Genomic DNA, 72,089 nt, shown 5'->3' with positions numbered 1-72,089 from the left:
TCTTAATCATTTCAAAACGTGACGTTTTGAAATTGAAATTAATGCATTTGATTGATACCAACTGATAACAAAACCATTGTAGCATAAATGGTCACTGCATTTGTTTAAGCGTTGAAGTGAAATGTTTTATCCCATCTTTTGGCATTGGTTACTTTCTAACATGGTCAATACAATAATCAATGATTGACATAGTTAAGTTAGACCTTCGGCAATTTATTTATTACCAGACATGTCTGCTTCTCGTCAAGTCCTCAAAATAACAGAAAATCCATCTGATTGGCTTTGGATTGGTTATCTTTCAGTATGTCGTCAGTGCTACGGATATGTGTGTGAAATGGCATGATAAAAAATGATTGTCCTACTAAATTTACTGGATATAATAATATTTATTTTGAGGATTCATATCGATATCATTCCATGAGAATGTAATTGAAATCTGTCATTTTGTCAAGGCACCAAAACAATAAAAATAGATAAAAGTTTTAATTTAGTGGCGTTCCAGTCCGGACACAGTAACACATTTTGACAGAAAAGATTTTTTTCCTTGTTTCTTGTACATGTATTACAAAAAAATCTTTATTGATAAACCCAAATTTATATTTTACATCTTAAATATTTATACAGTAATGTCCCGAGCCACATGTCCACATGACTCTTTATTATCATTTATTATTACAAATGTATTTGTATCATGTTATTGTATTGTATATGTAATTTGTTATATATATTCAATCAGCTTGAAGTGCCATATATATTCTAATGAAACAATGTCAAATATCACAGGAATAAATACCAAAATATAATAGCAAAAAAAACCAACAAATTCTTATAAATTATATGTTAACTTAGTTGTGGTCTTGGCTTTTAAATCGGTTTAATGCGAGTGCAACTGTGTAAATGTCTTTGTCTTCTGGTTACCGTTAACAGAGGAAATGGGTCAATTCTGGATAACAATATGCATATTCACCCGAATTTGTTTTAATCATTTCAACAAAATAAATAATACCATAAGAAAAAATAAACACGTGACTGTTAGGAACAAGACATCAAATAAACTTACTCATGATACCTTCAAGCACTCGAATTGTGTACTGGTCAGGTCCATTTAGACATTTCGTGCAGACATAGAACTGTTTCATTGCAGAACTAAATTTGCTTTTGTGTTTACAGAAAGTTTCGAAAGAACATCAAAAACGTAATAAGATCATGTCAGTTTATTGGTTAGAAATGAGAAAAATGTAAATGTATGATTTTGTAGATGAGATCGAAAAGTAATTGTACATCATTATCAAAGGGGTCAAACAATGCGCGCGTATCCTCAAAGTTCTGATACAGCGAACACTTTTTCAACCGGTATTTCATGTAAAGCAATCAGAATAAATTTGAATTTAATTTCTTTTGCAAAGATATCCTTACTTCTAGTTTTAATATTTCAAATGCCTTGAAACATATCTTTCCTTTCTCGTCAGTTATTCGCGTTGAATAAGTTTTTGATTCTGGATACTGCGTACACCGGGCTTTGAAATGTTAAGAAATTGCCGATAAAACTGAAAGTTTCTGACAACTGGAAGTTAGTTTATAGTAGAATCTATTTCAAAAATATATTTTCAATCTTTGTTCTTTTTCCTTTACGAAAAAATGTCTTAAAACGAACTATTTGCAGGAAATAGACATAATGATACTAGGTACACTTTCAAAAAATCAAGATACTGTGTACACAGTTATGTGTTATTCATTCTGCCTACACTTTTTAACCCCCTTGATTATAGTAAAATCCACACACATTAGTGATAAGAAAATCAAAAAGTTATATATAATAGATATCAAGATTGTGGATATAAATGTCTAAATGTTGAAAATATGCCCAAGTTTGGCAGATTGAAACAATACTGTATACATAAGAAACATAGTCTATGACAACCTAATTAAAAAACTTACTATTTTCTAACAAACTGTAGTGCATCTCCGGATTTTTTCTAACTACGATATATGCAAAATATCCTTTATCCTCATTCTCTAGTGTTTCCGCAGACACATAAACTATATACAGATATATTTAATTATCTTTTGTACAATGGAAACATTTCTTAACATAATTTTCAAAATTTGTCTCGACTATTTGGTACAATTATTATTAAAATACCATTTGTAGTCCCAGTGACTTCTAATAAACATGAAAAGAACATTTTGTTTGGCTGGGTTTACGTCGCATCAACACAGGTAAGGGGCCAAGGAGGACCCCAAACAAAAGCAGGACAGGGCACAAAGCAGAGCATTGGCAGGTTAATCACTAAAATCATACATAAAAAGAAATAATAAGACCTTATGCAGATGCCCTCAGTACATTATATCAGGAACGGAACAAATGAGCACGCCACATAGAAGATAAAAGTAGGACAACAACATACCAAATTTCTTTCAAACAATATTGTTGTTAATGATGATTAAAAAAAAAAACGAAATTTACAACGGACAATAAAAATGTGTATTTTTTATAATGAAAATCTGGAAACAGATTTTTTATAATAAAGGTTTATTAAATCGTTAAACTAAATATCGAGGAGAAAGTGATCCATTGGAAGCATTAAAAGCAGCAAAATTACATGAAAATTGTAGAATCAGTTTGATTTAGTCTGTACATGCCGGATATGAAAAAGTGCAACATCCCTCATACCCCCTATCATCGATTTGAGCGGTACTTAATTCACAAAACTTAAAGTGCTGGACTCAATGATCCCGAAGGACCACAAAAATTTAACAACACTGAAGTTATGTACAGGGTAACTTTTTACAGCTGCCACACAGCACTTTTCACCTGCTGTTGTGATATTCCAATATTAGGAAAAAAGTGATCCCCCGGGAGCATAAAAAACAGCAAAATTACATGAAAATTGGAGACATGTTCTGATTGAGTCTTTACGTGAGGAATGATGAAACGAGCAATATACCTCACGCCTCCTACCACCGGCTTCAGCGGTAATCGATTCTTAACACTTAAAAGTGCTGGATTCAATGATCCCGAAGGACCACAAAAATAAACAACACTGAAGTGAAGTAGGCACATGTTTATGCCTGCCACACAGCACCTGACACCTGCTGTTGTGATGTATAAGAACCCTGTAGGCAAATATGTTTTCATGCTATATAACGGAAAATAAAATCGGCTTGTTTGAAATTAAGTCATTTTCCAAGAAGAAAATATCACTCAGACGAGTTTAGTATTAATGAAAGTAATGTTCCTGTAAAAACTGGTGTTTTTATTTAAGAACTTTTTGACAATTAAGTCTTTTGTAATGACCAGCATTAAACTTTAAGATCATTTTTTCTGAACTTTGGTAGAATATAAGTCTAGCGTGTTATTTTATAAAACAAAAAGTTACTGTTACAGTCTTTGAAAAACAACGATTCTGAAGCAGTTCTAATGTTAAGCGCTATGTTTAAGTAGTCGGCATTATTGTAGAAACTGCTGACAATCATTGCGTAGAACAAATGCATTTGATTGCTATCGATTCAAAAATTCCTTCGAAAGATTCACATTTTGAAAAGAGATTATTATCCTGTTGCTTTCTTTATTTATTTCTAGAGCTAAAACCCCACAGTCGCAAATATATACGGCAAACGATATGTTCAACGTAAACACGTTATATTCTTGTAAATGAGAATTGGTATTTAAACTTTCCCAGCTATATCGCACTCAGATATTTTAAATTAAGACACCTCAATAATCAATATTCCCTAGTTTCATAACACCAGGAACTAATCGTTGTTGGATAAGGTGTAAATGGAGATATATTAAGTGTTAGACTCATAAATAATTCACTGGCAGGTTGATTGGAATGAGGTGATGTAGTTTCTACATGATGTTATTGTCTTACTGTAAAGTAAATTCGAGACATGTAATAACATTTACAGACATGACTATACAAAACAAAACAGAATAACAAGTGACAGTCTGGCATAACTTAAGGAAATTCAAAGATTTGGCTTCTTCTGCGTTTTTCATTAAAGTAAATGTACTAAAAAGTAAATTAATAGATAAAATCTATTTTCACGAAATCAATAAGGTAAATGTCAAATGTCAATGAATACTTGATACGGTGCTAAGCTATTCAGCTTATTGTCCCCAGCCTTTCTGAAGAAAAGGGGTTATATAGAAATTGGTTCCATCTGTCCGTCCGTCTGTCCGTCCGCTCTCACGGGACAGTAATAATGTGGCTAGAGGGACAAAAGGGTTTTGATGTTATTCATTCCGTTATGCTTTTATGAGGCTATTTTATTTTGTGTGGCTTAAAAGAACAATAGAGAGAACAATAGAGTAGCCACATTACTACTGTCCCGTTAGAACGCCCGTCCGTCACACTTTCATGTCCGGTCCATAACTTTGTCATTTATCAAAGGAATTCGTTATAACTTGACAAAAATGTTTGTTATTATAAGACGATGTGTCATGCGCAACAAATAGGCCCTACCTCCAGAGTCAAGGTCGCACTTGCTTATTTAAGGTCGACATTGTCTTTTTGCGGGTACATGTCGTGTCCGGTCCATAACTTTCTTATCTTTGAAGGGATTTTGTAAATACTTACCACAACCGTTGACAATAATGAGACAATGTGTGATGCGAAACAACCGGTCACCTACCTCCAAGTTCAAGGTCTTACTTTGAGGTCAAAGATTAACATAGTCTGTTATAGGGTATATTTCTATGTCCGGTCCATAACTTTTTCATTGATCAAAGGATTTTGAAAATACTTGGCACAAATAATCACTAAAATAAGACAATGTGGCATTTGCAACACCTGCATCCCTTCTTCCAAGGTCAAGGTCACACTTAAAGGTAAAAAATTAACATAGTCTGTTATAGGGTATATTTTGTGCCCGATCTAGAACTGTTCCATAGTTCAAGGGATTTTAAAATAACTTGGCACAAATAGTCACAATAATAAGACAATATGTCAAGAACAACACTTATACGTCAAGGTCGCACTAAGAGGTCAAATGTTTACAAAGTCTGTTATATGGTATATTTTTGTGTCCCGTCCCATCTCCTCATAGATCAAGGGATTTTGAAAATACTTGGCACAGAAAGTCACAATGATAAGATGATATGTCATGCGTAACACCTGTGTCCCTTCCTCCAAGGTCAAGGTCACACTTAGAGGTCAAAGATTAACATAGTCTGTTATAGAGTATATATTTTGTGTCCAGTCCATAACTTTTCATGGATCGAGGGATTTTAAAAATACTTTGCACAAATAATCACAATAAAAAGACGATATGTCAGACGCAAAACATGGATCTCTACCTAAAAGGCAACACTTAAAGGTCAAAGATTAACATAGTCTGTGATAGGGTATATTTTGTGTCCCATCTATGGTGGAGTTACGTGATATGTATGGCGTCGGCCGTGTTTTTTGTGACGAGAGATTTATTTCTAAAATAAAGGATTTATATATCATATTTATGGATACGTTCCATGTCATTATGTGTCATATTATACAATTATTGACTAGTGAGCCATTGAATATGATGTGATATTCACCGGCAGAATGTCATATTGACCTCGGCTTCGCCTTGGTCAATATGACATTCTGCCGGTGAATATCACATCATATTTAATGGCTTACTAGTCAATAACTGTTTTATTATATGAATAGTGTCATATTCAAATGCTGACTTGTCAATAATTGTTTTAATATATGTCTTATATAATTCAAAACACAAAGAACCTTTTAAACTGTAAATTTAATATTTGATAAACAACATGATACAAATTACAAAAAGAAAAGCAAATAAACAACAACAACAAAAAAACATGTATCACAATAGTCCAATATCACAGTAATTACTGACACAACAGTACTCTAACTAAATATTCAAAATCGAATTGTGCTTTGTTTGCAATTTAACTATTATTAAACAAAACAGTATCTGCATAATGTCACTTTTGATATATATTAAAATTGATGTTAATAGTTGCATTTAGGCCAGTAATTGTAGGCATCATTGGCTGAAACCCTAAATACTGTGGGTGAGAAACACTTGAATTATGTGTCATTGGTGTATTAATAATTTGCTGCAGCGGTTCCTGGATAGGCGAATGTCTGGTATGCATAAATCCCGAGTTAATAACAGTTGGAACTGATTGTTGCAGTGGTTGCACAGGTAAAGCTTAGTTATTGTTACAGTCTAAACTCCTGAGACAGTCATCAAATTCATCATCATTTGACATTGTGTCAGATAAATCATCCTGATTCACGTTATTCATCGGAGAGACATTTTCTTTTTCCAAAGAAAGGATTTCTTTGGCAGCTATTGAGTTTTTCTTAATGGGTGGACCTTCACATGCATCAAACCAATCGTTACGAGTCTGATTCTATTTTTAGATTTGGAAAATCCAATTTACCCAGTGAATATGATACTTCACCCAGTTAATATGATGTTATGATTTGTGCTATCGACTTCAGTTTGGACCAATGAGATTGCAGCTATTTTTAGATCATATAATAATAGGGAATAATTAATTCTGAATGGGAAATAAACGTAAAAAACAGACCAAGTAGTGGAAATATTTGTGCAAAAGAGAAAAACAGTAAGATTTTCAAATCAATAGGTCCGTCAGAGGAGTCGGAAATTTCCTTGAGCTAAATCTTAAATGAGACAAATTCTGTTTTATATTACACAAGTGACAATGTAAGAAGTGTGTTTGGTGGACCTTGTCCGGAATCGGAAATGTCAAGCGAAGCCACCGGACGGCCGAAGGAGGGCCACACTAACGCTGATATACTAGCTTATTTGGATAAAAATAATGGGAGAATAGGTGACGTGGAGAAGAGGCTTGACTCTTTATCTGTGTTAGAGAAGAAATTTGATGGGTGTGATTTGGAGTTAAAAAGGTTATGGAATGCAATGGAGGATAGAAATAAGAAGCTTAATAACAGACTCTCATGTGTGGAGGAGAAAGTTGAATGCTCAGATTTTGGCGTTGCACAGCTAGAGAGCAAGGTAATCCAATTTGAGAAAGTGCAAGTTGAAAAACTCGGATAATATCATTTTTAAAACAATGTTTAGAGAAGGTGTTATTGTTTGTAAAAGAGGGTGTAAAAATTGGGTCTCAAATGTGAAAAAGTTGTCAGGTGATTATGGTTTTGCTGATATTTTTGATAGTGATCCTAAATTGTTTCTTCAAAATTTCAAGAGTAGAGTTATTGATACGTATAAACAAGAATTGACCTGTATCCTAGATCGAAGTTCTGTTTTATGTAATTAAAAACATTTTAAATCGTGTCTTTGTTACGAAAATTATCTTGACATTTTACCACGTAAATTTAGATTTGGGGAAAAAACAACAATATCACTATCAATAACGTTTCTACTTCTAATCATACGATATAATCAAACAGTCAAGACATGAAGCAGCCTGACAAGCATTTGTCTGTTATTTAAAACATATATTAAAGATGCCTAATTTTCTAAATACAAAAATGACAGAAGGCGATAAACATAAAACTTGCATTCTTTCATTTTCAAGCAAATACGGACTGAACACAATTATATTTTCAGCATAGCAACACGCTTTCAGGGAAAATGATTATTGTTTTTATTACATTTTGTGCAACCTCTTTCTGACACATATTTTAATTGTTGCAGAAAGATGTGGCTCTAGAGATATCTTACTTTGGCAAAAATACTGTTGTTGTAAATTTGTAATAGCTCTTCAGAGATTGTTCCGTATAATTAATATTGTCTTACATATAAATAACTGTACCAGCGAAAGTAAGTTACACAGTGCAAAAATAATATTTATTTTGTATAATCGACTCTTGTACAGTTCATCAAGGAAATATCTCGATTTTAACCAATTCAGTTACATGACTGTTATTTGGTACAACTAAAAATATTACTTAGCATATCAAAAAATAATGTGGTAAAATGTTTTCCATATCTGAATATGCCCTAGTATGTGCTAAATCTAAGTTGATTGAAATACTATCTTTTTAGAGCGAATGACGTCATCTCTTGGGATCAATTAGATAATGATGTACTTTAGTCGATATTTTCTTTAAAACATTAAAATAAATATCTTACCTTTTCCCTGGTGCATTATTTGTATTCTTTTGAAAAATAGGTAAATAAATGGCAAAATAAACGTATGTTAAGATTTCCTTAAAATACATTTGTGAAAAAAAACATGTTGCATATGCATCTTCTTGTTATAAAGACTTAGTAATCGAGTGCATTATTACAGTACAATTTATTATTTTTTATTGAATTTGCATTTTTTGAGTATGTCATACCGTATCGTGTAATGAAACTTCCTTCCAGAGATGCCTTTTAAGCAAATAATATCAGTTTCTTTTTTCAACATCTTCAATTTAATTCAAATTTCAATAAATCAATAAAATTGCTTGCACAATTATTCAATTAAGTTGATTCCTTTCATTTTAAACAATCAATTAGATATAACAAATACATGTAATCTACCTTTCTTTACACCTCTTGTCAGGCAAGTTTCTCATTTACATCCGACGAGGATAAGTAATTTAAAATATTCATGTTATTGACTGCTATTCATCAATTTAAGTGTATTCTTCTGTCCCGAGAAGCAGTTTTTGCGATTGTATTTATATAATAAAGTGTTGTTACTCCGCGGCCTTGATATATTATAAGTACCTTAACCTTCTAAGTATGAAAAAATAGTATTGCTTGTAAAGGTTTGTAACGTTGACTTTATTTATTAGAACATGTGTTTCTACGAGTAGGAGCCTTATTGATTTGTTGTTATTGTTTTGTTTGTTTTCTTGTTTCAGTTTTCATTTTTGTTCGGTTAAATGTCCAACCGACACTATAACGGTCGTATGGAGAATTATCAATTTTACTGCCGGAGTTGATTCTCAGATGCCCCTCCATGAACGGTACACGAGAACAAACCCCAGTGTTTCGTGTACCTAGATGTATAGCTTCCTCACAAAAAAGAAGTTATATCTCTTACTGAAAATAAGATCATAGAATATGAAATTAACACCTTATATGCCATGCAACTTCAGCTTTAATTACATTGTTTACTTTGTTTCAGTAAACGAGTTTTCACGTTTCCGTTGCTACAAGCCCGAGAGATTTGAAATCTAGAGAACTCTAAATGAGCAAAATCATCCAAAGCACTCCCGACAAGTAAACTACTTTTGTTGGAATGGTACATTCGATACAACAGCCTCAATATGTCAAACAAAAAGGTATGAGCGTCCATAGCTTATTCTTGACATAAAAGGTGACAGTTATCTTTTTTCTGCAAATAAACAAGCATATCTGAGAATTTTTCTATGACCTTAGATATATTAATGACTATTATTTCGATAATGTGATTGAATAACGAAGGACAATGTGCCGTTTGTTCGACAATTATTTCTTGTTATATTTACATACATGACATATTTAGTCATTTCTGAACCATTTCGTTGTAATGTCAACGACGTTAACCACTCGGCAACGTAGGTCGCTCACATTCATTTTTGTAAAGTTTCTATTCTTGAAAATTTTTGATGTACTTTCTAATTGTATTTGTTACTATATCACGTGCAGGTAAAATTATTTTTAAAAAAAAACACCCTTAATATCGAAATAAAGTAAGAATTTGAAAAGGCAAACCATCGTTTATTAAAACTAAATAATTAAGCCATTTCATATCCGAATGACGTCGAATCTAAACAAAATGTTGCATTATTATAATAAAACGTGTTGATGCAATATGAAGACAAACAGAGAATAAATTATAAATAAATTCAAAGTACAACTTAACTTCAATAACTATCTTGATGTGTTGCGCTGGGTGCGTGTTACCATGGTTATTCAATATCACAGGAAACACGCGTTTAGCAAAATAGTTGATTCAGAATAAACTTATGATTAAATTGTAGAGAACATTTTACGATCACTGTACATATGAAAATATTCTTAATTGAATGAAATAGGAATATGCAAGGCTCTTAATCCTATTACTTTTTGAACAACCCTCGTAAACATTGAAAAATTATAACGGATAATAATCTCTTTCTTTTTTTTAACAATGTAAGCTTTTTCTACATCTTACATAGACGTACACTTTAAACAGCAATATATGCAAAAGATAATTGAGACATTCATTTTTAAATAATTTGAATATCATGTATGTGTACTATTCGTTAAAAGCTTTGCAATGCTTGAGGTCATTTCTTTCACAATTACAATAATCGTTATCGAAATCCGGAGAGAGCAAATGATCTGGAATTTCAAAAAATCTCAAAAAAGTATTTCTAGTCCCGTCATAGAAAAAAAGTGGAGTCCCTTCAATGAATAATAATTGTTTCAACACTTCTTTGTGTCCAGGAACAACATCCGTCCACGCATAATATCTATTTAGAGGTTAATACTTGGTTGCTGCTCGCCATTATTCGAAAATGGCCAGAAGATGTGCATAATGGCCTGAGGGCCGCATGCCCGAAGGACTGACCTGATATTAGTAAATTGTCCATTTGAAAGATAAGTTCTTAAAAATGATATTGACAGGCTGATTGAAAGTGCAACTACTGAAGATGGACTGCGGTTGATTTATGAAGTGAGACATGTTAAAAGTGCTTCCTGGACATTAAGAAACGCCTTAATTCACAATTGGTGTTGCTTGAACTTCTTCATATATTTCAATACTTTGAAGTGTTTTTTCAACTTCCTGGGAACAGTTTACAAGTTCACTGTCGGATATTTCATCAGTTCTTAAGTATGTTTCATTTGTCCTAATTGTATCAATCTTTTGTGGTGCATGTATTATCTCGGACAATTCTTGTCGGCGTTTATTGCTTAGGGGAATGGTCATGGTTAAGTGAATGCAAATTTTTATGCCAGAATTTGAGCAACCTCTGTTGGAGGGACACGTTTATCTAAAAGATGTGAAATGAATGTCTTTCTTCCAGAATGGTTTGTGTGTTTCCCACTGTAATCGGCACCTTCACTTAAAGCCTTGACAATAGTACCCATAGGCAAGTAAGATCCTACTCTTTGGGTCAACTGTTGGTCTGTTTTCCTTATAAAGTACGTACATTTTCACGGGAAAGTCAGGATCATATGTAAAAAACAACAATATTATTTCAGTTTATATACATTTATTGGAATTTTTCAGCACAATTTAATTCTCAATTAATAATATTATCAAATATATGTTATGTGTTTGTTATAACTGATTTAAGAAATCTTATTCTTATCTTAAATTAAAACTTTTCTTGAAAATATATCTATAATAAGTAAGCCTCAATAAAAAATGTAATTACTAATATGGCTTACCATTTTCTTCCCATAATTTAGGTTTAAACAATCTTGGCTCATCATATATACCTTTCCTGGTCTTGGTTGCCCTCTCTGTAAACTCAAGATATTGCTGTGCATTTGTGCCGTTCGTCTTTCGCAACTCAAGGTCATCAACATCATAACATATTCTTGTCTCCCTCAACAGCTTAGGTGCATGCGTTATTCAACCAGATATTTGAAATAAGAGCTTTTGGGTAACCTGAAATCAGTCAATGAAATTAAAATAACGTCGTTTATTTTCATTCTACATGTTTGTTTTTTCCAAATTTATTAGTCCAACAAAGATATCTAAGGTGATTAAACTGTTCTTCCTTAAGTATTGTCTATGACGTCATGTATTCTTCTCAATCAAATTAACGGTGTGCTTTTGTCTCAATCGGTTTATTTTCGTATATTCAGTTACAGTTTTTTCAATTAAGTTAACGATTACAATGTAAATTACCGAGCTTTTCTTTTTTTAAATTTCAAAGTATAACATCACAATTTAATGCCTAACATTTTAATTCTTTTCGGGTACTAAATAACAAGCATTTTTTTCTGTGACACACTATGCAATTTCAAAATAATAATAAAATAAACAATTACAAATGGAACATAAAATTGTCTTATAGAGGTAAATAAACGATAAAATAAACCTTACAATCATAAAATGTTTTATTTTAAAATCATTGCTGTCTTCGTAATGATTATATATTTCCTTTATTGCTGAGTCAGAATCGTTTTTGTAATTGTTGCATGTTAAATGTAATTACTCTTAGAGAAAGAAATATATCATTAAAGTCAAGTATCGCGTTTTCATCTCGAAAAAGAAAGAATATCACATTAAAACACACTATTTGCCACAAACACAATGAACTGAAGTATATAATTGTAACGGTCATTAGTGAAACAAGTAATACAAAAGAGCAAGTGCACTATGATCCTGATAAAGAAGTTATTCTTAATTTTTATTTATTTTATTGGTAGTTTCTGTCTAATGCTGTCATATGATAAGTAAACTAATTCAATAAAATTAAATTTACCTTAGAATCCCACCAGTGACAGAGTAATCCCCTATGTAAGAAAATAATTTAGGTTTTCTTTCCTGACATGGAAAATCTAGAAATGCAATGGGTTGTGTATATATGTACACTGAAAAATTATATTTTAACTCATACCATCTATAAGACTAGTTAACATCAATGTAGTTTTGATATGATAGTTTATCTCGTCCATTTTAAGTCAAACGCGGAGCAAAATCGTCACAAATCATATGCATAATACGTAGATAAATTCTTACATGATGCAATCACGGCACTAAAATATTGGTTTACATTTCTTGTTAAATATCATGTAAGAATTTATCTACGTATTATGTATATTATGGGTGACAATTTTGATCCACGTTTGACCTAAAATAGACGAGATAAACAATCATATCAAAACCTCTTTGATGTTAACTATTCTTTCTTGTAATATATAAGTGTTTTATTGGCTGATATGTAGTTTACACCGGTGGTCTGCCATACATGTTAAATTGGTCCATCTGTAGTTTACGCCGTCAGATATCCATATTCAAATTAAGTACTGGTGTACATTATTCCGAATGTTTTGTAAATAATTTTTGCATAATTATACTTATCGTATGCACTGTCCATAAGAGAGGGGCCAGATATCAAATTAAAAAAATATGCTTTCACTGATGCCTACCTGGTAAGGAACGTTGAATACAAACCTGAGTACAAGCAAGACTTAAAAGACATGTTAATGTATTGTGACATGGCAGTAGTGCAACAGTTTTCTGTTTGTATCACTACTGTAGTCAACGATATAAGATGATAAGAAATATCAAAGCATGTACATTTTCTTCTTCACCTTTAATCCTACTCATTTTCTACAAATAGCAAAAACTAATCATTGTAAGAAATATAAAAATCCATGTAAATAAATAAAAATGTAAATAAACCAAAACAAAAACTTATGGACCCTTACTTTTCAAAATGTTATTGCATGTTTCGTGGCAAATAGTATATCATGATATAACAAGAAAAGCATTGATGCAAAGCATCAAAGTGCATCCAAGCAAGTAATACAGCAAATGACGATGAACTAGTAGACATCTGATGACTAGATATTCTTATAAAGTTTTCAACGGTTTATTAAAATTTTACCAGAATTGAATATCATAGATAAATGGGAGGACAAAAGACATTGTACATCATGAACTTTGGAAGGTTTGCTAGGGATAAAAATATTAAATGTATTTTCTTTGGAACATACAAAACAGTAGTCAATATGAACAAAGAGATCAATCTTCAATTTTGTTGAATTGCTTCAAAAACCCTCTGTGTTTACATTCCTATAAACCCATAACTCCTCGTGTTCAAACTGCAGTTGTTCAAATGTGACAGTATTCGGAAAAACAACATTCCACTCAAATCAACTTCTTACAGAAAAATTTCGAGAAATCAGGGTCGATTTAAATATTAAAAAATGTTAGAAGTGCAATCATGGCCGTAAAAAGATAGAAAGTATACCGGAAAGAACCTACGGAAAAGACAATTTCAAAATGATAATACTAAGAATTCGTAAAAAATGGCCTACTTAAATCTTTTCGATAAATTTATAAAGAGTTCGTTATATTCTACCATAGCGCCACACGAATGACCGTTTCGTTTTGACTAAAACTATTTCTATAAAAAGATTTTTGGTCTTTCACAATGTTAAGGTCATTTATAGCTTTTCGTTTTCGAAGGCATTTGCTTGATATGAAAAACATATATCAAAGATCCTCGATTTCTAAATGACAAAAATAACAGAAGGCGTTTCAACATTTAACTTGACAAGTCTTACTTTGACAAAAATACTGTTGTTGTAAATGGAATTGAACTGTATAATTAATACTGCATTACATGAAAATAAACTTACCAGGAAAAGAAGTTGCAAAGTATAGATAAAATTGTATAATCAGCTCTTGACCAGTTCATCTATGGAAATAACTTAGTATTTACCAATTCAGTTAGATGACAGTCATTTGATGCAACACTGGGATTACATAGCATATCAAACTAAATTCTACGGTTAAATGTTTTCCCTTACCTGTACTAAATGTAAGTTGAATGTACTGCTTCCTTATTTTGTAGCGAGCGACGTCATCTATTGAAATCAATTAGATAATGGTGTAGTTTAACCGATATTTTTTTTTAATATTCACTAAAAAACCTTTTTCATATAGAATTGTATATTAACCTAAAAGATTGCTAAGGAACTGCAAATGTCCACATTCGCTCAAAATTAATTTTAAGTTAATTAACAAATTACATGTTTTATATTCATCTCCTCATTCAAAAGGCTAAGTAATCAAAGTGCATCATTGAATTGTTTCGTTTTCATTGAATTTGCTATCATGTATAATAACATTTTACTTTTATTTTTTTAACAAAAACATCGTTTTCTGTTGTTCGAACGCTAAGACGTCATCATCGAAGGTTTTTTTTTGTGACAAGTGGAATAATTCATTTTTGTCTTTTTTACAACGCACGTTTTATAAATATTCGATTTTTTAATTGAGATACCTAACGTACAGTTTCCTAGTAAATCAAAGCTGGGCGAATACATTACAGAAATTCAATAGGTTAAAGGTTAAGCATTTTTCCAGTGAAACAAAATGCTTTTATCTTAACGTCATATTCTGATATCGCATAAACTGTTAAAGTAGAGAAAAAAAACAGAATCCCTAAGGAACGTCAAACATGGCAAAATTGAACATGTTGAATGCTCGGTCAATCGTATATACGTATTTTCGTATTTTCAGATTCAGTTATTTTAATGAGTTAACGATTTTAATTAAATTACTTTTTTATTTTCAAAGTTAGCATCACAAGCTACAGCCTATCATTTTATCTCCTGACATGTTCTAAAATAGCAAGCAATTAACTGCTTACTTTTGGGACGCATATTGATATTTCAAAATAATTATAAAGATTACATTTAAAAATGGAACATAGCTCTCATACCGCATTAACGAGAATTACCTATGTCACTATATAGCTCATAACAAGTATATCGATTATTAGTATACTATTCAAGGTCAATAGTGATGAAATATTTGTGTTTATATTAACTGGAGTGTACATGACGTTAATACAACAGTATAGCATACATGCCATTTGGTTTTAAATTAAAAAAGCAGATCAATAGTATGAAAAGACAAGCAATTATCATAGTATTGCAAGCAATCTATAAGTCCCTTACCGGTTAGAGCCCCAGCAACGTTTGAAGGGGCATTCTGGTGATTGAAGTATACCATTGAATGGAATGAATGAATGAATGAATGAATGAATGAATGAATGAATGAATGAATGAATGAATGAATGAATTAATGAATGACATAAGTGAACTGAAATCTTTTGAGTCTTAGTTTGTCTATATCATAGTAATCTTTCCCTGCTTAGTAAATAATTATGTTCATACAACAGATAATCAAAAGATTCAATTTTCTCATAATGGATATTTATAACAAATGATTTAAAGACCGGGGAATGTGAACTCAGATATCCGTACGGATGGCCATTAAGCATATTAGGTACAAGAGGCGGGGTTTTATTATCATGACCTGAGGTCAGCATGCTTGTAAATATAAACATGTGGTCTGCAATAGTATAGGAGAGTTCAGCATTCAGGAGAGATAAAGAAGTTGTGTATTTATTGGGGGGTAATGATTTTGCAATTTGATGAAAAGGTAATAGCAGTGCTGTCAGGATGTATATTGCAATTACATATTTTTACAATGAAGAGTATAATTTATGAAATCGGTGATAGTCAGTATATACAAACAGTAAATACTAATTGTTTAGAAATGCCTTGTATATAGAAAAAATGTAACTTACATTTATCTGTTTGTCCACTTGACTCTTTTATTTTTTTGGGAAACAAAACTTATTTTTTTATGAATTCTGGTGAACTAAATTATGGTTATGAAAAGTAAAGTTAAAAATATTAAATGTTTGTTTCATTTTCACTTTCAATGAATTCTATTAGGAAACAGTGTACACAAAACCTATCGTTATTTTCACATAATATGTACAAATCACTTATGATCCATTAGTTTGAATACAATGTATATTGTTTTATTTATTATACCCCCACAAACGAAGTTTAGGGGGGGGGGGTATATATATGAGTCAGCTTGTCGGTCGGTCGGTCGGTCCGTCGGTCGGTCCACATCATGGTTTCCGGACGATAACTAGAGTTTGGAATGAGGTATTGTAATCAAACTTGGTATATAGCAACCTTATGTGGAAACTCCGGTTGGTATTGCATTTGGAACCCTTGGGGTCAAGGTCACCGTTACTAAAAATAGAAAAATGGTTTCCGGACAATAACTAGAGTTAGGAATGAGATATTGTTATCAAACTTGGAAGTGTCACATTGAAGATTCCATGATAACCGCCGTATGAACACATCTGCGGATGTTTCTAAATTCAAAATTTTACTATTTCATATTTAAATGTTGAATTCTGCTTAAGCCGGTGCTAGGGGGCGTGGACGGTAACTTGCACTTTCCAGTACCGTCCATAAACAGGCTCAATCAAACCGACCCTGCAACATTTTCAATTTTGCCGTGTTGTGCTTTCTTTATGGATTCCGTATTTATCTATTTTATTTGGTGTATAGCAAGCTTATATGAAGACCTGGGTTGGTATTGCATTTGGGCCCCCTTGGGTCAAGGTCACCATTACTAAAAATAGAAAAATGGTTTCCGGACAATAACTTGACTTAGGAATGAGGTACTGTAATCAAACTTGGTGTATAGCAAGCTTATATGAAGACCTGGGTTGGTATTGCATTTGGACCCCCTAGGGTCAAGGTCAAGGTCACTGTTACTAAAAATAGAAAAATGGTTTCCGGACAATAACTAGAGTTAGAAATGAGATATTGTTATCAAACTTGGCGTATATCAAGCTTACATGAAAACCTGGGTTGGTATTGCATTTGGGCCCCTGGGGTCAAGGTCAAGGTCACTGTAAGGAAAAATAGAAAAATGGTTTTCGGACAAAAACTAGAGTTAGGAATGAGATATTGTAATCTAATTTTGTGTAAAGGAAGCTTATATGAAGACCTGGGTTGGTATTGCATTTGGACCCCCTAGGGTCAAGGTCACCGTTAACAGAGTTACTAAAAATAGAAAAATGGTTTCCGGACAATAACTAGAGGTAGGAATGAAATATTGTTATCAAACTTGGTGTATAGCAAGCTTATTTTGAGACCCCAGTTGCGATTACAATTAATTGAAATATTTCTTTGTACACAGTTGATAGTTTGTGTTCAAATTTTTCTTCAGACTACGTTTTTTTCAAAAAGTCAAAGTTCCTGGTGGGGGTGTTAATCACCTTCAGTGATAGGTCTAGTTGCCTATGTTGTTGTCTTACTCTGCGCGGCCGGTAGATAGTATCCATATATTTATTCCAGATTTGGTCTCTGTAGTTGTAGTTGTAAGGCTTGTAATTCTTTTTACCACGTTGCCTGTGTGGTGCTCGTGGATCTTTTGGATTCCATACTGATGTATGATCCCGGTCAACATTGTGATTCCAGTGCAGAACACTTAGCATTGACCGGACTTGATATGTGTCATCACTGAATGCAATCCTCTTGTCCTGGAAGATGTTCATCACATTATTGAACGATTCCACGTATGATGTGTCCCTAGCCAGTATATAGTCTTGGGGAGATTTATAAATCACCGACTTTTCAATGACAGTCTGTAACATTTTTTCTGCTTTTGGGTCAGTAATGACTGTCCTTGAAGGTTCATAGTTAGGATCTTTTTTGCATCTGGATGTTTGGTGACAATCGCTGTGCTCATTTTTATAATGTGAGGTAATATTCTTCAGAAGTTTCTTCAGATTTTCCGGATTGCTCGCGCAGTTTCTGATTGCCCAGTGAAAATGAGTATCAATTGGTTCAACCTTGTCTACCAACTGCTCCGACCAAGTATTCCCTTGCTTGTATTTTGGTCCAGAAGATACCGCTTTCATTGCTTTCTTCACAGATTTCACTCCATGTCATGAGTCATTCTGGTTCAGAGTATCAGGCCTGTCTTTCAACATCTAATTAATGGACATGTTCCTGTCGTGTGTATGCACATTCACAGTTACATCTTTGGAATCAAAGTATTCATACGCTTTTTCAGTTCCAACTTTCTCATGTCTCTGTGACACAATATCATTAGACTTTGTTACAGTCACACATTGAAGGACTTTGTGTGATTTTTCACCAAGCGCAACGATGCTGCTGTCTTTGGCATTTTTTCTCCAACCATGCCGAGCGTCAGTCATGATGTCAATGCCATCGAGGTCTTCATACAAGGCGATTTCCTCAAGTAAAGCTTCATCAATTGATGATTCATATGCCTCCTTGACACTTTGATTGAAGACCTTTGATATGTTTTGTCTCTTTGGTTTTGTTATACTACCAATATTTGCTGTATCAGCAAACCTTGTGTAGTGAACAGGCAGCATTCCACTACATGTTATTGCATGATGCATTCTGTGGTTGACAGGAAATTCATTATTTGGCAGGTAGGGTGACGACGACCACTTGGTAATGTGTGGGTTCTCTGCATTATCGCACTGTAATGTATTTACCACAACATGTCCACGGTACACAGTTTTTACAATTTTCTGTTCATGTCTACATAACCTAGCATGATTTTCTGATATTGTCACCAGCCGTTGCAACGATGTTGATGCCGTCACAAATAGGCTATCTTCAGTGTCCTTTCTGTCCACTTGTGCAAAAGATGTAGTTGTTGAGTCGTCTTTCTCACTGGGATAATGACTGTCAATCCAATAATTGAGAACAGTATCTAAAATATCACCATCGTTGACTGCTCTGTTTAATGATCTTGTCAATCTGTCCCTTACATGTTGCATTTTTTGCATAAATTCCTGTTTTTTGTCAGATTCACCAGGTATTTCAATTTTAAAACTAGTTGGTCTTCTTCTATTCATGTTCAATATTTCCCAATGATCAACCTTGTATACGTGTATAATATTCCCTTTTTATTTTGATATTTAGTCACAAAGAGTTGAAGTGTTATGATAGGGATTTGGTATATATGTTAGGTAATTAATTAGTTGGGGGAGTCCTTCTGTATCTAGGGTGAGGAAGATGGCAATATATTAATTTTAATCAAATTATGGCATTGTCAAAATTCAAGGTATTATACCTTAGATGTGTTTCAATTGTAATTTAGACTGTGTACATGAACAGAGTCGAATTATATACTAAATAATAATGCATTTATTTCACTTTTTCTTTAGATTACATACTTTACCTATTACACTAGATAGACTATTCCAATTTTGTGTTAGAACTGACCAATACCTCACCACTTGATCATAAAGTAATAACAGTGATTTTATCTATAGTGCAAATGAGAAACACATGTTTCATGCTGTGTACTTGTGCAGAGAAAGATCAGTTTGCAGAGAAAGATCATTCTGATATATATCTAAATTATAACATTACATGTATATAAATTATTGGTGTGCTAATAGTGATTTGGACTTGGATACTTTGTTCAATGGCTGAGGAAACTATCAGGGTAACGCTTGATTTATTACCAAAGCAATTAGAGACAATTAATCAACTGTTTAATTATAATGACTGGGACTACAGGGAAATTAAAGACAAAACATAAGTTCAGAAGTGTCAACTCAAACTTGTAGAGAAGATGAAAATGATAGCAATGTGACAAACTTTCGGATCCAACAAGATCATGACCAAGAAGAGTGTATTTACTGTCTGTGTAGGCCATGTATAACAGATGAAAGGAACAGGCAACTTTGGTGGGAATCTGAAAATAGCCCTCCCAACTCAAGGAATAGCAGCTTACGCAAGGAATTATACAAGCGCTTTTGGACAATGCTACTTCATCGTAATGCATGGTCAGATCTGCGTTATGTCGATGGCTGAGAGGAAGGTCATAACCTCTGTACAACTGTCAATCAAATACACAGGGTAATTTGAATTTTTAACTGTTTTCAAAAAAAGATTTTTTTAAAGTAGTACTTCTAAGTATCACAGAGATCTGTAACTTTCAAGGAATGTTGCTTACATGATAAAGAAGTGATGTGCCAATTTATAGCAAATGATATGAGGTATGTCTCTCTAAATTTTGAAATTTCATTTTTCTATCTCTCTCTTATTATGCTAGTAGACAGCATACAGAGTTCAACAGCAGTGGCCATTTTTCTGCTTGTCTGCCTTTTATACTTGTTCCCAGGCCTTTAACGTTTCTCTATTTTAAGTAAATTTGTTGGAAAAGTTCTTTGAAAGTGATCTCATGAAACAGTTTTTTAGGAACGGGATGACAGATGGACTGAAAATCACTCTGAGGGTAAATTTTTAAATATCTCTTGTTACCAAAAAATAACTTTGTCAAAAGCAAAATATTTAAACTGAGAGGACTATAACTCTTGAAATATAAAGATGCTACACTTATGAACATTGTCAAACATGGTGTGAGTGTAACAAAAAAATTATCTTAAGTAAAATAAAGAAGATACCATTCATTGTCACAAAGAAGAAAAGTGAAAAAAATAATGTTCAAATATACCATTTATGGTTACAAAGAAGAAAAAAAATCAAATAAACTTCCTGTTAAAAATGAAAATTATCATGGAAACCCATGACTTATAAATCTAATCACATCTGACATAGGTGTTGATAATGAATGTCTATTTCAAATTTGAAGTAAATCCCAGTAGAAATAAGAAAGTTAAAAAATGCATGAATAAAATTCAACGTTAAAGGAAAAGACAATTCTATTCTGAAAATATTGACGCTAGATTTATAACCCATGTTAACAATTCTTTTTAAATAATCACAATTATTGTTATATTGGCCATATTGTAAGCCTATTTTGTTGCCATAGCAACCACATTTTTCAACATGGAAAGGGAAAAAAAACGTGCATAATTTCGGGACTGATGTCGACCCAAATTTCAAGTGTAACAAAGATATTTTCAGTACTATCACTGTATCCAGTTTATGTGTTAAATAAGCCATACTTTCAGTCTATTTGTTGCCATAAGAACCAAAGGTTTCAACAGAGGAAGAAAATAAAAGACGTGCATAATCTCCAGACTGCCATCTATCCATATATCAAGTTTCATAAAAATATTTTCAGTACTTTTTGCGTTATCACAGGACGGACGGATTGACTGACTATTCCTAGATTACTCTCCTATTAAACCGGTATGGGATTAATGGTAACTATTAATAACAAATAGGTGTTTTTCTGTTGGACAAAGATATCTAAGGGAATTGATCTGCTCTTTCTTAATAATTGCCAATGACGTCATCTATTCTTATCAATCAATTAATGGTTTGCTTCTGTCTCAATCGGTTTATTTTCGTATCTTTAGATTCAGTTTTTTAATTAAATTAGCAATTAAAATGTACATTACTCTGATTTTTTTTAATCTCAAATTTAGCAACACAATTTACTGCCAATCATTTAAATTCTTTTCAGGTTCTAAAATATCAAGCAGTTTACTCTTTGTGAAGCAAATTGCAATTCTAAAATAAATAAAAGATTGCAATAAACAATGGAAAATAATTTGTTTTACCGCATTAACGAGAATGACCTATGTGACTATATTGCTAATTTGAATAACAAGTATATTATTCAAAGTCAAGTATTCAGAAACGTTTTTGTTGATTTACACCAGAGTCTCTGAAATGTAAATGAAACAGTGTAGCTATATAGCTATTAAATACAAAAATTGAATATCATATGAAGGTAAATAACAGAGGATATAAATCTTAAACCAGACAGTCACGATCTGTTTTTTTAAATAGTGTCTTCACGTGCTTTTATCTGCGTCTGAAACGTTTTTGTGTTTGTTGCATGATTACGTTATTATACTTGTAGAAATAAATATATCATTAACTACCAAGAGAATTCGTTGAAATCCCGTACCGAACAATTTATCATGTTAAAGGACAGAAGAGTACAAAGTATTTGCAAGTCAAGTTTTTTTTCGTATTTAAGTTTTCATAAAGTGACAAAAATATTAAAATTCTGTGACAAATTGCAAGTCTGAATTTTAAGGTATGACCCACCTAATGCATTACCTCCACTTTGAAGAGTACTCAAATAGACTAGAACTACTGTCAACCGCATTGAAACTGAGGGGCGCGGCTTCAAGCCCCAGAAGAGGCAACTTTTTTTTCTTTCTTTTTTTTTCTTTGAACGTTATTTGTGTCTCTCAGATCACTCTTGATTAGAAAAAAGTGTTTCATTTTAATTATAAAATTATTATTGGTATCTTTTGGCTAAATTGTGCCAAATTTATTATCAAATATGGTACCTGATATTATCAAAGTCTAATAAAATATAAACTAGACGGTAAAAGTATTTTATATAATAATTTGCACACAGGCAAAATGAACTTAAGTATATAATTAAACAATAGATGTATCTATTGAACACATTATACAAATGGGTAAGTGCACTATAATTTTGATTAAGGTTTGATAAAACCGAAACCAATGGAGAATAAATTTCCTTAACCAGTCCTGGAGACCACAGGTTGAAATTCTTCATGTTACTCTTATTTTGATAACTTCAATTTCCTCTAATTTTGATAACTTCACTTTTACTCATATTTTGGTTTTCTCTTAAATTGTATTGTTAGTTTCCACCAAAAGCTGTCACATGATACAAAAATTCGTCCGTCTGTCTAATTCAATTAAGTTGAATTGACCGTCTTGACCTTAGAATCCCACCTGTGACATTTCAATTTCTAATGTAAGGTTACAGTATGGTGCCTGCAATTGGAATACTAGAAATGCAATGTGTTGTGTATCAAGGTGCTCTGAAGCTAAAACCATCTTTGATTAAATGAAATTTAAACTGCCATTTTATTGATAGTGATGGCACCTTGTAAGAATTTATCTGCTTATTATCAATAACATGTTTGCTCCGCTTTTGGTTTTAAATGTACGAGATAAACAATCATAGCATAAAATTGATTTTCTTTTGCTATATTCAAAATATATTTTTAAGTCCAAAAACAAACAACAATATCACTATAAATGACGTCACTACTTCTAATTATACAATATATTCAACTAATATAGTCATGAAGCAGCCGGACAATTATTTGTCTGTTATATAAAACGTATAAAAAAGATGTCCGATTTTCTAAATACAAAATGACATAAGGCGCTCGAACATAACACTTGAATTCTTTAATTTTCGAGTAAATACGGTCTTTCAATATTATAATATCAGCATAGCTACATTCTTACAGAGACAATGATTATTGTTTGCAACCTCTTTGAGACAAATATTCTAAATATTTCTGAAAGATGGCGCTCTAGAGATGTCTGACTGTGACAGAAAAATGATACTGTTTGTTGGTTATTGCTCTTCAGAGATTGTGCCGTATAATTAAAATTGTCTTACATAGAAATAATCGTACCAGAAAAAGAGAGTTACAAAGTGCAAAAATATTATTCATTTTGTATAATCGATTCTTGTACAGTTCATCAAGGACATATCTCAATATATTAACCAATTCAGTTAAATGACAGTGATTTGGTGCAACTATAGATATTACATAGCATATAAAAATTATTATATGGTAAAATGTTTTCCTTACTAGAATGTGCCCTAGAATGTGCTATTAAAAGTCTATCTTTTTATAGCGAATGACGTCTCTTCTTGGAATCAATTAGATAATGATGTACTTAAGCCGATTTCTATGTAAAACATTAAAAGAAATAACTTTTTTCCATAACACATTACTTGTATACTTTTGAAAAATTGTTAAATGAATTGCAAAATAAACGTATGTTAAGATTAACTTAACATACATTTGTTGAAAAAGAGCATATTGCATATTCATCTCCTTATTAAACAGACTTAGTAATCGAGTGCATTATGACAGTACAATTTATTATTTTTATTGCATTTGCAATTATCTTTTTGAATATGTCATACCTTATCATCTAATTATATTTTCCCCTTTAGCAAATAATATCAATTTATATTCTTTAAACGGTAAGACGTCTTCCATTCAATTAAGATTGATTAATTTATTTAATCATTCATTTTGCTTGCACAATTATTCTATTAAATTGATTCCTTTCATTTTAAACAATCAATAAGTTACAACAAATACATGAAATCCACCTTTCCTTACACCTCTTGTCATTCAAGTTTCTCATTTACATCCGACTAGGAATAAGTAATTTACAATATTCATGATATTGACTGCTATTAATCAATTTAATTGTATCCTCCTGTCAGTGAAAGCATTGTTTAGAAGGTAATCATAGTGAGTTTTGGCCGTGGCCTTAATGTACCTTAACTTTCTAAATATGAAATGTTAGTATTGCTTATAGAGGTTTGTTACGGCGAATTCATTGATTCGAAAATTTGTTACTACGGGTAGGAGCCTTAAAGGTTTGTTAATACTGTTTTGCTTGTTTGCTGGTTTTGGTTTCTGTTTTTATTCGGTTAAATGTCAAACTGACACTATAAAGGTCGTTGGAGAATTATCAAATTTACTGCTGGAGGTGATTCTCAGATGCCACTTCGAGAACAATCACCGGTGTTTCGTTACCTAGATGTATAGCTTCATCAGAAGAAATAATTCATATACCTAACTGAAACTAGGATAACGATTTTATGATATTTACACCTTATTTGTCGTGCAATTTCAACTTTAATTACATTGTTTACTTTGTTTCAAGGAAGGAGTTGTTACGTTTCTGCTGCTACAAAAATGATAACGTTTACCCTAGAGATTTGAAATTTAGTGAAATTCAAATGAGCAAAATCAACCAAAGCATTCAAGGAATGTTAAACAGAGGCATTTTTGTTGTAATAGCACTTTTGAAAAAATAGTCTAAATATGTCAAATACTAGAAATGTGTCCAAAGGACACTGATGCCCCCACACGCCACTGTTCTGTCAATCTTTTGACTCTAGGTCAAATATTTTTTGGACTACATGTGCCACAAGTTGAAAACTAAAAATCAACAAAGGGCCATAATTCTGTTAAATTTGGTCGCAGCAAAAATTCCTTCCTTTACTATCAACTACACATTAAGGTTGTTCATCCCTGGAAGTTTAAGCAAAATCTGCCATCCGGTTTAAAAGGAGTTGCGTTCACAAAATTTCTACATAGTATATAGTGAAAAAAATCAACAAAAGCCATAATTCTGTTAAATTTGGTCGCAGCAAAAATTCCTCCCTTTACTACAATCTACACATTAAGGTTGTTCATCCCTGGAAGTTTAAGCAAAATCTGCCATCCGGTTTAAGAGGAGTTGCGTTCACAAAATTTCTACATAGTATATAGTGAAAAAATCAACAAAGGGCCATAATTCTGTTAAATTTGGTCGCAGCAAAAATTCCTTCCTTTACTACCATCTACACATTAAGGTTGTTCATCCCTGGAAGTTTAAGCAAAATCTGCCATCCGGTTTAAAAGGAGTTGCGTTCACAAAATTTCTACATAGTATATAGTGAAAAAATCAACAAAGGGCCATAATTCTGTTAAATTTGGTCGCAGCAAAAATTCCTTCCTTTACTACCATCTACACATTAAGGTTGTTCATCCCTGGAAGTTTAAGCAAAATCTGCAATCCGGTTTAAGAGGAGTTGCATTCACAAAATTTCTACATAGTATATAGTGAAAAAATCAACAAAGGGCCATAATTCTGTTAAATTTGGTCGCAGCAAAAATTCCTTCCTTTACTACCATCTACACATTAAGGTTGTTCATCCCTGGAAGTTTAAGCAAAATCTGCCATCCGGTTTAAGAGGAGTTGCGTTCACAAGATTTCGGGACGTACGGAAAGACGTACGGACGGACGGACGGACACTCGGACGGACAAGTGCAACGCTATATGCTCCCACTCTGTAGGGGCATAAAAACGGTATGAATGCTTATAAGCTTATTCTTGACATAAAAAGTTACAGTATTGGGTTTCTGGAGAAATAAACAAGGCATATTTAAATATATTTCTATGGCTTAAATTATATCAATGACTTATATTTTGGAAAACGTTAAAAGTAACTTGATTTGAATGATGTAGGAGAATGTGTCGTTTGTTCGACTAATATTTCTTGTAATATTTACATATTAAGCATTTTTGTGTCATTTCGTTGTAGGGTCAACGACGTGAACCACTCTTTGAACAGTTTTTATTCATGAATTTTTTTATATACCTTCTTATTGTATTTGTTCTCAAATCACGTGCAGGTAAAATGATTTGGAAAAACACCCTTTATATATCGTGTTGAAGTAAGAAATCGAAAATGCAAACGATCGTCAATTGTAAACATTGAAAAATTATACCGGGTAATAATCTCTTCCATAACAATGTAAGCTTTTTTTCTACAAGTTATATAGTCGTACACTTTAAACAGCAAGATACATTGTACAATGTAAATTCCTGAGATTTTCTTTTTAAGTTAACATCACAATTTAATGCATATAATTTATTTTCGGGTAATAAAAAACAAACAATTTTTTTCTTTGATAAACGTCACAATTTCAAAATTATTATAAAAATCAACAATTACAAATGGAACATAAAAATGTCTTATATGGGTATATAAACAATAAAATAAACCTTACAATATTTTTTTTAACTAATGCTGTCTTCACAATGATTTTATATTTCCTTTTTCGCTGAGTCAGAACCGTTTTTGTAATTGTTGCATGTTAAAAGTAATTACGCTTACAGAAAGAAACACATCATTAAAGTCAAGTATCGCACTTTCATCTCGAAAACAAAACAAAACACATCACAATCATTTACGCTATACCATAAACACAATAAACTGAAGTTTATAACTGTAACGGTAATTAATGAATCAAGAAATGCAAAAGAGCAAATGAAAAAAATAAACTTCAGCCTGCACTAGTGTACTGTTGTTGTATTTCCTCATTTCCCTTTTATTTCAATTACTCGATAACCTCTCATTTTCATTTTGTTATTAATTTTAGTTATTGTATTGGTAGTGTCGGTCTTATGCTGTTATATGATACGTAAACTTATTCAATAAAGATAAATGTACCTAAGAATCCCACCAGTGACAGTGCAACCCCTTATGTAAGAAAATAATCTAGGTAATATTTCCTGAAATGGAAAAAAAACTAGAAATGCAATGAATTGTGTATAAAGGTGCACTGAAAAATTATATTTAAGCTCATATCATCTATGATTATACGAATATAATATAAATTTAAACCATTATTTTTAGAACAGTGATTGCATCATGTAAGTATTTATCTACGTATAATGCATATTATTGGTGACAATTTTGCCCTGCATTTTACTTAAAATGGACGGGATAAACAATCATATCAAAACTTTTAATTAATGATGTTAACTAGCCTTTCTTGTAATATAAATGTGTTTTATTGGCCTATATGTCGTTTACATCGCAGGTCTGCCATACATACATATATCAAAGATGCTCGATTATTAAATGACAAAAATGACAGAAGGCGCCCCAACATAAAACTTGACTTCTTTTATTTTCATGCAAATAAGGACTTTATAATTTCCTCATAACAACACCATTTCAGAGACAATGGTTGTTTGTTGTTGCTGAAGGATTATGCTCTAGAGATGTCAAGTCTTACTTTCACAAAAATACTGTTGTTGTATATGGTTTATTGCTCTACTGAGATTGAACTGTATAATTAAAACTGCATTACATGGACATAAACGTACCAGAAATAGAAGTTGCAAAGTATAAATACATTTGTATTATCAACTCTTATACAGTTCATCAAGGAAATATCTCGGTATTAACCAATTCAGTTAGATGACAGTCATTTGGTGCAACACTGGGATTACATAGCATATCAAATTAAATTCTATGGTGAAATGTTTCCTTTTGTGAATATGACCTTACCTGTACTAAATGTAAGTTGAATGTACTTCTTCCTATTTTTGTAACGAGTGATGTCTCCTGTTTGAATCAATTAGATAATGGTGTAGTTTAACCGAAACATTTTAAAAACATTCAAAAAAAAATTTCATATCGAATTGATTATTTACCTATGACATATTGCTTAATTATTGCAAAGTACATGCTCATCAGTGTTCAATTCATTAAGATGTATGTTTGCTGACAAATAACATATTTCATATTCATCTCCTCACTCAATAGGCTTAGTAATCAAATGTATTATTCCAATTTATCATTTTAATTGAATTTGTCATCATGTATAATTACTTTATACTGCATCTTCTCATTTTATTGCATTTCAAAGATATCGTTTTTAACAAAAACACATTTTTCTGTTGCTCATACGCTAAAACATCATCATCGTAGGCTAATACTAGTTTGCCTTTGTCTCAATTGGTTTATATTCGTGAACCCAGATTCAGTTATTTTAATTAGTTAACGATTTCTATGTAAATTACTTTTTTTATTTTCAAAATTAACATCACAAGTTACTGCCTATCATTTTATTTCCCGACATTTACTTAAATAGTAAGCAATTAACTCCTAATTTGTGTGACGCAAATCGATTGCAATTTAAATGTTTTTATAAAGATTACATTTAAAATGGAACATAAATTTTCTTACGGCATTAACGAGAATGACCTATACCACTAAATAGTTCATAACAAGTATATCGATTATTTGTATAATATTCAAGGTCAATATTTTAGAAATATCTTTGTTGATATAAACTGGAGTGTCTATGTTGTAAATACAACAGTATAGCATTTGAATACCAAAGACATATATATGTTTTTAATTTCAATATCATATAGAGGTAAATAACCAAGAAATAAATCTTACAGTCACGAATGTTTTAATTTATATTATTTATTTATTTATTATTTATGTTATAGTCTTTAAATTTCTTTATAACTGCTGAGTCCAAAACTTTGTTGTTAAAAAGAAATAACACTTGTAGAAAGAAATATTTCATGAATTGTAAAGAGAATTCGTTGATATCCCATACAATGTTTAATTTTCAGTACGGTCTTAACGAGGCAAAACGTATATTTGTGGAACAAAATCGCAAATTCTGAATTTTAAATCAATTCAATTAAGTTTTTGTCTTTCATCTCGAAAAAGAGTAAATACAATAAATAAAAAAGCATATCACATATATATCCTGATTAAGGTTCAATAGTCCCAAAAACCGATAGTGAATAAATAACCTCAGCAAAAACTTGTGTTCACGGGTTGTATTACATAACCCCCCCCCTTCTTAGTTTGATTACCTATTATTATTTTTTTTGATTTCTTCCTAATTTTAAAGATTATATTGTTAGTTTCGGTATAATGTTGTCATGTGACACAAATTTGTCAATCCGTCTAATAAAATTAACACCGACTTTACCTTAGAATCTCAACAGTGACATTGTAATATCTTATGAAAGAAAACAATCCAATCACTGTATTGAGCCTGAAATTAGAACACTAGAAATGCAAGAGTTGTGTATCAATGAGTATCAAGGTGCACTGAAAATGCTTATTTACACAATCTATGATTTATACTAAATCATCTGCAGAATGTGTTAAGTTGGCACGTTTCAGCCAAAAGTTGAAAATGTTTACGCGCTAAATTTGAAATATATTAAGCCCGACACTTTAAAAAAAACGGTATCACTATACAAGTCGTCACTACTGCTAATCATACAATCAACCAATAAATACATTAGATGGCGGCATGGCTAAGTGGTTAACACACCGGACTAATCAACTACTTATCGCTAACCGCATGTGTTCAATCGATATCAGGGGCAAGTCGTTGTTTCCTTGAGAAAGAAACTTTTCACCCATTGCCAAATACTAGTTAGTTCCAGGAACGGATTTGAAAGTGTGTCTATACGCTTTCAGCTTCCTATCCAATCGAACTTAAATAAATTCCGTATAAACCAAATACATGTATTAGCCGAAAAATAATACTTTATTAAAGATGCCCAATTTATATATATATATACGATTGACAGATGGCGCTGCAGCAGGAAACTCACCTTATAGCAACACACTTGCAAAAGCAATGCTTTTTGTCTTGATTACAAATGATGTTCTATAGAAGTAAAGTCTTAATTTGACAAAAAAATGTTTATCCAGCTAGCTAACGGAACGTCGGTGGTTCTACTCAGGTGCCTTTTCGTGCTTGAAATGAAGAAAGAAAGGGCACCTGAGGTCTTCCTCCACCAATAAAGTTGGAACGTCGCCGTATGAGATCTTTACTGTGTCTGTGTGACGTAAAACCCAATCAATCAAACACACAAAGACAAAAAATGTTAATGTTGTCGTAAATGGGATACTGCTCTACAAAGATTGTACTTCATAATTAATACTGCCTAACGTAGAAATAGTCGTACCAGAAAAGGAGATATAAAGTATAAATAAATTTGTATAATTGACTCTTGTACAATTCATCAAAGTAATGTCTCTGTATTAACCAATTCAGTTAGATGACAGTAATTCAGGTGCAGCGCAATGCATTACATAGCATATCAAATGAAAAATCTATGGTTTATTATTTTCCTTATTCTAATATGACATACATTTATTCAAGTGGATTCAAGATCTTTCTTTTTACAGCGAGTGAGGACACCCTTTGGAATCAATTAGAAAATTAGAAAATGTACGAGTACTTTAACCGATATGTTATTTAAAATATTCAATAAAATCACATTTTTCATATCGCATTGCTTGTTATTTTTTGGAAAAAATGTTAATAAATAAACTGCAAAAATGCATAATAACCATTGCTCAATATTAATTTTAAGATCCTCAAGATGTATGTTTGTTGACAGATTCACATATTTCACATTCATCTCTTTATTAAAGAGACTAGGTAATCAAGAGTATCATCGCAAATAATCATTTTAATAGCGTTTATCATCATGTAGAGTTTATACTGTATCTTCACATTTTATTTAATTTCAAAGATACCGTTCTTAACAAGGAAAATAAGTTTCTATCCTTCAAACGAAAAGGCATCTAAAAAGACGTAGACAAACGGAATAATTATGATATTTTTTGTCTGTTTTATATCGCGCGTTTGATCAAGATTTGCGATTTTAAATTAAATATCTAACGTAAATTAGACAAATAGTTTCATAATTTTATATACTGTATTTAACCCTGCTAGAAGAAATAAGCTTTTTGGCCACCCTTTTTACAAACCCCAACCCTTGAAAAAAATTTGGACTTTTTGGCCCACACCCCAAAGGGGCCCAAGCTGTTTTTTTTTCAATTTAGGTTTTTAAAATTTCCTCCTGAAACTTTAAAATGAACCGCCCCCAAATTTAAAGGGCCGAGCAAATAAATTAATGAAATATATGATATCTTTTATATCAATCAAATCGCTTGTATTATTACCATCAAATTCTAAAATCACATAAACTGTATAATCTGTAGCAAAAGCCGATATATTTTACTTACACAATGATTCTTTTATGTTAAACAATCAACACGATACCACCATTTCCACATTTTCGGACATCTCTTGTCATGCAAATTTCTCATTTACACCCGACAAAGAATAAGTAATTTAAATTAACTAAATTAATTTTCTTATATTTAGAAAACTGAATGTCTTATACCTTCTAGGTGAGGAAAAATGTTATGAAAATCTTATTCCTATCGGTGACCATTTAAGGGTTCGTAATCCTTAAATTGATTCCTTTCATTTAAAACAATCAATAAGTCACATCCTATACATGTAATACACCTTTCCTTACACTCTTGTCATTTACATCCAACGAGGAATAAGTAATTTAAAATATTCATGATACTGACCGTTATTCATCAATTTAAGTGTATCCTCCTGTCCCGTGAAAGAATTTTTTTGCGATTGCGGCCTTGGTATATAAAATGTACCTTAACTTTCTAAATATGAAAAGTTAGTATTGCTTAATATGAAAGCATTCTGCGGGGATTTTGTTGAAAATTCTAAATTTTGTTTTTGCTTGTTTGTTTTGTTTTGCTTTACATTGTTTTTTCTGTTAAGTTGAATGTCACACATCACTATTTTGGTCTAAAGGAGATTATCAGCTATACTGCCGAAGTTGATTCTTAGATGCCCCTTTACGATGGGTACACGAAACTAACAACCGATGTTTCGTTAACTAGATGTATAGGCTCATAGCATGAAAAAATCATATCCCTTCACTACTCAGCAACGAAGGCACCTCATGTAAATTTGTGAAAAAGAAAATTGCTATTCTTGAATAAATTTGATACACTTTGTATTTCTTTTTATATCACATGCATGTAAAGTTTTATATGAGAAAACACCCTTTATATCGTGATGAATTAAGGCATCGAAAATGCAAACAATAGTTTGTCAAATATATGATGGAGATATTATGATATTTACATATTTTATCACGAGACACTTAAACTTTAATTACATTGTTTACTTCGTTTCTGGAAACGTGTATTGACGTTTCTGTTGCTACAAAAAATGATAATGATTACCCGAGAGATTTGACATTAGAGAACTCCAAATGAACAAATAAAAGAGCATTTCTGAAAAGGAAATTACATGCACTTTTTGCTGGAATTGAACTTTCGATATAAAAGCATCATTAATATTTAAAATACAACGTGATAAATGCCCATTTGACATGAACAATTTAATATTTCTTCCAAAACAGAAACTGTAATGTAAATTGTTGATATTCTGATTAATCGATGTCCAAAGTGATATGTTGCCAAAAATATAACTGGACATGTAGTTTTGGAGTTCCTAGCGATCAAGTAATTTTATGATATTTCCCTATTATTTTCATTTATGTTCTCTTCTTTTTCCAAAATTCCCTAAGCATACAAAGACAAAGGGGCTGAATCAACAACAATTAATTGAATACACGACGCTTTAATATATTTGTACTTTTGGTCTAAACATCGGCACTTAAATATTACACACACTTGCTAATCGTCATCATTCTAGTAAGCAAGTTGATGGTTTAAAATCTTTTAAAAAGCATAGAAACCCAAAATTGTGCGGTTCGTGTACCCCAATTTCCCCCTTTAGATTGGGGTTTAATTTAAAGCAAAAATGATTTTTGATTTCGTACGACTTAAAAAGATAAAAGTAAAATGCCCTTTTAGTATTAACGCTTTAAGGTTCTTCATAATTGAATACATTCTAACTTGCACGCGGTTCAATATTGGAAAGACTGGTGTATAATTGGAAATATGTAATTTCTGTCGTACAATAACTTAAATGATTATACAGTTATATATGTGTGATTTGAGTGTTCTTCTTCTTACAAATGATTCCGTATCTCTTCTATCATAATCAATAAATCGTTTTTGTTTGTATTTTTCAGCAATATATTGTATAAAGTATTTTTGGAAAAATACCCTGCCCTTTTTTGCTGCAAAGCTGCGACTCACCTATTTTCCCCAACATTAATTTCGGGATATTACGAAAGGGTTTAAATTTTGGTTTTGGAATTGAAAAAAATTTTTGAGTGTTAAAGGAAAAGTTATTAACGTGGTTCGCTTAAACCCTAGGGGATGCAAACTAGGCGCAGTTTTAAAAAATGCCCCGCTTTAAGATCGAGGAGATATAAAAAAAAACCTTTGTCACTGTTTTTGTTCTAACACAATCGTACACTCTAAACTTACATGATTATACACTCCAAATACATGCAATCTTACACCAATAAATAAACAAATCTTACAATGAAAACAAACATAACCTTTTGTTTATGTAAACTTATACAGTACAAACATTCTTACACTCCGAACTTACACAATCTTCATTATAACCAACACAATATATAGCTCAAAACTAACATAATTGTACAATTCAAGCTAACACAATTCTACACTAAAAGTTATACGGACTTACAATTAAAAATACGCAATTTTACACTTCTTCTAGTTATTACAATTTTACTCACCAAACTAACACTGTTTTTTCACTCCAAACTAACACAACCTTACAATCCTAACTAACCCAAACTTACACTTTAAACTAAACTAACGCAATCTTACACTCCAAACAAACATAATCTTACACGCCAAACGAACACAATCTTATATTCTACACAAATAATACGTACACACTAAAACTATTTGATGATTATATATTTTTCCGCATTGGAGTACACAGTTTTGTGTGCTTATCCTGTTATCAATACAATCTCAATAAAATGAAATAATAACAAAAACAAATATTTACAAGTGACCCCGCATAAAACGAAAATTCGAACAAATATTGAGATTTATAACAAAATAGTTTTAAGTAAAATAATCTGTTCACGCTATTAATGCGCTTTAGTACACTAGTATTGCACTATCTGTTAATATTCTCTTTATTCTTAGAAATAATTGTTGGAAATTTTGCCAATCTAGATAATATAAAGTTGTTTGTTTGTTTGGGGTTTTTTTTGTTGTTTTTTTTTTCTTAAAAAAAATAGATGTTACCATTCAAGTAGGCCTTACTTCAATATGTTATTTTCTGAAACAATAACTGTATGAGAAAATAAAGTTAACTTTATTTGAGTAATTAAGAGCGATGTGAAGAACGTTTATTGTTATTATTACTGTATTATTGATAACGTAATTATAACACTTTTGATTCTGACAATAAATAGTCTTACTTGTTCAATATGTATGAGTTTGCATTTGTTGATTACAAATTGGCGGTTTTCTCTATCGTAAACAAATTATTTGATTACATGTAAAGATGAAGCTAAAATTCATTTAACTGATACAAAAATGTTTAATATAACACTTTTCTGTCAACGAAAAAAAACATTCACCAAACTTTATATCTTAGGTTGTTATTGACGTTGGAATATTACGTATTCGGAATTCATTACTCTCAAAATGTTTTAGTGTAGTTAAAAGGCAACTGTATTACAACATCGTTCTTACATTAAAAACTGAATATTATCTTATACGATGTATGTTTGGTTTTTGTCGTTAGCATTACCCTTAACTGAAGAAAATGATGACTGCAATTAAATAAATGTCAACGGTATCTTTATTCTATGAAAGATTCTCTTTTACCAAAGACTAATGTTGATGAATCATTGGCAGATTTCTTCAATGAGAAAGGAGTATATATTTCAGAATAATGGGATTAATATATTTGACAGAAAAGTGAAGCAACATATATTTTACAGACAATATCTACTTTGATGTTATGCACAGAAAAATTAAAAGATAAGATCGATATAAAATTCAATATCCAAATACTAATCTGCTTTAACCATTTTCCACAAAATTTCTAAAGTTGGTATATGTTTATAATGTTTGTATGTTTGTTTGTTTTTTGCTGCATTAGAATTGAATCTTATCTAAGGAATAATTGAAACAAACAAGCTGGGTCTGGTACGTTCTATTGTGTTCTTTCATTACGGTTTATTGTATTAACATCATAATCTTAATCAGACACGCACTGTAAAAGTTCACTTGCACTCATGTCGTACTAAATATTTCCTTAGACCAAAATATTGATACCATTATAACAAAATGCTAACAAGTAATGAAAATATTTTCTCGCCAAAGTTTTGACTGTCCGTAATACATTTTAAGACAAGTAGTCTCTGGACCAAAAACTTTGATTATAGTGTTTAATAAATAATGGTTTTAGTGCTTTTAACTATGCCGGTTAATTCACAATTAATTAGAAACATATTATAAGGAATGTGTGAGTATTTGCGTTTATTTATACTTGCAACCGGTTTCCGATATGGGCGAGTCCTCCGGAAGAGTATTAGTCATTTTAGATTTTGGAGGATAGTAAAATTACAGATACAGAAAGACGCCCCGATTCCAGAAGCTTCTCATGGCTCTTTAGCGTGCCAACACGAGACCTCGATTTAAAGTCTCATCCGCAAGACTGATTAGTAATTTTAGCTGGCCAGCCCGGGAATCGAACCCGCAATGTCGAGATTACAAGTCTCGCGCTCTAACCGATTAAGCTATGCAGACTGGCTGATAAGGAATGTTTTTAATGTTCAATGTATAAGTGTAAGTAATTTGATACAGCAAACAAAACTATTGTGCCAGTTATTTCATACGTATTTGGCCCTATCTTAAAGTTGGGATCTAAAACGTGGTGTTTAGCAAAACTTAAGGAAATAAACATTCATTTGAGATTATGAAGGTTAAGCACGAATATTTGTTTCTGTTCTTTATTTATTTGCAGATGAAGAAGGTTAGAATTAAGAACGAATACTTTTATACCTGTCATTTCGTATGAGACGATTATCTATTAATGCCCTTAGAATACAAACTGGAAAAAAATGTCACTAAAAATGTTCGTCGTGAACAGTGTTATTATCAGTGATGTAATATTTTAGATTTAGAAGATGAGTATCATTTTGTATGTGCATATCCAAAATGTTATTATTATGATAGGATGACAATCTAAATTGAAATTTATTAAATAACTTTGTATAGTAACAAACATATATTTATAATTGTATACAGACATACAGGTGAAGCTTAGACATTAAAGAGTCAATTTAGAATTTTGAGCAGTTGTTCAATAGTTTATTTTCCTATACAGGGTGTGCCCTTTTAAAACAGTTTATGGATTCATATGCTTGCCACGCATATCTTTATATGAAATGTTGTATAATATATGCTTTATTACATGTATATTTAAATAAGGCAAATAAAACTATATCTTCCCTGTTCTGTTCTGAACTACGTACAAATCAATCAAGTTATATTGTTGGGTCAATTAACAAAATAATATCATTCTGTGGGAATGGCAAGAAATCTTGCACACAAGTTATTTGTTCTGTCCTATATCAATTTGTACACAAATATTTCCAGTCACGTTATGTCTTAAATGCTTCAGTGGAGTCTCTTTCTCTTAAACAACAAATCTATCAAATCCTATCAAGGTTTTCAAGTTTTATGACCCTGGTGAAATAAAATATCGTTAATTTTTAAGGCGAGTTATGGCACATTTAACAGAATATAGAGTTGATAAATAAATCCGATTTTAGCTCGTATTGGTAAATTTGAAATGACCACCTGAGTGCACTAAAAACAATTTTAAAAAATCCTTTCATGATACAGGCTTGAAGCTCTTAGCTCAAACTTTTTTATTCTTTCTTCTTTAGCTAAAATTTAGCGGTCATTTAACAATTAATTTCGCTGATAATTGTCAATAAAAAAGAAAATACTACTAGTAAGTACATTCGCAGGATATATTGCCTTTTCACGATTTGCATTATCCGTTAAAACAAATTTACGGCATAAATATAGTGTATACGTCATACTTTAGTAAAGAAAGTTTATACACCCATTACTTGGTATTACTTTACTAACCGCAGCAGTTTTGAGAACTTTACTTTAAATACATTTTGTTGTTTTGTTGTTATCACGAAATAATATATCGCTTTTATTTCAAGAATGATCTAGAGTTTGATCATTTTTGTCACTTAAGGTATACACTTCAGACTAAGGTAGTATTTTGTCATTTTTACGCCCGATGTATTTTAAATTCTTTTTTTAAAGTCTTCATAGATAAACAAGAGCGATCAGTGATCACATGTGTCGCCTCATGATGGCCTATTTTATGTTGGGACAAGTTTTGTGAGAGACGGACAGACAGACGGACAGTGAAAAACTAGACTTGGTATTGATCGTTCCTGTAAAGTTTGGATAAAATTGCACCAGAAGTTTATAAGGAGTAGTCCGGACAAGCTTTTGTGTATCTGGCAACACACAGATAAAACACCTTTTTATCAAAGGGCCACAACTCAGCCAAAAATCATTCAATCGGAAAACCCGAGCAATATGCGCAAGTACTTGAGCTACAGATCAATCCTGTAAAGTTTCATTGAAATTGCATTAGTGGTATAAGAGAAGTAGTCCGGATAAAAATTATTAAAGGGCCATAACTCTGACAAAAATCATTGTACCGGAAAATGCTGACAATATGCACAACAAGACTTGGTACAGATCATTCCTGTAAAGTTTGGATGAAATTGCACCAGTAGTTTATTAGGAGTAGTCCGGACAAGCTTTTGTGTATCTGGCAACACACAGAAAAACACCTTCTTATCAAAGGGCCCTAACTCGGTAAAAAATCATTCAACCGGATAACCCGTGCCATATGCACAAGGACTTGAGCTACAGATCAATCCTGTAAAGTTTCATTGAAATTGCATTAGTGGTATAAGAGAAGTAGTCCCGACAATTTTTAAAAATAAAAATTATTAAAGGGCCATAACTCTGACAAAAATCATTGAACCGGGAAATGCTGACAATATGCACAACCAGACTTGGTACTGATCATTCCTGTAAAGTTTGGATGAAATTGCACCAGTAGTTTATGCGGAGTGGTCCGGACAAGTTTTGTGACAGACAGACGGACAGACAGACGACAGAGAAGTGATCCCTATATGTCGCCACTACTCCGTAGAGGCGACACAAAAAGATACAAAGACAATAAAACATTTTTTAGTCATACGAATTATAACAAACTATTAATTTGCAAATAAGAGAAAGAACTCTCTGGTACATAAATGCCTTTTTGTTGCAGATTTACCTCCTTTATTTCTACATACCTAAAGACTTTACACATTTTGCATCTATATTTTAAGCATCATCATTCATTTAATATCATTTTATGAACATTTAGATATTGCATTGTGTATCTTATCAGCTTTTTCAAAACCTGAATGATACAAAAGCGGACGACAACCATTTATTGCCAAAAAACCTTATATGAATAGTAAAATGTAGCAAACCTCTACTTCAAACTAAAAATGATCAGTCATTTCCCGCTATCCAAAGGGAATTACGTTATATATAACGTAACATTTTTACTTGCAAATACATGAACATACTAACATATCAGCAATGTTCTTTTTTATAAATGGGACGTTGAAAAATTAAGACATATGGTTTGCACTATTCAAATATACAAACCTGTTCGAATAAACATTGATCCTAAAGAGATTTTCATGTGTAATAGAATATAAAAAAGCAATACGAGAACACAAATGTGTTTTAATTGGTAAAAATCATATGATATACATAACGTGAATTACAATGAAAAGATAGTAAGTTTTCAAATAGTCTGATTTGCAATGTTTCAAAAGTCATAAAAATGATACATTATAAAAGTTTATCATATTATCATTTAAATGTTTGCATGCATGGGGAGGAAGGTAGTCTAGTACTGGTGTAACTCTCCAGGAACGATGGTTAGGAAACTACCCGCCTATATTACTGAAATACTGTAGGCAAAAGGCGTAAAATGAAACAAACAACAAGCATGCGGTAACCATTATATATATTTTCGGTTTCATTTTTTTATTTGAAGATAGATACACCGAGGGATAAGTAATTACTTTTGTAGAACATGAGAAAATTAGCAAAAATGCGTTAACACTGTATTAAGGTTTAACAGACGAAGCCACAACTTAAAAAGTTCTGGTTAAAAACAGTATCAAAATCAAAAGTATTTAAAGTAACACAATTATAAGTTTTTGTATTGCAATTTTATTATATTTGCTTTATATCTGAACGAAATGTGCTTGTATATTCTAAACTGGCAATACCTAGTCTTTGCAGTTAGGTTTCCCTCTAGATTATCCATGTTTCGTGCCAATAGGACAGGCTGTGAATAAATCAAAAATAGAATATCATTTCTATAAAAAACGTTGTATTAAAAATTAGATCCAAATGGAAAAGGATTTAAAGATTTATGCTTGATAGTATAAGTTTTTTCCGACTATTTTGATAACCCTATTACGTTAAACAGTTATGCCCAGAAAATAAAATGAATGAAAATAAGCAAAACAACATTATTTTTCTTACAGATTATGGCTGGTGATAAAAAAGAATATATATAAATATTAACCTATATATCGGTTGCAAAATTGATAGTATTTTATTAATATTTGGAAAGGGTAAATATTTTTCTAACTTTAATGTCAACTTAATCGTTTTGTTCTTTCTTTGGTAATAATTTATGATAAAAACTCACGTTTCCCATGGGGTATTCTTTTAAGCTCGTTTATTGAAATTCCAAATATATTTTGAAGTGCAGATTCTATCCTTTCTAAGACATCCTTAGACAACTTCATTTGTCGAGTTTTTACATACAGCCATGGATCAGCACACGTTTGATCAAGCGTAGACCATTTTGTGCAACCCCAATCTATTGAAAACCCTATGTAGTCCGTTGCTACTATATTCACCTTGCCCGACCAATTGTCACCTGAAAGGTCATCATACTTTGTTGTAAAACTGGAATGGTTTATAGTCACAAGATCGGTACAAAACTACTGTAACTGGAGAAAAAGATACATTCCCTTCATATTAAATAATATATTGATTAAACCAGAAGGACCAGACATCACTTACTGAGACAGGCAAACTGCCATACATTGAAGATATAATGAACGTTGTAAAATCTTTTACAACGACAACACTGACATAAGCAGTATTCAATTTCTAACACAATTATGTATTGGAATCAATGACCCTTAAGCAACAGATGATAATATATAGCTTCAAAAAGAAGAAAGAACCGACTCTCACAGATGCAAAAACCTGTAAACCTGTTATCCCGACTAAGATTTAAGCAAAAGCCAAAGTGGATTTGTGACATACCGTAAGAATTACATGTCCGGCTAATATCGGACAGCCTGAAATAACCGAAAGTTTTAGGTTAAAAAGACAGTTAACGGCCAAGAAGAGCTTACCAATAAGGTCTTCGCCATAAAATCGTCCGGTGCCTGTTACAGTATAAAGTGATGTCATTGTGTTGCAAACATTGCGATTTCTGTAACGAAGAATATAATGCAAACGCATTTGCGGGTGTATTGACGTGTGGTATGTTTGGTGGCGTACATATAGCAGATTTAAAACTACATATTTACTGAAAATATTGAAACTTTGATTGATCTTAAAACGTGATATTAACATAAACGCTTAAAGCCAAAAATAAAGTAGATAATTCGAAAATGAGATCAGGTACTCAAAGTTTTTGTTCAAATTGTTTCTGTTTTCATACTTTGGATTATGCAAGATACAAAAAGATCGTTACCATCAGTATAAGAACGTTATATAGTGACATATTGTAAGCAATATTCTTATTGATGAATATGTTTCTGTTTTCCTTCTTGTCATCTTTGTCACTAGAAAATTTTTAGTATGTTGAAAAATTTTAATTTAAAGAATTTGCTTATCATGAAAGGCCGTTTCAATAGCAGCAATATTCGTACGAAGTTCATGAGGTATTAAAGCAATGGCAACGAATGTTTAACGTTTATAAACCAACGGCATACACTTGCAGACAAATCATTACGAAAGGTAACTTTAGCATGCAAATTCTAATTTTATAAGTACATTGAGCATTGTCAGAACGCTCTTATCAGATCTGTAGTATTTTCATGATATTTATTTAAAGGAATAGGCTTTTTTCTGATCAACTGTCTTAGCTTAAATTAAAATATGTACATTGCTAAATAATAATTTATTTGAATTATCTCTGCTGTGACTCATCTAACAGTTTTAGAGCAACAAATTTAATAGGAATCAGTCATAAGCAAATCAAATCAGACTTAGAATAATGTGTGTAGAATTAAACAAAATGTTTTGTTATACACAATCCTTACATCGTTTGTTGTGTTATATGCATTTCTACCTTGTGACTAACAATGCTAAAAGCTCGTCACACTTTGGAAAATATTTGTAACAAATAGTTCTCTTAAGTTTACCTTTCGTATACTTACAACTACAACTATCGTTGCAAATATTACAATAGTTTCCGGTCTACATTCAACAGAATTTACTATTTTTATCAGATTCGTGCGAGGACCCCTTAAGTTTGAGGGTCTTCTGAATCACAAAAATAAGGGGCCAGTTACACAGACGGTCGGTCGCCAATCGGTCATTCAATTTTACATTTACTCGCTGTTATGATCGGTTGTCATGCGTGATTTAATTTCTGGTTTTCTGCGTAAACGGCCATCGGTGACAGAAAGCAAACTCAAACGGGGTTGGGTCGGTGATAAAAATGCTGAAATACTATCGTTTTTTATCGTTCTTAAATCGGAGATAAATCGTGCGTAACGCTGATTAATCGGTGTTTGATAGCTAGTCATCAGTGGTTAAACATTTTCCGTCAGATATGGCCGGTGATTCATATTTGGTTATCATTGTCCGATCGGCGATATCGGTGATTAAGTGCTTGCATATCTCTTGATATAGGTTGCTGTCGGTTATTTGTTAAAATATTTTCACCGATCGAGAATTTCAAACATGTTTAAAAATCCCAATCGGTAATTTTTCACCTATGAAACTATCTTTCCCCAATAGTAGTTGATAAGTGGAAAACAGGTGACCAAAAGGTGATATCGGTGTTAAATACGTTGTCATCGGTTCACTCCATAATTTGGCTAAAAAAACTACCGATCAATCACCGATGGCTCTGTGTAACTGGGGTGTTACATTACTTAACATTCAACACCTTAACCCCCCCCCCCCCTGCAGCTTTGTACGGACGAGATCACGAGTTTCTAAGCTTAAGTCTCCGGCGAAGTACAAATGTCTCGAAAAAATGTATATCATGAAATAATTCGTATTACTCTAATTCATGTGGGAAAAGATGGGCAGTTAATACACACTAGGAAATGTGTCGATTACTATAACAAGAGATAGTATACACATGTACTTAATTATAGCTAATATAAACATAAGTTCATTAGTTCTACTTTATTTTTGTTTTAACCGAACAAACAATTCATTGATAATAAAAATATGAGCTCCGCCTGAGACTCGAACCAAGAACAGCTTGCATCTCTACACAACTAAGCGATTTAGATTAAACAATGCGAAATCTTTGTGTAATTAAACTATAATAATTAATCAATTACTGTTCTCCTCTTTCGATTTGAAATCGATGTAAATATCCATGCTGGTTTTTATAGGTTAACTTTCATTTTTCTTTATTGTAGAGTGTTTAGAAGTTTTATCTCAGTTCATTTTCGAATGTAATTCTTGAGCGATCGTGTACTTTTTCATATCAACTATTCGTTTTTTTCAACCGAACCCAACAAGCTCTGGTGACCAAGCTTTCGCTTTGTTTTTTCTACAACTAACGTTGAACGGTTGTAATTTCAATTAAAATCAGATCGTGCAAACTCTTTACGTACTGTCGCAAAATCAACTACGTCCGCAGTAATACTACGAGAAAATTAAAAAGATTTTATTTCTTTCGTGGAATTACATCCGTTCTTATCTATCTTTTTTCTGTCACCGAGTACAATTTCTTTTTGAATGGCTAAATCGCGATTAACATAGGTTGTTTAATATAGATAATTATTTTAGCTTCTTTTACAAATACGTTGACTTTTATCAGTTTACCCGTCTTTGTCAGCTAAAAATAACCTTGAATGGAAACATTTAAGGCATACAGTTTATTAAGATAAATTTACTAACGTTAAAAACGTTATGACAATCAACAACATTTTATTATGCACTGAAATTTATCAAACATATTATAAATTTTGCATTTCTTGAAACTAACCTCATTGATTCATGGTTCATCAATATATTACCCTTTCGTAAAAGCAATTGGATATAGTCGGTAAAGTCTTCAGCTATAGCCCAGCTGCACGGTGCTTTTTGGAATTGTTGAAACCATTGGCCAAGCCACTTAAAAAGTAATCACAGCTGTTATTTAGATAACAAGAATGACAATTTTCCTGTGGAAAAAGAAACGGTTCAGTTAAAAAATGCTCGTTATAATATACCATGCCTATATAAGTAGAGTATTATCTTGAACAAAAACTAAAAAGGTGCATAAGACTTTTATCTAATTCAAAAATTATTCTTCCAATGGCATAAACAATCATTTACTTTGAATGTTAATCCATTAAACTATAATTACTCGCAAGTGTTTTTTCTCTTGCCCTTTTTAATTTGGTCTAAATTACTCATGTCATAAAAACATAAGTCTATAATCAAACTTACCATATTCACTTCAAATCCCGGCACTGGCAGAGGCTGTAACTTAAGTTTCTCTTTAACACTTTTAAGTGAAACTCCTGTCGCAAAGGGTTTTATGTGTTGTCCTGTATTCTTATCTTGAGCTGATGTGCATATAATTGCTGATGAAACCAGTAAAATTATGGTTATTTTCATCATTTTTGGCCAGCTCTAAATTCCTTTTCACTTTAAAACGAAGAGAACTTAAACTGATATGAGCATAAACTATCTAAACATGTCTTTAAGTAGTCTCGTTTTACGAGGGGTAATCAAAACGTTTTGTCTCTATGTTAATTACTCGTTTCATAGAATTAGTGAAACAAACAAAGCTGGTAAATAAGTTGAAAAAGGAATATGAAACAGCCATGTAGAGCTGAATAAACATCTTCCAGACAGTTTAATAACAACAGATGAATACATAAAGAAAATAAACAACCCGCGTAGAACACCATTGATTTTACCTTTCAGATATCACATTATCAAGTTATCTTTTTCTTTGTCTAGCATACTTATTTCTTTTTATGTGCCTCTTAACACACTTAATATACGTCTTGAAACCATTTAGAAAGAAGCTGTGCTAGTATGCGTTCTGCTTTCGGTCTTTTTTTACGCTAGTTCTCAAATTGATGACACATTGCATTGATTTTCTGGTAAGGAAATTCTTGCGTGTTGCTACTTGGCTGGTCTTTACACGATCAAGGCGAGAAAATTCTGGCGTGTTGCTGCTTGACTGGTCTTTACACGATCAAGGCAAGAAAATGATGGCGTGTTGCTGCTTGGCTGCTCCTTGCATGATCAGCTTGTTAAATGTACTCGTGTCCCTCTCAAGTGTGTGTACGCCATAAGTAAATATGTTTTTTTTGTCTACAGAATTGTCACCATGATTATAAATGAAAAAGTTCAAGATGCGAGTTTGATATTATATGATAGTGAAGTTATATGAAATAACGACAAGTAAAATACATTCCGTGGGTCTTTACACGGTTATGCAAGCAACTACCTAGACAAGCATCCTGATTAAGTTTGATGACAATTGAGTGAATAAACATGATCACAAGGTTTTTCCATATTTGGGCGGTGTGACCTTGTTTTTGGCCCCTAGGTGATTCATATTCAAATTAGACTTGAAATCATCAAAACAAACTTTCCGACCAATGTCCAGGATATTTTTATCAAAACAGTAGCCACTAGAGTGTTAAAAAGATTTTTCTATTTTTAGCTCCTGTGACTTAGTTTTTCATCCGAGATTACCCATGTTCAAACTCATCCGATCAATTACATAGACAAGCATCCTGACTAAGTTTCCTGAAAAATATATTAAACACATCAGTAACAACGGGAAGAAATCTAAGCTTTATATTTAAGCTTTATATAACATTTTTTTTTATAAAATACGCTATAAACAACTATAACTGTTTAATTAGATTGACTCAAGTTATTATACTCTAATATGGAAAATCGAAATAAGATAATATCAAAAAATCAATTTATATTATATAAACGGATATATGTTTGAAAAGCCTAGAGTATCTTTAATTATTAAACAAACCCTGAAAGACTAAATTTTATTCTTCAAAAATAAAGTAAACCAAAATGTGAACAAGAAAAATAAATTTGTAATAAATTGCATGTGTCAAATAAGAAAATATCGGTAAAATCATCCAACGTTCCTTACAAGGTTTTTTAAAACTCTACAGCACAAATATAACAAGAGAACCAAGATAGCCCTAGATCGCTCACCTGACCCATCAAACTCATCCTCGCAATTACCTAGACACGCATTCTGACCAAGTTTCAAGACATGTATGTCAAAAATGTGATCACTAGAGTGTTAACAAGGATTTGCCATATTTGAGAAGTGTAACCTAGTTTTTAATCCCAGGTGACCCATACTCAAACTTGACCTAGAAATCATTTAAACAAACTTTCAGACCAATTTCCAGGATATTAGGATCAAAAGAGTAGCCACTAGAGTGTTAACAATATTTTTTCTATTTTTAGCTCCTGTGACCTAGTTTTTCATCCGAAATGACTCATTTTCGAACTTATGCAAGCAACTACCTAGACAAGCATCCTGATTAAGTTTGATGACAATTGAGTGAATAAACATGACTACAAGGTTTTTCCATATTTGGGCGGTGTGACCTTGTTTTTGGCCCCTAGGTGATTCATATTCAAATTTGACTTGAAATCATCAAAACAAACTTTCCGACCAATGTCAAGGATATTTTTATCAAAACAGTAGCCACTAGAGTGTTAAAAAGATTTTTCTATTTTTAGCTCCTGTGACTTAGTTTTTCATCCAAGATGACCCATTTTCAAACTAATCCGATCAATTATATAGACAAGCATCCTGACTAAGTTTGTTGACAATTGAGTCAAAAATGTAACCACCAGAGTGTAAACAATATTTTTCAATATTTGGGCGATGTGACCTCCTTTTTGACCCAGGTGACCCATATTCGAACTTGACCTAGAAATCATCAAAACAAACTTTTAGACCAATTCCAGGATATTTTGGTCAAAACAGTAGCCACTAGAGTGTTAACAAGATTTTTCTATTTTTACCTCCTGTGACCTAGGTTTTCTTCCTAGATGACCCATTTTCGAACTCACCCGAGCGATTTCATAAACATGCATTCGGACCAAGTTTGATGACGATTGAGTCAAAAATGTGACCACTAGAGTGTTTACAAGGATTTTGTCTTAGCTCCTGTGACCAAGTTTTTTTATCCGAGATGACACATGTTCGAACTCATTCGAGCTGAGAAAGTTTGATGATGATTGAGGCAAAAATGTGACCGCTCGAGTGTTAACAAACAAGTGTGGACGGACGACAAACGACGGACGACGGACATTTAACGATCCTAAAAGCACACCGTGAGCTAAAAAGCAAAATGAATTAAGGTTCTGACAGCTTCTAATAGTTTTTCTTTTACATTGAAGCAAACTGTACAACAGCTATCTATTTAAATTTATAAATGCAAAGCACGTACATGTTTGAAATTCATTTGCATCATTGGCATTTTTTTGGATTTCTTTGAAAGTAATGAAAGTATTTACAAAGCTGACGAAACTCATTAATTTATTCTTGATTTATCGACAATTTAAAATGATTACTTTTTAGAAGTTTATTGTTTAAATTAACTGTTCAGGTGATTTTTGTTTATGATTTTTATTTGTAGCAATTAACATCTTTAATTTTAAACAGGTTAGACTAATAAACGCAATTGAGGTTATTTATAAATACAAAACACGTACATGTTCGAAGTTCACGTGTTACAGTACCAAAACTATGAACCGAGTTTAATTAAAAAAATCAGTGCAAGACAGATCATGTTGAATATTATTTTTATATTAAAATATACTATATGTATCATGCAGTTTAAAAGGAGTTTCAGATATTTTCCTGTTTTTTTTTGTTTGTTTTTTTTTTGTTGTTTTTTTTGTGTAAATGTAATTATTTCTATTATTTTTCATAATCATTTAGCACGTTAATTGATTTTTGTATTATTGCCTATAATCTATACATAAAATACAATTCAACAAGTTAAGTAAGCCCATTCAATTGTTATTTTATTTTTTTAAGCTTTGTTAAGTTCTCTTGGTTTCCTTCGGTAAAAACATAATTAAGTAAACTAAGCTTAGCTAGGTAATAGATGGAATTGCTGGTACGAATATTTTGAATTGATATGCATTGTTTTGAAGTCTAGAAATGTTTAACTAAATGCCTTTTTAATGCAATCAAATACTTAATTTGTCGTATTCATTATCATTTTATAAGCATTTTATGTTCATAACATCGAGAAAATGCAGTTAACGTTTATTAACAAACGCAAATTATCCCTCACTAAAAGGTACACTTTGATGACGCCTGATACATGTTTTGCTGTCAAACATGCGTACGCAAATCGTTTCGTACCATTCAATTTTGCCTTATGAAATATTAAAAAAAATAATTACTCTTGCAAGTATAATTAGAAGAACCAAAAGTGTGTGTTACTATGAAATGGTGATTTTATCGCCCTCTCGATATAATTCCTCGTATCCGAACTCCAAACAGTGATTTTATTGAGCGACAAAATCATAGTTTGGGATATATTATTTCTTAAATATATATAACAAGAAAAATATGCCGAACAACAACAATTATTTATTGCTTCCAGGGGATCACTGATTTCCAGATTTTAATATTGATAATTCGATATTGCAATTGCTATATTCCCCAGTGAAACGTGCAACAATACTTTGCTGCTTCTTTAACTTTGGACACATCGCTTATTATTCCCAATTAATGCTTATCCGGAGACTGGCGAAAATAGTCAATATGTTGCTATTGGTCGCAAATGCACTTCGACCAACCAGAAATTCTTACTTTCCCGAAATTTAAATTATTAAGCATATCTCCGAAAGCTTCAAAATACCTCGCATGCCTCTTTTTAAGGAAGCAAACAAAATAACTTTTAGATATATTGAATAAATGTCAAAACTTAATAAATGGAACACTCGTTAATGTCTTGATCTAATTTCAAATATCACCCAAAGGGATTTCAAAGGGCACAATTTGTCACACAAATGTATCTCCAAAAAAAATTCCGGAAACAACGTTAGAGTTAGAGTTCACACATTAAGTACCTTTGTTATTTTCAATTATAATTCAGTTTATCAAAAGATATTCCATGCGTATTTGTTGGTAAAACACTTTGTTGTAAGAACGTGATTGAAATCTTTCAAATTCTAATTTGAATAACAGATTGTACGAAATATTTTGCATGTTGTTTTCCCTATTATTATTATTATTATTATTATTATTATTATTATTATTATTATTATTATGGTGTAAAATTATTTATTATTATTATTTTATCATTTCTGAGAATAGTTGTAAAATAAACACATGAAAAAAAATAATATGACAAAATAAATTTTATTTTATTTATTATTTTAATGTTACTATAATGGTTAAAAAAACTATTATAATGATCATTATTATCAGTTGTGAGAACAAGTGTTAATTCAAAACCGTTAAATCAAAAAATTAAATGTAAATTACCTTGTAAAATTAAAAGGTAACATTATTATTCTCCAACATGCAACAACAATAAATTACATATACTGTAGATATAAAACAATCTACGCAGTTTAAGTTTAATTAATGATTTGATTTATAATTCATTACATGCCATTTAAAAGAATGCCGACTAACGATCAATCTCCCCCCTACTTTTCCTAATGCAAGAAAAACGTAAAACGCAATGTCTGATTACTGTGATACAATGGATTTGATAGTAAATACTACAAATAATATTATTCAATTTTGTAAAAAAGGGTAAAATTAGTAGTCCCCTAGAATTTTAGGGAAACATACTTGCGATCGTTGATTACTTTGACTATCCTGGTGTTCAGTTTTCATTTGATGGGACATTTTTAGGCACAAGAAAAACATTAAAGGACTAAAGCAGTCTAGTATGATATATTGTGAACCTTTAGCGTTATATATTATATCTAAAGTTCTGAAATATTGGGGCAAATTGATAAAGTATTAAAAAAAAGATAAAATTTGTCCCATGCCTTAGTTAATGTCAAAAAAAACTATATTCTTCATTTTATGTGGATTTTCATTGTGAATTCTCTTGGTTTGTCAAGTTATTGCTTTTTCAAACAGTTTCCATATCTCAAGTAAAGAGAATAATTTTTTTTAGAATTAAATATCAGTTGAGTCAGCCGGGTTAGCAAACTTCGGTGTATGAATCCAGTCGTAAATGTTAGCTAGAGAAATTCAATAATCTTGCTTATTTTCTCACCATTGTCTTTGATTTTGATAACAAAAATTGCAAATGTTTTATATAAAAAATAGTAACAGGGAATTAAAAAATGGATTTTGTCACAAAAGTTAAAATATTTTGAACGGTGTAAATATACTTGAAAAACATTTGGTACTACTTTTTCAATAACGTACAAAGTAGATAATGGGCATACGAGGGCTGTAACGATAAATGCAACTAGACTAATATCTCGCTTTAACCCCGTTTGTCACGAACTATGTATATGTATCGCATAGATGGCTATTTAAGCTCTCAACTGATACTCATACGGTAATATTAACAATAACCGCTGCATTCTTGTTACATAGGCGATTAACACATTTATTGAAATTCGCGTGTTTGTGTGAACAATGTACTTTCTAGTTCATCTGTCACACAGTGGTTAAAAAATTTAAAAGTGGTGTGGATTTAGTAAAAGATGCACCTCATAATGCCGTTCGAAAAATGCAACTTCGCAAAAAAGATTTAAAAAGTAAAGGATTTGATTACTACTTATGCAAGATTTACAACTAGTAATATAGCTTAATGCGTTGGTATCCCTGTAGGACCGCTCATACAATCCTCAGACGTGATTTAAAAATGAGTAGGTTAAGTGCCAGAATGATACCCCATCTCTTTACAAATGAGCAAAACTTTTATAAGCCTCAAACAATTGTTGAAACAGTTCCCTAAATACAGAAAGCGATTGGCGATGAGACGTGGGTTCACGTTTATGAATCCAAGCTGAAGATAAATAACAAAAAATGGGCAACCAAAGACCTTGGATAGCTAAATGCACCATGAGCATCAAAAAGGTCATGTATATAATTTTCTTTTCCAATAAAGGTCCTGCTATTCAAATTGACATACCACAGGTTAAATCTGTACAAAGGCATAGTTCTTCATGAATTAAGGAAATATTAAAAAAAACCGTCGACAAGTAACTGGTCTCCTTGATGCCAGTTTCTTAATGCTTCGTCACACAAAGCGGCCATTGTACTACGAGAATATCTGAAACAGGAAAATGTTGTTGGGCGCCCTCATTTATTCGTCAGATCTTGCCCTTTGTAACTTTTTCCTATAAACAATGCTCTAAAACACATTGCTAACGCAAATTACAAAATTTAAAGACTAAAACTTTGTATATCACATAGTGGTGAATACTTTGCAGTATTGAAATAACACTGTTTGTTATATATATATGCAGGTGTCACACTGTCCCGAAATTGACACCAGATGGGCATACGAATATGAAAGTTTTAATTTCGTGCGAAGATAGCCCCGAAATTGGTCGACAGTCTCTCAACAGCCGAAACAAGTACGATTCCTTCAGAAGGTAACGCGATCGCATCCGAGCCACACACGATTCCAACCGAAGGTCACGCGATCGCATCCGATACACACACGAAGTCACCCCAAAGACGCAATTTTGTAGTTTACCAGCAGGACACGGGAAGGTCACAGGATAGGTAACCGACGTCGTATTTTGAGTACGATGCCTTCGTACGTGGTTACGAAGGCGTCAAGTGTCCTTCACCTCCGGGTGGTATACCATCCACTGCTAACCGCGGCAAATTTCAGTACTTCAGTTGTAGATAGTATTGGGAGCTAATTAACCTACGTTTAAGCTTTATTTTGGCTCTTCATATTACTATCAAAAAATGATTCTATTCACACAAAAATCTATGATAAAAGTGATGACTTTGATTATGGTTTAGTAAACTATCCACATTTAGATGGAGACGTATTGAATACTTTTGTTATGGTCATATGGGTATACCTTTATATGTATCTACATAAACACCTCGGTGTTTTACTTATTTTACCTTTTGAAACCATAACAACTGTTATAAATTTACTTGGCAGGGATTCATTTTATTTACATCGTCTCGTTTATGGGAACATGGTGGGCTAAGAGTGAGGTTTAGTGCACTATTAACCGGTTTAAACTCCCCAGCAGTGCCTATGCTGCTGATCGGTCCAAGGCGGCGCCCCTCTTTGTTCCTCAGATGCATGTCTTTGTTATTTCATGCTATTTTGGTGACACTTTTGTCGGCACCCCTTGTTGTTTTCTCGTATACGGTAAGTATTTTCCCTTTTGACCCTAGTTTCATTTATTTAATATATCAATCATTGATTTGTTTTCTTTGATTTCCTTGTCGTTTACCATTATTTCGTCTTATGTATCATTTAAGTGATAAGCCTATCTGTCCTCTACTTTGCTCCTTGTCCGTTTTTCTGGGGGGGGGGGGGCGGTTACTTTTGTGCTACTTGGTTCTTGATGCTTGGTGTGTGGGGGTTGCGTTCATTGAACGTTGCCTTTCCTATCATATTTGATAAAACTTTTTCATACCACCCAAAGTGGGCCTGTGGGCCTCATTATGTTTTCTAAGGTGTCTTAAAAGTAGCAATGATGCTGCCTTCTTTTTCTCGGTTGACTCAAAGCATGTAATTCTTCAGGAAATAAACTGAAAATAATTGAAAATTAATTGCAAATAATGAAAGCTTTTGACGTCTCTGTAGAGATTTGCAAGAGTGACTGATGAGGAAGATGGTCTAGCCGTTTATATGTCCACCATGATAAACATGCAACGCTTGAGCCATTGAAAATTGCTTTCTTCGTCCTCATCGTGGTCCCATCTCATTGACATCGTACCAAAAAACGATGGTGACACGACGGTATTGCGGGGGCTTCACGTAGTCGTGTTCCCTTCTTAAGACAATCGGGAATCTTCGTGTTTACCTCGTATTGTCTTCTTGAGGCTAAAAATGCCAGATTGCACGGATGACCACGCGAAGAAAAGACGAAGACTACACGATTTGACGAGATGGCTTCACGACGGCCTTACGAAGGGAAAAATTGACATACGAATTTAACACGAAAATGAACCTTCGCAATGTCTTCGGGCAATTCTTTGGCATGCCAAAGATTTTGGAACCGCTCACGAACTTGCTGCCGGAGCTTTTAATATTCAGCCGGGGATCATACGATGGCAAAAGATGCCCTCACGAATGGCACGATGTTATTACGATCAGATCAGAATTTGAACATTTCCTTATTCGTGTGTCCATCTGATGGCAAACTCGGGACAGTGTGACGCCTGCATTAAGCACTTCTGAAAATTGACCTAGTTGCATTCATAAACAATCTTCGTAGTCTTTTCTTTGTAAACAATTTGCTGGTTGTATAGATAACTTATTCATGCCCCTGTTAAGTTAATTATAAAATTACAAAACAGCTGCATTCTTTAGAATTTTAAATGGAATTTTCCTTAGAGACATCAGACTTCGCAGAATTCGGGTTTTTAAAAAGTTGTTCATCTTATGGGACACGTGTAGTTCATTTAAAAACTTAATCTTTATCTTGACTCTTTTTCATTCTCGTTTCAGAAAAATGATTTTCAAAGTTACATGTTCTTTAGCTTTCTTTGTTGTAACCCTTGTCAAAAGCCATAAAAACGAAATCGGGCTAGAAGTTCCAACATCGGTCTATTATGGTAACTTCAAAGACAGGTTAAAGTTTCCACCAACACCAATGCCAAACTTTAATGTTATGCAAGTAACTTAGGTTTTTTCTGACTACAATCTAACATATTTAATGTTGAATAGTTTACATGCCAAAGTGACAGCTTCTTTCAATTTTAAATATATATTTATCACAGACATTTATTGAAATCTATAAAATTCTTACTAAATATGTTTTATTTAAATAAAAACACATACACATAATGTATAGGAATCTGCTTTCCTTATTACGGGTCAAGTAACGTTGTGCCTGTCTTTAAAAGAAACTTCCATATATTTTTTTGTAATAACACTATACATGTATATTCATACTGCCCACTTACAGTGTAAAGGATTTAGAGCACAATATTTGTGTGAAGCCAAATTATATTTAGTTTATTTTACAAAAAAAAATATCAAGTTTGTACCGTACTAAGTCGTGGCCACCAGTTACTTAGTCGTGGCCACGAGATAGTTAACTCGTGGGAACGAGATACAATATCGTAGCCACGAGATACTATGTCACGGAGTTACTAAGTCGTTTAAGTCGTGGGAACGCGATAACTAAGTCGTGCAGACGAGATAATTAACCAATCAGATTACACCATGATTTTTTAAACTTCTGTTTAAAGATTTACGTGCAACATTAATCTTTGAAAATACTGAAGTGTTCACTTTGAACATGATACATGTCTTTAGGATCATAAGGCCCTTAAATCAGACATTAATTTTGACTAAGTTATAGCCCTTTGTTGGGACAATTCTATGATAGAATTGGTCTTTTTGTACGTACAACGGCCTGTTAATATTGTTTATACCATAACTTGAGAGGGACTTAGTCCTGGTTTATTTTATTGGGTAGGGACTTGCCCATGGACAGTAGATATCCTATAAGGATGTTTGAGGTCATGTAAAATCCTTGTCTGATGAATGATTTAGAAAGAATAAGCCGTAGTTTATATAACCTAAAAAGATCAGTAGATGACACCTAATAATTTTTAGGCAATTTGGTCAGAAATCAGGGGTCACAATGACGCTAAATCATTGACCAATCAATAACTTGTATAAATGGCACTTTTACGGACAGGTGAAGTAGGGGCGTTCTTGTTAGGAAAATTAATATAAATAGTGTAATTCAATTGGTTATTTATCTCGTTCGCACGACTTAACTTTCTCGTGGTCACGACTAAACTTTCTCGTGGCCACGACATAGTAACTTGTTCCAACGTCTTATTTATCTCGTAGCCACGACTTAGTTATCTCGTTCCCACGACTTAATTATCTCGGGGCCATGACTTAGTAACTCGAGGCCACAACATATTATCTCGTCCCCACGACTTAACTATCTCGTGGCCACGACTTAGTAACCCATGGCCACGACACAGTATCTCGTGCGCACGAGATGAATAAAAAAAACACACACATGTCACCTCTGTGCCACCGTAAGTTTGAGCATAGTATATCTTAAAATTCAATTTCACTATTGCTCATACGACTATCACACACGCTCAAAAAGAAGTGTAAACAATTGTATAAGAGGTGAGTTGCCACTTGTAGAATGAGTTATAAGAGACATCTATAACATTTTTTCAACATGCTGGCGGAATGAATCTTCAAAAACACGCACTTTTCGTCTGTCGCATCGTGTTCTCTTGTTTTTCAGTAAATTTTCCTTTTACATGTCAGTCCCCAACTAACACTGTTCTGTATACGCCCCTATATAATGGGGGCGTAACTTTGTTTGCCAAAATACGGGATCATCCGGAAAATAACTGGATGTACCGACAAAGCGTCACCTGCTGTCATAATATGAACACAAATTATTGCAACTCGCATTATGCTTACTGTCAACTGCTTAGTGCGTACTGTCACATGCGACTATAATATCGCTATCGTTATCATCTTCGTTGTCGATGCGCAGTGATCATGTATTGCATTATATTTGTAATCAGTGAATATATTGAAGCATATGAATGCTAAGACACATCAAATTAGCCAATTATTGATCAAAATTAATAATTTATTGTGACATAATGTCGACAATATAAGTGGCAGATTTATAGCAAATTAAAGGAACCGGCAGAAACTTACCATGTTACATATAGTTATATCAAGAACAAGCAAAGAATGTTATTTTAAACACCAAAAATAATACGTTGTCCTTAAAAAAGATGCAATTTTGATGAGTTTGATGGTTTAGTAGGGAACACATAAGGTTGCAGTTACATAAAAGTGCATTCAGTAATCATAAGGCATGATTGAATTCAGCAAAACGCAGGTTTTCATTGTCATAAAGAAGTATAGAAAGAAGCATAAAGTCCCGATATCATAAAGCAAGATGGAATAAATGCACTAATTCAGTTACATACTAGTACGTTTTTAGTTAAGAAGCTTCAAGCATAAGATGTGTGATTGACAATGTTTCAAAAGTCATAAAAATGATACATTATTTAAGTTTATCATATTATCATATAGTATTACATGTTTGCATGCATGCGGTAACCAATATATATATTTCGGTTTCACACACCGAGGGATAAGTAATTACTTTTGTAGAACTTTAGAATTAGCAAACATGCGTTAACACTGTATTAAGGTTTAACAAACGAAGGCATTATCTAAAAGTTGCTGTACATAAACAGTATCGAAATCAAAAGTATTTAAAAGTAACACAATTATAAATTTTTGTATTGCAATTTTATTATATTTGCTTTATATCTGAACGAAATGTGCTTGTTCATTCTAAACTGGCAAAACCTAGTATTTGCAGTTAGGTTTCCTTCCAGATTATCCATTTTTCGTGCCAATAGGACAGGCTGTGAAGAAATAAAAAAATAGAACATCATTTCTATAAAAACGTTGTATTAAAAATAAGATCCAAATGAAAAAGGATTTAAAGATTTATGCTTGATAGTATAAGTTTTTTTCCGACTATTTTGATAACCCTATGACGTTAAACTGTTATGTCCAGAAAATAAAATGAATAAAATTAAAAAACCACCATTATTTTTCTTACAGATTATAGCTGGTGAAAAAAAAAGAATATATATGAATATTAACCTATATATCGGTTGCAAAATTGATAGTATTTTATTAATAATAAGAATGGGTAAATATATTTCTAACTTTAATGTCAACTAAATCGTATTGATCTTTCTTTGGTAATAATTTATGATAAAAACTCACGTCTCTCATTGGGTATTCTTTTCAGCTCGTTTATTGAAATTCCAAATATATTTTGAAGCGCAGATTCTATTCTTTCTAAGACATCCTTAGACAACTTCATTTGTCGAGTTTTTACATACAGCCATGGATCAGCACACGTTTGATCAAGCGTAGACCATTTTGTGCAACCCCAATCTATTGAATACCCTATGTAGTCCGTTGCTACTATATTCACCTTGCCCGACCAATTGTCTCCTAAAAGGTTATCATACTTTGTTGTAAAACTGGAATGGTTTTATTGTCACAAGATTGGTACAAAAGTACTGTAACTGAGAAAAAAGATACACTCTCTTAATATCAAATAATATATTGATTAAACTAGAAGGACCAGACAACACTTATTGAGACAGGCAAACTGCCATACATTGAAGATATAATGAACGTTATAACATCTTTTACAACGATAGCACTGGCGTAGGCAGTATTTAATTTCTAACACAATTATGTATTGGAATCAATGACCCTTAAGCAACAGATGATAATATATAGCTTCAAAAAGAAGAACGAACCGACTCTCACAGTTGCAACAAACCTGTAAACCTGTTATCCCGACTTAAGATTTAAGCAAAAGCCGAAGTGGATTTGTGACATACCGTAAGAATTACATGTCCGGCTAATACCGGAAAACATATGACGGACAGCCTAAAATAACCGAAAGTTTTAGGTTAAAAAGACAGTTAACGGCCAAGAAGAGCTTACCAATAAGGTCTTTGCCATAAAATCGTCCGGTGCCTGTCACAGTATTAAGTGATGTCATTGTGTTACAAACATTGCGATTTCTGTAACGAAGAACATAATGAAAACGCATTAGCGGATGTATTTACGTATGGTATGTTAGGTGGCGTACATATAGTAGATTTAAAACTACATATTTACTGAATATATTGAAACTTTGATTGTTTTTAAAAAGTGATATTAACAGAAACGCTTGAAGCTAAAAAGTAGATAATTCGGAAATGAGATCAGGTACTAAACGTTTTTGTTCAAATTGTTTCTGTTTTCATATTTTTGGATCATGCAAAGATAAAAAAAAAAACGTTACCATCAGTATAAGAACGTTATATAGTTACATATTGTAAGCAATATTCTTATTGATGAATATGTTTATGTTTTCATTCTTGTCACCTTTGTCGCTAGAAAATTTTGAGAATGTTTAAAAATTTTAATTTAAGAATTTGCTAATCATGAAAGTCCGTTTCAATGCAGCAATATTAGTACGAAGTTCATGGGGTATTAAAGCAAATGACAACGAATGTTTTTAAACGAACTTAAATACTTACAAACAAATCATTACGAAAGGTAACTATTACATGCACATTTTATTTTCATAAGTAGTTTGAGCATTGTCAGAACGCTCTTATCAGAGCAGTATTTTCTCGATAATTATATAAAGGAATACGCTTTTTTCTGATCAACTGTCCTAGCTAAAATGAAAATATATACATTGCTTAAATAATGAATTATTTGCATTATATTTGCTGGGTCTCATCTAACAGTTTTAGAGCAACAAATTCAATAGGAATCATTCATTAGCAAATCAAATCAGACTCAGAACAATGTGTGCAGAATTAAAGAAATGTTTTGTTATACACAATCCTTACAACGTGTGTTGTGTTATATGCATTTCTATACCCTGTTACTAACAATGGTAATAGCTCGCCAAACTTTGGAAAGTATTTGTAACAAAAAGTTCTCCTAAGTTTACCTTTCGTATACTTACAACTAGATTTATTGCTGCAAATAGTACAATAGTATCCGGTCTAAATTCGTCAGAATTTACAATTTTGTCATCAGATTCGTGCGAGGAACCCTTAAGTTTGAGGGCCATCTTAATGACGCAAATAACTTTTAATAATGAGTTCTTTTGCCTTTAGTTTACATTATTTAACATTCAACACCTTAACCCCACCCGCAGCTTTGTACGGACGAGATAACGAGTTTCGTAGCTTAAGTCTCAAGCGAAGTACAATTGTCTCGAAAAATGTATATCATGAAATAATTCGTATTACTCAAATTCATGTGGAGAATATGGCAGTTACTGCACACTAGGAAATGTGTCGATTACTATAACAAGAGATAGTATACTTAATCATAACTAATATAAGAAGTTTAAACATAATATACATAGTTCATTAGTTCCACTTTATGTTTGTTTTATGCGCAACAAACAATTCATTGACAATAAAAATATGAGCTCCGCCTGAGACTCGAACCAAGAACAGCTTGCATCTCTACACGACTAAGCGATTTAGATTTAACAATGCGAAATCTTTGTGTTATTAAAATTTAATAATTAATCAATTACTGTTCTCCTCTTTCGATATGGAATCGATGTAAATATTCATGCTGGTTTTTATAAGTCAACTTTCATTTTTCTTTATTGTAGTGTTAAGAAGTTTAACCTCAGTTCATTTTCAAATGTAATTCTTGAGCGATCGTGTACTTTTTTTATATAAACTGTTCTTTTTTTTCAACCGAACCCGAAAAGCTCTGGCGACCATGCTTTGGCTTTAGCTTCCTTTACAAATACGTTGACTTTTATCAGTTTACCTATCTTTCTCAGCTAAAAATAACATTGAATGGAAACATTAAAGGCATACAGTTTATTAAGATAAATTTGACAATCAACATTTATCAAACATATTATAAATTTTACATTTCTTGAAACTAACCTTATTGATTCATGGCCTATCAGTATATTACCCTTTCGTAACATCAATTGGATATAGTCGGTAAAGTCTTCAGCTATAGCCCAGCTGCACGGTGCTTTTTGGAATTGGTGAAACCATTGTCCAAGCCACTTAAAAAATAATCACAGCTGTTATTTAGATAATAAGAATGACAATATTCCTGTGAAAAAACGGTTCAGTTCAAAACAATGCTCGTTATAATATACCATCCCTATATAAGTAGTGTATTATCTTGAACAAAAACGAAAAATGTGCGTAAGACTTATATCTAATTAAAAAATTCTTCTTCCAAAGACAAAAACAATCATTTATTTAGAATGTTAATCAATTAAACTATAATTACTCGCAAGTTATTTTTCCCTTGTCCCTTTTGATTAGGTTTAAATTACTAATGTCATAAATACATAAGTCTATAATCAAACTTACCATATTCACGTCAAATCCTGGCACTGGCAGAGGCTGTACCTGAAGTCTCTCTTTTACACTTTTTAGTGAAACTCCTGTCCCAAAGTGTTGCATGTGTTGTCCTGTCTTCTTATCTTGAGCTGATGTGCATATAATTGCTGATGAAACCAGTAAAATTATGGCTATTTTCGTCATTATTGGCCAGTTCTTAATACCTTTCCAATTTAAAACGAAGAAAACTTCAGCTGATATGAGCATAAACTATCTATACATGTATTTAAGTAGTCTCGTTTTACGAGGGGTTATCAAAATGTTTTGTCTCTACTAGAAAACATCTAAACAAACAATCAGACAACTTTTCAGGATATTTGGATCAAAATAGTAGTCATTAGAGCGTTCACAAGATTTTTCTATTTTAAGCTCCTGTGACTTAGTTTTTCATCCGAGATGACTCATATTCAAACTCACTTGAGCAATTATCTTAACAAGCATCCTGACCAAGTTTGATGACAATTGAGTCAAAAAACTGACCACTAGAGTGTTAACAATGTTGTTCTATTTTTAGCTCATGTGACCTAGTTTTTTTATCCGAGATAACTCATGTTCGACTCATTCGAGATATTACATAAACAAGCATCCTGACAAAGTTTGATGATGATTGAGGCAAAAATGTGACCGCTAGAGTTTTAAGGAACAAGTGTGGACGGACGACACACGACAGACGCCGGACGACGGACATTCAACGCCTAAAAGCTCAGGTGAGCTAAAAAGCAAATTGAATTAAGGTTCTGGCAGCTTCTAATAGTTTTATTTAACATTCAAGCAAACAGTACAACAGCTATCTATTAAAATTTATTAATGCAAAACACGTACTAATGTTGAAAAATCATATGCATCATCGGCTTTTTTTGTTTTCTTTGAAAGTAATGAATGTATTTACAAAGCTGACGAAACTCAATTATCTAATTTAGTTTTATCGACACTTAAAATGAGTACTTTGTAGAAGTTTATTGTTTAAATTAACGGTTCATGTGATTTTTGTTATGATGTTTATGTGTTGCAATTAACATCTAAACATCTAAAGTTTTAAACAGGTAAGACTAATAAACACAATTAAGGTTATTTATTCATGCAAAACATGTACCTGTTGGAAATTCATGTGTTACAGTACAAACCTCATTTGTTTGCATTTCATAAATAGATATTCATGAATAAATTGTCCTCATACAATGCAACCATGTGTTTTAAGGTAGAACACCCATAATGGACACTATTAGGAACTGTAAAATTGACAATATAGAGCAATTATATGCCATAAATGTCAACTATTAAATTTAAACAAAATTTACCGTGTGGTTTATTAGTTATGGACGTTTTTCTACACTAAAACCTTGCCATCAGAAGGGCTTTTTTCAGAAATGAGGAAACTCTAAATAATCTGTAAAATCCTCATTATGAAACATGTTTTCCTATTACTGATTGTTAAAAAACAAATAAAGACATTCAGGTAACATATTAAACGAGCAAAAATGTTGTTTTTAAACAAAATGTTTTAGATATGTATTAAAATGTAACCCTACCCCGCCCACTTTAAACACTTATTTGACTATTTCCTTATGTGAAAAGCCTTATTCAAAATATCCCTAAAAGTTACCACAATGAGGGGCTGTTTTCAAATTTTGCCTATTTTTTCATTAATTTATATTGGTTGGTCTTGCAAAATATAAAATACCTTTACCGAATAGTTTCTATTTGATTAAATTTTGAAACTATCTGATATCATATTTACTATTGAAATTGACATTATTTAGCAAATCAATACCTACAATAATTATATATCAATTAAATTTTTCTTCCATAAGGGATCTGAGAGATACATAAAAATGTTAAAAAGAAAAAAAAAGACAAAGAAAATTGTTGCCCCTTCTTCGGTTTGAACCCACGTCCCTCAGTTTTAATGCACTTGACAGTGATTCTAGCCTATTTGAATACCAAATAATGCATTAGGGACGTGTACTACCTTAAGCTTGATAACTCTGATAGATAGTTTGATATAATTTAGTATCTTTTCTTTCAATTTGGCTTCAGAATATTGAGCAGGCGGTTTTTGGCGACGCCGTTTAGCGGCCTCGTCTCTTATGGAATGCTTTTTATTTTGGCCTATATCTGTTGCTTTTAGCAGTTAATGTCATGTTGTGTTCATTAGTTTTATTTTGATTCGTAAAAATCAAGTAAACAAATATGTTGTTATATTTGTATTTAATAACTTTATGTAAAAAGCATGTGCGTTGTGGTATTATTTTCACGAAATTGCAGGTTCAGTTTAACAGCTTGTCCCTTAGCTTTATCGGCAAAACTAAACCCCGGATTTCGAATATCGTTGTGGTCTGCATTGATGCGTATTATTTTTCATTCATATATATATATTTTCAACATTTTTCTACAAGAAGAGCGTTCACCTGTAAATGAGTATAAAGATAGGTAATGGGACTGTTGTAAACGATTATCCTATTGATTTTATCCATATTACGCATATTGCACAAAATGATTGTTTTTACAAAGTGTACCAGTATCCGGATATTGAAAGCTATCCGATTTTCTGCAATTACTGCTGTCACATTGCCATCTAACTTTTTATGAATACTTGACCATTACTTTGCATGGCTTAATAAAACTGAGCCTGCAAACTTTTAAAATTTTGCTGTTTAGGGTGTTCTTTTGGGTTTCAGGTTTTGTCTATTTTAAGGGGAAATAACTCATATTTACTAAATTATTTGTTCTTTTCTGTCTATCTTAGGAATTACTTACTATTTTTGTTGTATAAATGTTACCAGTTGTAAGGTCATCAAAAGCATAGAGGCCCTGAAGAGTGAGTGTTTATAGATTTTTTACTGGCTTTATATACCTTAGACTGGATTTTACTAGTTTGTTCAGTTAGTACATACCTTCAGGTATTCTGCTACAGGAATCTTCCAATCACTATGTGAAACTAATTATTATTTTCTATGTGTTTATATATAAATTGTTAATAAAATAACCTTTGGTAAAAATGAAAGGTAGAAAATTAAAGCTATGCATATAGGTGCTCATGTCCATATATCAAAACAGAGAAAGGATAACATCCTGAAGTTATCAATTTTAAACACTTGATATATATGCAGTTAGTTATATAGTTATTGTTATTGTAAGAGATATGCATTTAATGTTTAGACACTAACACAACTCAATCTTTATTATATGATATAGACTATTTGAGATTTTTTTTTACTTTTATACTATACATTATAGTTTTCTTTCTACAAGATTATGAATACATCAAAGTACCAATGTTAATAGGATGTTATATTTATTTTAAATGGAAACTGAGAATCATTAATGTTATGTGCATACATGTATATCTTAGTATATGGATATAATGTGTCTTACAATATTACTGTATTTAAAAACTTACAGTTATGATGGATGAGACTTGCATTTAAATTAATAAATGATAATACATATGTCGATTAGTCTACAGGTTATAGATGTTTATACCCAGTGTTAGCTGGCTTATAATAGTATCTATAATAGAGTTTATACATTATAGTTTTCTTTCTACTAGACCATAAGTACCAATGTTAAGGTTAATGTTAGGATGTCATATTTATTTAATAGAAACTGGGAATTATTTATGTTACGTGCATACATGTATATTTTAGTATATATTGATAAGATGAGACTAATAATATTTCTGTATTTAAAGAGTCACAGTTATGACATTATTATTAAAGGGATAGGACTTTTATTTAAAGTTATAAATGATAATATAATATTATAATATAATAAGATGTAAAGTCTAAAAAAAACATATTCTGAATAGTTATTCTATTTTTTTTCTAACATGTGCATAGTTTGAAAAGGACAGCTTCTGTCTTATCAATTTGTAATGGAGGGACACCAGTCTCAATCCCCAGGTCAACCCCCAGGTCTCCAGAGTCAACCCGACAACAGACTTTTCATAGAGTAGATTGTTACTTGTACTTGTATAAATTTGTGCACTAAATTTTTTAGTGGGTGATTTGTGCCACATGAAAACCAACAAAGTACAAAAAGTAACCGGAAAACATAAAAATAGAATCTACCACAAAGTGGTTCGTTTGTTATATTTTCATGTTTTCGCCCGGTGCCCCAAATGCAAAATACAAATCAGCCTTCATGAAATTTCTTATCATAGAAAAAATGTTAGTTTTTTATCTGTACAAAAATTTAGATATTGTACATGTATTAGTACAGTTATGTTCACTTTCAAATTGACCTGTAATAAATAATTGCACAACCAATAACTGTCTAAACCCTTTTTAGTAAAAATAATTATACAATATATAAATTGTTGTTTTGATTAAGACTATGAGTTCGTAAGTTTTTTTTTTCTTATATGTTTAATTAAGAATTAATCTACCTGTTAATTAAAAAATCTAAAAGTATCTGTCACGGCTTAGTACTGTTCACTATTTAGGGGAGAAAATGTGTAAGCGGCCAGATAGCTCAATCGCTTTAGCCGCGGTACATTATTCTGTGGGTCACAGATTCGAGTTCTGGTCAAGCTGAAAGTTTTTTCATCCTGTGACTGCATATAACCTTCGGAAACCAATATTTAGTTAACATCTAAGCTTAGCTAGGAAATAGATGGATTTGCTTGTATGAATATTTTTTTAATTGACATGCATTGTTATGTAGTCAAGAAATGTTTCATAAAATGCATTTTTAATGCAAGTAAATACTTAAACTGTCGTTTTTCATTAGCATTTTAGCATAAAATACATTTATAAGCAATTGATGTACATAACATTAACATTAGGCATTATAAATTCGCCGTCAAATGAAAATAAATTTATATTCCTTTATTCGTTTATTATAACTTAATATTAAAAGAAACTTCAATCTAATTCCAGTAAAAACAGTTGACGTTCATGAACAAACACAAATTATCCCGCACTAAAAGGGTCACTTTGATAACGCCTGATACACATTTTGCTGACAAACATGCGTTCGCAAATCGTTTCGTACCATTCATTTTTGCGTTAAGAAATAATAAATAATTCATAACTCTTGCATGACAAGAATAATTAAAGTTTGTTTCTCAGCATGTTTAGCTGCATGCTGGCACAAACATTTTAAATTAGTTTTAATTACAACCCATTTTTTTGTTGTAAGAAGAATAGCATTCACAAGCTTACTAGTGCGGACAGAATTACAATGGGACCAGAGAACAAGCTTAATCTAGCATACCCCTTTCAAATTTTGTCTGCGGGGTCTGGTATAAATACACATTTAATTCTAAAATTACATGTCGTTCAAACGAAAATATATGAAATAATTTTAAACACACTCCCTCCAGATAATTGTACGTCATAGATATGTTTTGTCACACTCATTATTGTCTCAATCATTACATTTTGGTATGTTTAAACGTTTATTTAATACAGTTCGAAGGGTATACGATTGAAACAGGTAAGGTTACATTAATGTCACGATCGAAAAATCTATATTTTAAAAATGTGCCCATGGCCAAAACAGGTTGTTAAAAATTTTAATGCAGTATGTTTTATGTCACTTATTTTGACGAAAAAAAAGACATTTAACTGAAAATATTTTTATAAAGGGGGTATATAAAGACTGTGACAGAAAGTAAAGTTTGTATGTTTAAAAAAAATCAAAAGACGATGTACAAGCAAATCATAATGTGTGAAGGCTACTATTTTTAATCCCTAAAACTAAATATGATATTTACAAAAAGTAAAACAGATATAGAATGAGAAGTTTAAAATAGAGACAATTCCTTGATGGGGTTATCTTACGTGAAGATAAACAATTCTTCACCACTGAACCAGTGTATCATTATCATTCCTGACCTAGAAAAAAAAGAAACGAGAAAAAAGATCAGCAAGGCAAATGCAACGTTCACAGGATGCAGCCCCCGACACACCCAAGCCATCATAACAGGGCACCAAGAAGGCACCAAAGCAAAACCGGCAGTGGATATATGAACGGCGAAAGGAGGAGGACACGTAATGTCTAAAATAATAAAAACTAATACGTGACCATATAGGAATTAAAGGGACAAGGGCTGTAAGGGAGGGGGTAAAACTTCGGAGAAGGAGGGTGTGAGAAAAAATCCTAACTGTTAACAACAATTTAATAAGGTAGATATAAAAAATAAGCAAACATTCAAAACAAGTAGCAATACAGACATGTGAAACACGTGAAGGAACACAGAGGGGTGCCGCATTCTTTAGTAATTTAGTAACTTAAGATTGTCTCAATATTGACTGAGATTATTACTCACTTGAGAAAAATCTCAAGTTGGATTTCGCTTAACTTGTTCTCAACATTTTAGAATTTCTCAAATGAGACATTGTTTTTCCTAAAGACATAAGCGGCTTAAAACTTCAATTTTACTGTGCATTGTTGATGGGCTTCTATGACTAAAATATGAAGTTTATTTTATATTTGCTATTTTGATGTAAGATGGCGCAAGAGGGAAATGCGTTGTATTTTTATTACATTATTGATTACAGGCATTTTGTTATTCGTCACCTTAGTGCAATAACGTTATAAGTGCTTATAAAATTAAAAACAATTTATCAGTTATTGCACTAAGGTGACAATATATATATTGAAAAAAACAAGAAAAATACGCCGACAACAACAATAAAGAAGCAATTGCAAATGTGTGAATATTTGAATGAAAATTATTTATCAAGAATAAATGTGCATAATTTTTGCAAACAGCATTTTAATAGAAAACGAAACAATATTCCATAAATTATTATTAGTATGATTATTGTGACTTAATAATTTTGTAATGTTATGAATTAGAGCGCATAATGTCACTCACAATAATTAGTCAATATATTTCTTAATATACGAAATGTAGCACAAATTGAACATTATCCGATTGTTTTGCCACATGTATAAAAATAGATAGTGCACGCATAAGTTCTTTGGAATAATACCTAGCTATGTATATTACTTTTTTCTTTCATTTTTATGCAAATTTAGCAAAACTGCTAAAATAATGTTTGACATTGTTAAAGAAATCAAAGAAATGAATTAAATGATATTCAAGAAATCTACAGTAAACACTAAATTGTTGGTGAAATCGATTTGTTTATTATTCCTAAGCAAGTAACACAGCAGAAAAAGATTCTCTTCTTTTTTGCCAAAAAAGGAGATAAAATTATGTTTATTTATTACAATAGCTGTAAGATTTATAGTTCTTAATTATAAATATATATTATCTATACTCACAGAAATTTGATAATTCACTTTCAATATAAGATAACTTCACTATTTCCGAAAATCGTCACGTCTTAGTTTGTTTCCCGTAAAAAGACGCCATTAAATTGTTTTACGGTGACGCCATTACCCGTTTCTTTAATTTGTTGTTTTGCCTTGGGTGGAGGTGCTTAAAATTGTTGATGTATTTGTTTATTGATGTTTTACAATGGAAAGTAGATCAAAATCGGTAATCTAGTAATTTATCATATATGATAGAAATTCACCATTCGTAAATAATATACCGCTTGCTCAAGCCAGATTACAGCAGTTGAAGCGCAAGTTGCTAAGTGACAATAACTGTTCAGAACTACTGTAAATGATTACATTTCGGATGGATATGCATCGGAAGTGGATCACAGGGTACCAGAAACAAAGCGAGTTTGATATCATCCGGAGATAAATGTTTTTGCTTGTTTGTTTCATTTTATGCCTTTTCCCAACAGTATTTCAGTCATATAGGCGGGTAGTTTCTTTACCATCGTTCTTGGAGAGTTACACCAATACTAGACTACCTTCCTCTGTGCAAAACTACCAAAGCATCTCACGGGGATCGAACCCACGCCAGAGAGGTTACTGGATTAGAAGTCATCGACTTTAACCCGTCGACCACGGAGGCGGTCTTAACAAGCCGGGAAAAGTACGTGTAGTGTTTGACTGTGCTACTATATACAAAGGAATGTCGCTCAACAGTTAACTTTTGCAAGGACCTGATTTAATGAACAGTCTAGTCGGTGTACACAGGAACGAATAGCATTTATTGCAGACATTGAAGCAATATTTTACCAAGTTCGTGTGATCGAGGAAGATCGTGATGCTTTAAGGTTTATTGTGTGGCCTAAAGGAGAATAGGACAAGACTCTTAAGCAATATCGCATGAATGTCCATTTATTTTGTGTTACATCTCCAAGTTGTGCTGCGTATGCACTTAAAAGAACAGCGAAAGATTTCTCGCATCTGTTTAAACTGAAAGTTGCGCTTACAGTTGAGAACGTTTTTTACGTTGATAACTGTCAAAAGTCTGTCCCATATGAGCAGGAAGCTATTGATTTGGCTTTGGGAGGATTTCGCTTAACAAAATTGCTCAGTAACAGTAGAAATGTTTAAAAGACAATACTGGAATCAGATCTTGCCAAATCGGTTGTCCCTTCTACCCCTAATGAAAAATGTAATGACAAAGCATTTGCTATATGGGAACGTATGATTCGATCAACACGTACAATTTTGAGATCGTTTGTCAAAGAGCAGCTTCAGACTCATGAACAACTTCTTTCTTTTGTAACAGAGATTGAAAAAAAAAACTTAATATTAGACCTAGTAATGTGCTACTTACCCTAGCAGGTGATGACCTAAAAGACCCCCAGCTTTAACTCCAAGCATGATTATATTACTCAAGTCCAATGCATGTATTCTACATGGCATTTTCAAAAAAGAAGATACATATATTATGCAAAGAGAAGGTGGAGACTGGCTCAGTATCTTGGTGACATATTATGAAAACGATGGATTCAGGAATATATACCTACACTTCAATCGCGACAAAAATGGCTGGGACACAAAGAGATATCCGTGAGGGCGATATTGTACTCGTGGCTCAGTAAAACATACCCAGGGGGCAGTGGCCGTAATGCAGGGTTGAATCTATAAATGTGGGTCGTGACGGGCATACACGAAGCTGTGTGGTCGAAACTAGTATGTCACGCTTCATAAGACCAGTAACTAAACTTTGCCAACTATGTTCTATTTAAAACATGAAGGTATACATTACAATATGCTATTGTTTGTATAAGATGAAATTGTAATGTTTTATGGTGGGGAGTGTTAGAATTATAATTCTTCATTCTAAATTTATTTCAACTATAATCACAGAATTTTAATAATTTATTTGCACAATAGTATTTACTATTAAATAGATTGTTTCACTCATTCAATTTAAGATAACTTCATTATTTCCGAAAAACGTAACATCGTATTTTGTTTCCTGTAAGAAGATGTCATTAATTTGTTTACGATGACGTCATTACCCGTTACTTTAATTTGTTGTTTTGCCTTGGGTGGAAGTGCTTAAAATTGTTGATGTATTTGTTTATTGATTTTTTCCAATGGAAACTAGATCAAAATCGGTAATCTAGTAATTTATCATATATGAATTTCAAAAGTAATGTCAATCTTTAATAAATGATGATGTACTTTGCGATATTTGCCGTGATTTTAAATCCAAACGAAATTATTTGCGGGAATATAAATTAGCATTATTATTCGCATAGATTTAAGTCTATAATTGTCAAGATAAGATTGTATATTTATGGTTTGTAATAACATTATTAGTTTATTTTAAATGGGTTGTAATCAGTATTTAGTTTGTTTTATTTGTTAATTTTAGAGAATCGCATTGTTGTATATAACACTGATGTATATTCCATGAATGAGAATAAAGTGTTGAAATCTGCGCATTCTGGACTTTTTTTATGGAAAGCATCTACAATAACCTTGCAGAAACTAAAAATTCCTCTATAAATAATACTTTAGCTTCACTGAGACATAACCTGAGACAGACAAACCTTGTCTTGGTATATCTAATCTTAAGTTCAGATTTCTCTCAATATATCTAATTGAAAGCCAAACTGAGAAAAATCTCAATATCAATTTCTGAGTTGAAAAAATCACAGATTTGAGCGAAGATTTTGACTTTAAGAACGTGAGTGAAAGCCAGGCCAGACCATGGAGAGGTGATCAGACCTTTCACTAGTGTTGAAAATGATTCCTGGCGGCATCTCACTTTGCAAATTAAAGGTAATGAAGCCCGTTAAAAATAAAATTAAGAACCTGTCTACAAAAAAAAACTTATGCCCATTGTCTGTTTCAAAATACTACTTTATCTTATCGCAACTTTTGACATCAAGGTGAACAAATCAATGAAAGAAAGTGTCTGAAATAACCATTAACGTTATATTTAATATTACAAACAGTGGGTTCTTGTTTCAACCTGATAACACTTCAGCTACAATATCACCAAGAATTATATTATATGTCCAAGTAAACCATGCAACAAAACTTTGCTGCTGCTTTAACTTTGGACACATCGCTTACTATTCCTCCGAAGACTAACGGAAATAGTCGATATGGTGTTATTGTTCGCAGATGCACTTTGACCAACCAGAAATTCTTTCTTTCCCGACATTTGAATAATTAAGCATATCTTCCCCAGCTGCAAAAATGCCCCTCGCATGCCTCTTAATTTTAAGATATATTGAATAAATGTTAAAACTTAATCAAAAGTACAAGGTTAAACGTTTATGTTTTTATTTAATTTCAAATATCGCCTGAAGGGATTTTAAAGGGCACAATTTGTCAAACAATTCATACATCTTCCTAAGGAATATCCAACAACAAGGTTTAGAGTTTATTTAGCACAATAAGTAACTTTGTTATTTTCAATTAAAATTAAGTTATTAAAATATGCTCTATGCTAATTTGTTGGTAAGATACTTTTGTGTATGAACTTGATTGAAATATTGGAAATTCTTATTGGATATGTCTAATTTGAATAACAGAATGAACAATATATTTGGCATGCTGCATTCCCTATTACTGGTCAAGTTCATTCTTTCTTGAACAAACACCCATCTATTTGATTTATGACATTATGAATTCATACTATGCTTACCTATAGTGTGTACTCAAAAGAATCGATTTGGTTTTTTATTATTATTATTATTATTATTATTATTATTATTATTATTATTATTATTATTACAATTTGTTTTATTTAATTTTAATATTTGATTATTATTATTTTTTTCTTATATAAAAAGCCTAAATATTTAATCACCTAAACAATTACTCATATTTTATCTCTTCGGCGCAATACCGTAGTGGTTGAGTGTTGGCTTCGTCAGTGTTGAGACTTTGGTTCGATTCCTGGAACAGGCATTTTTTATTTTTTTTATATTGTTTTGTTTTTAGATATTTTAGTTCCTCGTGAATTTCTCTTACACAATACTATAAGATAACATTTAGTTTTACATACATTCACCTGCCGCAGGTTAAGTTAGAAACAACACAGTTGTAATTAGAGTGATAAATGAGGAATGGAAGAAAAAATATATATAAATATACAAACGAGCCGAAATTGTCAAAAATGTAGCAAATTGAATTTAGAGTTTTAAATATAATTAAATTGACAATAATATAATCAATATTTTCAATGACTTAAAATCAAATACATTCAATTTTTATAAACAGTTACATGTTTAACTTTAAATTGTACAGAATATAAAACAAATAACAGGTTTATTAAAGAGAATGTGAAAATGTTTTCTGAAAGAAAAAAATATACATACACAAAAAATATTGAACAATTGCAGATTTGAACTCGAAAAAATAAATGATTTTCTAAACATGAACTCTTCTTAATCTGAACTCTCTAACCACTAGGCTACTCGGATTTACGTGTCCACACTCACTTTTATTTTCTATATAGCAATAAAAATGCAAAAAGTAATAACTGAATATCTTGCACAACCCATTATGTCATAATGGCGTAAACGTTATCGTGTTCGACTTATAAAAAGAATACCTTAATTCAATACATTAATTATATAATAAAATAATTCTTAATTTGATTTATTATTATTTTTCCACCATAATAGTTAAAAAATTATAATAATAATATTATCATATTTATTATTATTATTATTATTATTATTATTATTATTATCATCATTTGTGAGAGCAAGTGTAAATTTTAAACCAGTCAATCAAAAATTAAATTTTATTCTTAACTTCGTAAAATCAAAAGGTAACATTGTTATT

General features: G+C 31.9%; 1 protein-coding gene across 3 annotated transcripts; it reads right to left on the bottom strand.

Moving 5' to 3' along the window:
• Window positions 1-39,408: 39,408 nt before the first annotated feature.
• On the bottom strand, window positions 39,409-60,203 carry LOC132715735 (uncharacterized). Of its 3 annotated transcripts, none has more exons than XM_060698799.1 (5): window positions 44,315-46,221; window positions 43,869-43,996; window positions 41,041-41,120; window positions 40,320-40,553; window positions 39,409-39,950 (listed from the first exon to the last, which is right to left on the bottom strand). In XM_060698799.1, exons 1-5 carry the CDS (start codon window positions 44,486-44,488, stop codon window positions 39,922-39,924), a joined length of 645 nt encoding a protein of 214 aa, XP_060554782.1. In that variant the 5' UTR covers window positions 44,489-46,221; the 3' UTR covers window positions 39,409-39,921. The 3 variants fall into 3 exon arrangements, with proteins under 3 accessions (XP_060554782.1, XP_060554781.1, XP_060554780.1); XM_060698798.1 differs by lacking the exons at window positions 40,320-40,553; window positions 41,041-41,120; window positions 43,869-43,996; window positions 44,315-46,221 and adding exons at window positions 56,824-57,057; window positions 57,562-57,641; window positions 59,535-59,662; window positions 59,979-60,203 and having other exon boundaries at window positions 39,592-39,950; XM_060698797.1 differs by lacking the exons at window positions 39,409-39,950; window positions 40,320-40,553; window positions 41,041-41,120; window positions 43,869-43,996; window positions 44,315-46,221 and adding exons at window positions 56,114-56,453; window positions 56,824-57,057; window positions 57,562-57,641; window positions 59,535-59,662; window positions 59,979-60,203.
• Window positions 60,204-72,089: the final 11,886 nt, after the last annotated feature.

Source organism: Ruditapes philippinarum, unplaced genomic scaffold (assembly GCF_026571515.1).
Source record: "Ruditapes philippinarum isolate M1 unplaced genomic scaffold, ASM2657151v2 ctg5603_1_1_1_1, whole genome shotgun sequence".
Taxonomy (NCBI): Eukaryota; Metazoa; Mollusca; class Bivalvia; order Venerida; family Veneridae; genus Ruditapes; species Ruditapes philippinarum.
The sequence above is the reverse complement of the archived record's forward strand: the minus strand, read 5'-3'. Positions and strand labels throughout refer to the sequence as shown.

Excerpts from the sequence above, each read along its gene's own strand:
- LOC132715735 (XM_060698798.1), bottom strand. The coding sequence starts at position 60,152 with ATGACGAAAATAGCCATAATTTTACTGGTTTCATCAGCAATTATATGC. Across the intron at positions 59,663-59,978 it reads CAGGATTTGACGTGAATATG|TGGCTTGGACAATGGTTTCA; the intron begins GTAAGTTTGATT and ends TTATTTTTTAAG. Across the intron at positions 39,951-56,823 it reads AAGAATACCCAATGAGAGAC|CCTGTCCTATTGGCACGAAA; the intron begins GTGAGTTTTTAT and ends ATTTATTCACAG.